The sequence below is a fragment of the Myotis daubentonii genome, chromosome 17 (assembly GCF_963259705.1).
Source record: "Myotis daubentonii chromosome 17, mMyoDau2.1, whole genome shotgun sequence".
NCBI lineage: Eukaryota > Metazoa > Chordata > Mammalia > Chiroptera > Vespertilionidae > Myotis > Myotis daubentonii.
The window spans coordinates 5,537,964-5,593,821 of NC_081856.1; the positions used below are offsets into that span (position 1 = coordinate 5,537,964).

At 47.8% G+C, this 55,858-nt stretch overlaps 1 protein-coding gene across 1 annotated transcript; it reads right to left on the reverse strand.

Annotated features, from left to right (window-relative positions):
• Positions 1-8,793: 8,793 nt before the first annotated feature.
• Positions 8,794-41,501, reverse strand: CHMP4C (charged multivesicular body protein 4C). Its single transcript, XM_059672641.1, has 5 exons — positions 41,231-41,501; positions 17,734-17,911; positions 15,698-15,812; positions 12,394-12,547; positions 8,794-12,228 (listed from the first exon to the last, which is right to left on the reverse strand). The coding sequence occupies exons 1-5, from the start codon at positions 41,415-41,417 to the stop codon at positions 12,164-12,166; spliced, it is 699 nt and encodes a 232-aa protein (XP_059528624.1). The 5' UTR covers positions 41,418-41,501; the 3' UTR covers positions 8,794-12,163.
• Positions 41,502-55,858: the final 14,357 nt, after the last annotated feature.

Sequence of the window (55,858 nt, forward strand, 5' to 3'; positions counted from 1 at the left end):
AAACCCAGACTCGGGCTCACACAGCGGACGCCGCTTCAGCGGGCTCTGGAGGCTGGGGGTCCCAGAGCCAGGTGCCGGCAGGCCTGGCGTGCGGGAGGACCCTCCCGTTGGTGCCACTGCCTCCCTGTGCCACGGCCTCTCCCGGGCCTGTGCCAGAGCAGGCTCCTCAGGCATCAGTCCTCTTGGATTGAGGCCCCACCCTAAGACCTCATTGACCCTAAGTTACGTCTTTAGAGGCCCCACTGCCAAATGCACTGGGGGTTTGGGCTTCTACATATGACATTTGGGGGAGCACACTCAGTCTCTCACAGTATAGGATGGCTGTAACATCACTAACGTTTACAAAGACATCTCTCAGTTGGAGAGATCCAGCAGGTGGCCTATTCCTGCGTTGATTCATTAGCACACATGGAGCACCCACTGTGCCGCCCTCAGGGAGTCCCGGGTGGTCTGGCTTTTACACCGCTGGTCCGCCCACAGGGTGCAGCATTGGGGGAGATGCAACAGGCGTGTGGGACAGACGACAGAGAGGACAGGGCCGCCCAGGAGGGAAAGATTGGCAGGAAGTAGAAGCCTCAGGCTTTATCTGCTCCTGAAAAGTGGCTCAGAGGGGCGAGCGGAGCAGGAGTCAGCCCCTCCTCTGCGAGTGACAAGTGTGAATGTCCCTGGTCCTTCCTCCCTCGCCCAGCGCATCACTCCAGCTCCACAGCGCCGTGGCGCCCACCGCCCTGCCTCCTCAGGACGCACACCTCACGCTTCACTCTAACTTCACGCACGCACATGGAGATGCCCAGAACGTTAGTTAGGCCCACATCTCCATGTACATCCTCTGGTGCGGTCAATGGTGAGCTGCAAGGACTTTTTAAATATGCAATACCTGACTCGGGGCCACTGACCTGTTTTCCCTTAGACTCTCAAATAAAAAAATGATGGCAGCCCTAGCTGGTGTGGCTCAGTGGATAGAGCATCGGCCTGCGGACCGAAAGGCCCCAGGTTTGATCCCGGTCAAGGGCACATGCCTGGGTTGTAAGCTGGAGCCCCAGCGGGGGCTGTGCAGGAGGCAGCCAATCAATGATTCTCATCAGTGATGTTTCTATCCCTCCCTTCATCTCTGAAATCAATAAAAACACATTTTAAAAAATATACGGCTAATTAAAATAGTGATGACAGCCAACACAATAGCCATCCGTTGTGAATAAATCAAAATCCCACCGTTTTGGGGGTTTTTTTGGTCAGGTCAGCAAAAATGTACGATATTTTTGGTGTGCTGCGGAATTTTAGTAATGAGCTGCGTGTGCCCTGAGATGAGGGGTTGGAAACCGCTGCTCTCGCGCAGCGCTCTGCTGGGTGGTTCTCTTTGCTGCGAGTCCACCCACCGCAAGGACCCTGGGCAGCAAGGTCCCTGGGCAGCGAGGAGTCTGGGCAGCGAGGACCCTGGGCAGCGAGGAGTCTGGGCAGCGAGGACCCTGGGCAGCGAGGACTCTGGGCAGCGAGGTCCCTGGGCAGCGAGGACCCTGGGCAGCAAGGAGTCTGGGCAGCGAGGACCCTGGGCAGCGAGGAGTCTGGGCAGCGAGGACCCTGGGCAGCGAGGACCCTGGGCAGCGAGTAGTCTGGGCAGCAAGGACCCTGGGCGGCCCGCACCGCGGTCCAGGTGCCACCCGGACACGCAGGGCTGCACGCAGTGGCCGGCGAGGTCGCTGGGCCTGTGAATTCCGTCCTAAGCCGCAGTCGGCTCTCCCTCTCCGGCAGACCCAGGCCTCTCCCACTGACCACAGTCCCCCGGCCGCCTGTCCCGGGGAGGCAGGGCCCCGGGGGCACCGCAGCCCGGGATTGCCCGGCAGCCGCGCCTCGTTCCCGGGAGGCACCGGACTGACCCAGCAAAAGCAAGGATTCCTGCCTGCCTTTCGGGCGCCGTTAAACCGTGCGGCCTGCTTTGCTGTCTGGTTTCCAAAGAACAAGTTTCCATTTAAAATTTTCAATTAATAGAATCCACGCTGCTCCGGCAGATTTTAGGGGGCGGGAGCTGGCATTTACGGTGAGCTTAGAGCGCGCCCTAGTGGCCGCGACGGGTGCCAGCACTTGGTGACACTCGGCGGGAAGCCACCAGGGGGATCAGGAAAGCCACACCCTGAAACCCGGCTGTGGTCCCCCAGGCTGTTGTCGGGGAGACACACCCCAGAGAGCGGTCCTCGCTCCTCTAAGGAGGTGCCCTGGCTCAGCAGGTAGCGCTCGGGTGGCCTGGGCAGGCGTACAGTTCATTTACTGTATTTGTGTGTTCCCTTCACCTTCCTAAGGTAGGAACATGGAATTGACCCCCGCCTGACCCCTGTTTCGTCTGAAAGGCTCAATGTGGTAACCGGCTTTCCCACTGACGTGTTTCTATTACTGCCTGTTCCACCAGGAAGCCAGGTACAGCGCGGAAGGGAGTCTGTCATAGTGACCCGAGTGATTCCACCTGAATCACTGCTCCCCAGTGTGTCCCTTTGCAGAAAGTGTTCTTCGTTAACTCCTTTTCTCGTTTCAGCTAGTTTTCTAGAAGTGGTAGGTTTAATTTGTGTCACCTTATTTTGAAAAAAATAAAATAAAATGCTTCCCCTCCCCTCCATATCTTCTTTTTAAAAAATGTTTCTTGTTGAAAGTATTACGTATGCCCCCCTGTTCCCTCATTGGCCCCTCGTGCCCCCCCCCCCCCCCAGGCCCTCAGGTCCCTTCCTTTCCGGGAACTTGGGTGTCTGAGCGAGGAGGCCCTGCCCAGTGACTAGGAACGCTGCTCCCTGACGGGGGACAGACACGCTCCGCACTGAGCACAGGCACAGCAGCCCGGACCCTCCCAGGTGCCCCTGCTCCTCCCACTCCCCTTCCAGCTGCAGCTCCCCCTGGCCCCCCGGGGCAGGCGTCAGCCTCCCTCTTCTCTCCGCAGCTGCAATGTGCTGACTGCAAAGACGGTTAGATTTAAGCCTCCTGTGGCCCCATACAGACCTGTTTAAATGCTTATTTTACAAATGAAGACAATGAGGGTCAACAGAGTGAAACAATGATCTGAGGTCGGTGGCGGAAGCTGGACGGGACCTTCCAACCCCCTAGGGAAGGACTTACTGCCTCGTCTGCCGGGAGTGTGGCCTGGGGCGCCTCGCCCAGGGCCCTGCCCTCTTGCAGGGCAGCACGCCTCACCAGAGTCACCTCAGAGTGTCTCATGGGGTCGCTGAGCTCAACTTCTCCTGCTCAGTGCTCCTTTCTTCCCTTTCTTCCCATGGGGCCGATGCCCAAAGCAGCCCTTAAGGAGCCTCCCGCACGGGCCCTCAGCCTCAGCCTCCCAGGCGCCCGCGGCGACAGTCACACGGGTAGGAGATGACGGGGACACGTGGACCAGAGAATCCAAGTCCGCAGCTGTGGCCTGGACCCACTAGACCACCAACTCCGACGATGGTGGTTATGATCATTCCTTCACCATTGTCACCCTTGACAACCTTACAATCCAGTGTGTTGCCTGAAGGCTCAGGCTGATTATATTCTGAAGTTCATGATTTTCCCGTCAAGTCAAGAAATGGGACTTTAAACATTCAGTACACGGACATATTCTGATCTTGGACTTTATTTTCTCTATCCGTACTTTTAGAAACTTAAAATTTTAGCAATTACATTTTTACTCCTTAAAACACAAGTGTGACCCCAGTCTGATGTTACTTTACTAAATACCTTAAAGTCATTAAAGAGCAAGACGTTTTAAGAGAGAGGAGGAGCTCAGGAGAGCACAGGGGTCCCAGGTCGGAGGGGGCGCGGGGGCCGCGGGCCAGCTTCCTGCGTGGGCCACTGTGTGACAGAGCCCGGCCGCGCCCTGAGGCCTGGGCTGTGGCCGGTGCGCTGGTCCTGCCCACAGACATCGACGGGGGGGCGGGGGGGGGGGCAAAGCAATAACAATCGCTCCGTCTCCCGGAAACCTTGGCTGTAAAAACGACCTTGAACTCTTCGATCCAAGAGCTATGCTACAAACGGGCTGAGTGTTCAAACAGGGACTGCGGGAGCATTCTTTACCACACGGGCGCTGTTATTGGCTAATCTTTTTGGCTCAGATTTGCTTTCTTTCTCTGAAAAAAAAGGGGGGGGGAGGGGAATATTCTTTTTAAAAAAAAAAAAACTGTGTAGATAAATAAATAAATAATAACTAAAACTGGAAAAACCTATCAATGTGGCTCAGTTTCCCAGGACGCATTCCGCAGTTTTAGGCCCAGGTAAGTTTGCACTGTACAAAAAAAAACCTAGAAACAGCACAGTCCAGAGAGTGAGTCGATTCCACACTAGGAAGTGCTCACCCTTTCACAGTCTGGCTGCTGCTGCCTCTACAGCCACAGGCCGGGGAGCAGTGCTCCTCTCTGAGGTTCTCCTGGTCTGGAACTACTTCCTGCAGGATGTGGCCTGTGTCATCTTGTGAAGGACATGCTGGTGTTAGCAGAGATGCAGGAAGAGATTAAGGACGTAGGTTCTGGATGGAAGGAAGCCTGAATTCAAATTCTCAACCTTGCTTTAGGAATGGTGTGGCTTTACAAAGTTGTTCAATCTCTTTGAGCCACCTTCAACTTTACTATTAATATGTATTACTTATATTAATTAATGAATTAGTACACTGGGGTTTCCTTTTGAGAGGACTAATAAAGATTGAAATTCTCTTTATTTTTTTCCATCACCACTTACCCCCCTTGCCCTCTTCCATCTCCACCAGCCCCCTCCCCTCTTCCCCTCTGCGATCACCACACTGTTGTCCATGTCCATTAGTTGTTTCTCCTTTTTTTTTTTTTTTGCTCGATCCGTCCACCCTAACACGCCCCCCACAAGAACTGTCTGCCTGCTCTCTAGGAGTCTGTCCCTGTTAATTAATACTCTGTTAATACCTCATTCATAGCCATGTTTTTAAAACTAAATCAAATACTGAGCGACACCCTCTGCACTCAGCTGGCGTAAGGATAGCATGTGACGGAAGGTGATAATTGATGCTGAAAGCGCCTCTGTTGCTTTGAGAACCGACAAGAGCAGGAAGAATTTATTAAGCCTTAACTTTGTACCACGGCCTGCACTAACTGTGCGTACATATTCTCATTGAATCTCATGACAACCCAGTGAGACCAAAGGCAGTGTTCCCGTTATATCACTAAATAACTTCAGCCTCACCGAGGTTAAGAAACTTCCCAAGGTGACGTGAGGACACCTTCAATTGGTATAGGAAATATAAACAAAGAGAAAGAAATTCTAAAAAGGACCTAAATGAAAGTTCCAAAGTTGAAAAATATGATAATTGGAATGAAAAATTCACTAGAGGAATTCAACAGTAAATTTGAGTAGGCAGGGAAAGAAGTGGTGGACATAAAGCTAGATCAGTTACAATGATTTAGTCTGAGGAGCATCAAGAAACATGAATTAAAAATTAACAGATCCTAAAAGACCTGTGTGATACCATCAAGCATACTAACATGTAAGTAATGGGACCCCCCAAAGGATTGCAGAGAGAGGGAGAAAGGGACAGAAAAAGTATTTGAAGAAATAATGACCAAATACTTTCCAAATTTGGTTAGAGACATGAATGAACACCTCCAAGAAGCTTGATGAACTCCAAGTTGGAAAAACTCAAAGAGATCCACACTTATAATCAAACAGTCAAAAACCAAAGGTGAAGAATCTTGAAAGCAGCAAAAGGCTCATGTAAAAAAGATTGTCGCCCTGGCCGGTTTGGCTCTGCGGACTGAGGGGTCCCGGATTCGATTCCGGTCAAGGGCATGTACCTTGGTTTCGGGCATGTCCCCAGTGGGGGGTGTGCAAGAGGCAGCTGATTGATGTTTCTCTCTCATTGATGTTTCTAGCTCTCTGTCCCTCTCTCTTCCTCTCTGTAAAAAATCAATAAAATATATATATTTTTAAAAAGATTGTCAATAAAATTAACATCTAATTTCTCATCAAAAACACGGAGGCCAGCAGGCAGTGGAATGACATATTCAAAGTGTTAGGTGGGGAAACCCTCTTGACCAAGAGCTGTATATCTGGCAAAATTGTTCTTTAAAAAGGAAGGGAAAATTAAGACATTGCCACATAAACAGAAATGGAGGGAGTTCATTGCTAGTAAATCTGCCCTCAGAGACATGCTTACAGGAGTCCTTCCAGCTTAAATGAAAGGACATTAGATAGTAATTCGAACCAACACAAAGCAATAGAGAACACCAGCCAGATAACTGCATCGGCAAATAGAAAAGGCAGCATTCATGTACTTTTAATTGTTATTCCTCTTTTTTCCAATTTTATTTAAAAGACAAGTATATGATGCAATAATTGTACATCTATGTTGATGGGCACATATGTGTAAAAATGTAACTTACACAGTATGAAAGGGGATGGAGACATGTAGGAGCAAAGTTTTTGTTTACTGTTGAAATAAATTTGTATTAATCTGAATTAATTTGTTATAAATTAAGGTGGTATTTGTAATTCTCAAGGAAATCACTAAGAAAGTAACTCAAAAGTATATTTTAAAAGAAACTACAAGGAAATTAAAATGTTACACTAGGAAATATTTAACATTTATTTATTAACTTCCTTAAGGAAGTACATAATGGAGGAATTGAGGGGAAAACAGACATAAAACATATAGAAAACAGAAAGCAAAATGACAGATACAGTAACTACATTAAATGTTAATGATTAAACTCACCAATTAAAAGGAAGAGTTTGATGAATGGATTTAAAAAAGCAATAGCAATTATATGCTGTTAACAAAAGACTACCTTTAGAGTCAAGCACAGAGCCAAACTGAAAATTTTTTAAAAGAGAAAGATACTTCAGGCAAATTTTAAACAAAAGATAGTTGGAGTGACTATACCAATACTAGACAAAATGGACTTTAAGACAAACATGTTGCTATTGAAATGACAGGAAAACTAGAGAAAACCTCTAACTTCCAGTTGACTGGAGTCTGGGATAGAGACCGTGGATAGAAATATACCATTTTTTTTTTATTAAACTTCAATCCCCACACTAGCTCAGAGCTCAGAAAATAATATTTAGTAGATATTGGTTGACTGAATGAATACATTTATATATGAACTTAATTCCCATAAAAGTGATAGTTAAAGCTATAATTTAAAATAAGGTCTATGAAGAATGTAGATGGATGAGACAGCAAATAACTAAATTATGGAGAATGTGGAAAAGAATCACATTTGTAGCATGGAACAGACTGTGGACTCTCAGAGGGAAGGTGGGGGAGGGTGGTGGGAAGAGATAAACCAAAGAACTTGTTTGCATATATGCATAACCCATGGACACAGACCATAGGGTGGTGAAGGCCGGCGGGGGGGGGGGGGGGGGGAGGGGTTGGGGCGGGCGGGGAGGGCAGGGCAGGCTAGAAGAGGTCAATGGGGGAAAGGGGACATATGTAATACTTTCACAATAAAGATGAAAAAAGAAAAGATTGACATTTGTGAGGAAGAAGACTGAGTTGTCTAAAAAGAAAAAAAGAGTTGAGATTATGGAAATACAGGGATGTCACGGAGGGCCATGAGTAGCAAATTTTCCAAAGAGTACATGACAGGTATGAATATCAAGAGAATGTATAACTTGTACATAAGTATACACACACTTGAAGTGATTATAGATATGTTCATATGGAAAAACAATCAACCACATACATGCCACCTTTTCAGAGAGGTCTGGATTGGAGTGATTTTCCTGCTGAAAGAAAGCCTCCTGATATCCTAAAGAATAGTGTGTATATAACCTCGATAGCCTGCGAATACTAGGCATTTCCAGAAGAGCCATTCATCATCAGAGGTGTTGCCTACTGCTGAGTGTTTAGACGTCTCTCTTCTAAATAACTTCTCTGCTCTGCCTTATCTGTACTCCCTTAATGTATATAAGTCATATTCTGCTGAAAAACAGCCCACATGTCTTGTACATAGTGCAGTAAAACTTCCAGTAAGCCAGAAAACAAATCATGCAAAGTGAATTTGAAGTCCGAAGAGGACTTTTAGCTCTTTTAAGAAATGCTTTCTCCAGCACAAATGTTAATATCTATCTTAAATTAAGGGAACAGAGGAAGGGATGTGGGGAGATGAAATTGAAATCGACTAAGATTTCATCAACTTGCTCCCTAGGGCCGTCATGTAACGGCACCGAGATATCTTCATTAGTCTCAGCTTCTCTGGATTTTTCCTTTCTTTGTCTTCTTCTTCTCCTTGTTTGGATTGCTAACTTAGATACATTATCCAGTTTGTTTTCACAAGACACCTACCGTTGTGTTGTATAAAGGATTTGCTACTCCAATTTCTACTAAGTAAACCAGTGCTCAGACTCTGTTTGCCAAGAATGAGAAAAAGCTGCAGTTCTGCCTTAATTATTCTCAGTGTGGAGTGGACACCTATTGTTTGGGGTGGAGTTGTCAGGTGTGGGGTGGCCAGCACCACCCACCCCCCTTCTTCAGGCCGGATGCCTGGATTGTGCTTTCGCAAACCGGCCTCCCTGCTTCTCATTCATGAGCGTCCAGATGGCTGACTCCAGAGCCAAGCTTGGCCAATCCAATATTCTGGCTCGAGACCCAGACTCTGGAGCAGAATAACATCTTGCTCACTTTTCCCGACAGTTGGCTGGCTCCTCGGAGGGTGGAGTCCCCAGGATCTGACTCCCATGAGCTCCAGAGCCTCTGGTCTGATTTGCATTTTACGCATTTCCAAGTCACTTCCAAGTAATCCAAGTCTGTCGCTCAAGTTATCCGGAAGGTGTATCATACAGCCAAAAAGAACAGAAGAACCCAACTGATATATTGGAAGACATTTATTTAAAAATACAAAACACAACAGAGCAGCTACTCAGCATTGCCCTGAGGTACCATGTGATGCACGGAGACCAATCAGCAGCAAGCCTCCCAGGACGTACAAGAGCCCTTCCGTGCGAAGGCTGCCTTGCTGGAACGCCTTTAGGTGTCAGATTAACACCTGTGTTATTTTTCATACTCTTCCATCTAAGGATGACTTACTTTTACACCTTTTCTCTCTTGTGTTTCACTCTCTTTACTGCCAACAGAAATGCAATATTATGATTTTATTTCAAAGCATTTTTCTTTTCAAAATAAGATGTCACCTTTTGAAAAATTTTCTTTATTTTTAACAATTTGTCATTTTAGTACTTCAAATTATCTGTGCACTCGTCGATAATGAGGAATCTATCTTCTTGCCCAAGGCTAACCAACAGAAATATAATGTGAGCCATACATGCAATGCTTCATTTCCAAATAGCCACAGTCTAAAAGGGCAAAAGAAACAGCTGAGATAAATTTGAATAGTTTATGTAACCCAATACATCTAAAATAATATTTCAACGTGAAGCATTATGGGAGTGTTAATGAGATAGTCCATGCTCTTTTTATTCTGTCTCTGAAACTCAAAGATTTGGGTGCCAGGGTTTTATTTTAGTTGTTTTGTTCTTGTTACTTGTCAGCTTTTATATATTCCTTTATGTCTCGGGGGGTTTGTCCTGGGATCGTAAAGGACTTGGAATCATTTCATTCTTCTGACGTTTGCTTTTAGTTGTTCAGGGTGGGCCCAGAGCAGCCTTTGGTCTGGGCACAATTGGACCTCACTAGTGAGCCACGCCCTTCTGAGGGCTCAGCCTGATGCTCCCGGATTAGGGGGTCTCTCCAGCGAGGCTGTGGGAACACAAACTGTCCCCAGACTGTGTGAGCCCTGGGAGGGACCTGCCACTTCTCGCAGTGGTTCCTGTGCGCCTCAGTCATTTCTTACTACATGGACGCAGGTCAGTGCCCAGCCCCACTCGCAGGGACCCTCTGCCCATCTGGTCGCCAGAGTGCTCTCTCTCTCTCTCTCTCTCTCTCTCTCTCTCTCTTCCTCCTTTCCTCCCTCCCTCAGACCACCAAGCTCTCGGGCTCCCCTCCCTTTAAGGCACCTGCGGCACTGAGGACCCCTCACCAGTTTCTCTCTCAGGAATCAGTCTCGCGATGCCTGTCGTCCAATGTCTGGAAACTGCTGTTTCCTGTGCTTTGTCCAGTTTTGAAGGTAGAAGGTCACTCAAGTTCCTGTGATCGCCCAGAGTGTAAGAACCTGCTCTCTGCTCCTTCGCTAAATGCTTACCGGATGCTGCCTGCGTGCGAGGAGCTCGGCTGGGGAGGCCCCATTCAGCTGAGAGCGGCAGCTCGGCCTCATCGTCACCAGACCTCGGGGAGGAAGAGCGATAACTGCGTAATAGTTCAAGTAAAGATGCAATGGGAACCCTGCCAGGCGATAGGCAAGAAAGCAAAGTGCCGTGGACACTGCTACAGGGAGACCTGATCTAGTCTGTGCCATCAAGAAAAATGCCCCCAGATAATGGACGTTTCACGTCAGGTTGGGTACCTGTGCTGTCGAGTGAGAAGACTGCTAAGAAGAACTGCGTATGCAGGGGGCCTGTGGCAGGACTGCACCTTAGGGATCATCGCGTGCAGCCCTTAGGTTTCCCAATGAAGACAGAGGCCCGGGTCCTCGAAGGTGCGAGGGGCAGGGCAGGCGCTGGAATCAGGACCCCACCTCCACGCCCAGCTCTCTCCATTTCACTGTGCTGCTAAGCAAATGCTGGGAACACCCTATATAATGACATTGTCATTTTATGGTCCGTGACATAGTCTGAGCAATACATAATTTTGCAACATGTTTTTATTTAAAAATAATTACGACCAGCCCTGGCCGGTTTGGTTCAGTGAATAGAGTGTCAGCTTGCAGACCGAAGGGTCCCAGGTTCGATTCCAGTCAAGGGCACGTACAGAGGTAGCGGGCTCTTCCCCAGCCTGGGACCTGGTCGGGGCTTGGGCAGGAAGCAACCAATCAATGTGTTTCTCTCACATCAATATTTCTCTGTCTTTCCCTCTCTCTTCCAGTCTCTCTAAAAATCAATGAAAAAATATCCTTGGGTGAGGATTAAAAATCTATATAATAAAAGCCTAGCGACCGTTATGTGGAACGACCAGAAAGATTGGTCGCTATAATGCACACTGACCACCAGGGGGCAGACACTTGGCGCAGAAGCTGCCCCTGGTGGTCAGTGCACTCCCACAGGGGGAGCGCTGCTCAGCCAGAAGCCAGGCTCACAGCTGGTGAGCTCAGCGGCAGTGGTGGGAGCTTCCCCCGCCTCCGCAGCAGCGCTAAGGAGCAGTGACCTGAGCAGTAAGGAGCAGCAAGCAGATGGGCGGTAAGGAGCAGGGGGCCCCAGACTGTGAGAGTGATGTCTGATTGCTGGCCTACGCCAGCAGGCAGACATCCCCGGGGGGGTCCCGACTGCGAGAGGGTGAAGGCCAGGCTGAGGGACTCCCCCCACCCAGTGCACAAATTTCGTGCACTAGGCCTCTAGTAATAATAATAATAATAACAAAGGCCAAAATGTCATTCAAGAGACACTTTAAAATGCCTATATTTTTAATGTATTTACAGGAAAAGGCTGCAGTGTAAGCTAATGTGCAGAGCACAGGCAGACGAGCGTGAACACTTGCACGCTCCGCGGATCGCTGCGGGGAGTCAGCAGCTGCCTGGGTGCCTGCGTCACAGCGGGGGAGCCAGCGGGCAGCGGGAGCTACTCCGCTTTTAGACATTCGGGAGCTGCATCCGTGGCCCCTCCCCAGCTTCACTGGCGGAATAAATGTCAATTAAGGATCCTTTAAGATTTCAAACAGGGGAACTCCAGTGAAACTCTGTGTGGTAGGCTCGCCAGGTCGTCCCCACGTGCAGCCTCTCCACGGCGCCTTTGCACCTTCTGTGGCGCCACAGCCCACGATGTGGGCGCACAGAAGTCACTTCCCCAGCTCCGCCAGCCGCCTCGCTCCTCAGGGGCTTTTAAACGGTTCTGTGTTTGATATGAGAACAGACTTCCGTTTCCTGTCCACAGATACAGAGCGAGCACTGGCGTGTGTCAGGCCTGGGGTTCAGTGGGGAGTAGGCAGGGGCCCCCTTCGTGCAAGGTCTTCCTCGGTGCCCTGGGCAGCCCCCTCTGACCCCACTCCCTTCTGTTACTTTTACGCGTGAGGCTGACAGACAGTCATCATCCATAAATATAAAACGGCCTCTGCTCACTTCTGAACTTGGCAAAAATATGTTTTATGTCTTATGTACAGCTCGTTGATTTAGGCGTCAAAACAGCTCCCTCCCAGTTAGGAGGCCCACGCTGCCAGGTGCTTGAGGTCCTCGTCCTCTCCGCCTGCCCGCCGGGAAGGTGCTGGGACAGAAAGTGGATGCCAGTTAGTAATCGGCGACGTTCACACGTTGGCATAGAAAGCAGGTGTGAATGATGTATAAAAGGAGTTCACTTGGGGAACAAAAGTAAGCGCTGACGGGGATACGGGCCAGGCTCCGATTTTAGGTCGCGGGGGTGGGGACGCACCTGCTCGGGGCCTCACGGCCGGGCCCAAGGAGCCGGGCGCGCTGTCCGGCTGCGCCGGGAGGGAGGAGGAAGGCACATTCGGAAGCCGGATGTTTGTCATCTTCTTATTTAATTCTTCCTGCTCCAGTTCTTCCAGCTCCGCCATCAGCTCATCCTGCGCACAGGGGGGAGAGAGAATTATGGAGTTTGCGTTTCAACTCCTCAAACACAATAACAAGAACATCTGCTACCCAATTGATATGTGAGAGCCCAGTGAAACGGAATATTTATTTGAAGACTAAGTCTCTTTTGCAACACTGAGCAATGATTAAAAAATGAATATTTGGGGTTGTGCAAATTTGTCGTAGCCAATCTTACAATACTTCAGCAAACTGTTGTGCAAGTCATTTGTGCAGCCGGAACATAAAGCCGCCACCGTTCCCAGGGAGTTTACACCTTGCCTGCCCGTTTCCAACGCAGCTTTTCCTTTCTAGTGTGAAAAATTAATAATTTGTGGAACCTTTCATTTGGGTTAATGTTACTACAAAGAAGCAACAGGTATAGCAAAAGCAGAACGTGCAGAAGGTAAAAAGAATCAAGGGTATTATGATTCCTTTGTTAAATTACTAAAGCCGATAGGTGTTTGGGTTAAGGAAACGTCATCCCAAGGTAGGTGCCCTGTATTTCTTTCTCTTAGCAATAGTCTCAGAGCGGCCAGTTCGATCCTAAGCCACGCTCTGTCCCAAGAACCTTCGATTCGCAAGACTGTTGGGAGACTGTGAGTGTAAGTCACCTACGTCAGCTAGGAGGTGACTTGTGGTTGATCAGGTCACCTGGCTCCCGGGTCCTCAGGCAGACCCAGCCCCTGAGAGGCCGAGAGGCTAAATTAATTTGTCCCTGTTAGAATTCTGAGTTTGTCCCCATTAGAAATGACCTAAGACACTCTCATATCCATCCAAAGACAGTCTTCATTTCCTCATTCGTTCATCATTGGACAAATTGATTGCGAGATACTCCTGGCTGGCTGGGGATGCAAAGTTCAACCAAGAGTTCTGACCTTGAAGGAGATTATTATTAAATGTGGGAGAAAGGCACATAAACAAATGATTATCCTGCATTAAAGTGCAAGGAATAATACCAGGGGCCACAGGGGAGATACTTAAGGCAACCGCAACACTTGGTAATGACGGTGTGTATCAGACAGGAAGCAAGCTGACCACCGTGGACTGTGCTCATGGAAAGGAAACGAAGCAGGAAAAGTGTGGGGTGGGGTGGTCAGTGGAGCCGTGTGGTTTGTGGCTCTCCACAGGCTGTGTGAGTAGAGTGCCTTCGGAATGAACACTCTCGTGTCCCATTTCTGCTCACAAAGCAATCAGGAGCAAATACAGCAGATGCGGTCACAGCAGAACACATTACGCCACCCGGAGTCCGTGCCCAGAATCGCCGACCCCGCTCGCTCAGCAGGTAGCCACGGCACCACCAAGATACTGACATTTTCCTTAGCAAATGGGATGAGAGAATCGTCACCTCCTCCCGCATTCCCAGACGGCAGGTGCCGCCACGTGCCCCTTCGTGGATGAAAGGTTTAGTAACAAATGCAAGAGCCCCAGCGTCATGAGCCCCAGCCGGAGGAGGCCTGTTCGTCTCCCCAGGGCGGGCACTCTCTCCAAGAGCCACACAGCCGAGGCGAGGCTCCGCGGGCTGCCTGGTCTCTGCGGCAGCCTCTCCGCCGCTGCTGTTCTGGTGGGGCTGGCTTCCTGCGATCCTTCAACAGGCAAAGCCACCCTCGGTGCCCGGGCCACGCCAGCTCAGGCCGTGGGAAGGCTCAGGCCGTGGGAAGGCTCAGGCCGTGGGAAGGCTCAGGCCGTGGGAAGGCTCTGGCCGTGGGAAGGCTCAGGCCGTGGGAAGGCTCTGGCCGTGGGAAGGCTCAGGCCGTGGGAAGGCTCAGGCCGTGGGAAGGCTCTGGCCGTGGGAAGGCTCAGGCCGTGGGAAGGCTCAGGCCGTGGGAAGGCTCTGGCCGTGGGAAGGCTCAGGCCGTGGGAAGGCTCAGGCCGTGGGAAGGCTCTGGCCGTGGGAAGGCTCAGGCCGTGGGAAGGCTCAGGCCGTGGGAAGGCTCTGGCCGTGGGAAGGCTCTGGCCGTGGGAAGGATCTGGCCGTGGGAAGGCTCAGGCCGTGGGAAGGCTCAGGCCGTGGGAAGGATCTGGCCGTGGGAAGGCTCAGGCCGTGGGAAGGATCTGGCCGTGGGAAGGCTCAGGCCGTGGGAAGGCTCAGGCCGTGGGAAGGATCTGGCCGTGGGAAGGCTCAGGCCGTGGGAAGGCTCTGGCCGTGGGAAGGCTCAGGCCGTGGGAAGGCTCAGGCCGTGGGAAGGCTCTGGCCGTGGGAAGGCTCAGGCCGTGGGAAGGCTCAGGCCGTGGGAAGGATCTGGCCGTGGGAAGGCTCAGGCCGTGGGAAGGCTCAGGCCGTGGGAAGGCTCTGGCCGTGGGAAGGCTCTGGCCGTGGGAAGGCTCAGGCCGTGGGAAGGCTCTGGCCCGAAAGCCAAGTTTCCCCATCGTTTCTCTTGGTCCCGTGGAACCACACCTCTTACCACGTGCTTCGTTTTTAAACCAAGGAGATGTAGGAAGCAGGGTCTTCGCTGTGCTACTCTGAGAACGGGAGACGGTTCCAGATCTGAGCTGGTGTGCGCGCTGGAACAGAACCAGGGGCGTTCCCAGCGCAGCCTCAGCTCCCGGGAGCCTGTCTCACTTCGCTGATGGAACCTGTGCTCTTAATGCCCGTCCACGTTCATGCGGTTCACAGCCCGAGAGTGAAGGGAGGCGAACTCACCTCCCAGGTCCCAGCCACACCCCGTGCTGTCTGCCTCGCGGAGCGGCGTCTGCCCTGTTCCGCCCAGATGTGCAAGCGCCCTTCCCGCCCTGAGGGGCTACTGAAGCACCGCCACGGAGTCTCTAACGTCACACAATCACAGGCTGTTCTTCCTTAACAGCTAGACACGTAATGGGGGGCCGTCTGCCAAACTCTATTCATCTTTCCTTTAAATCAGAGCTACCAACACTTCATTTCCCTCTTAAGTAGGTTTCTATCAAGTACCACTTATTCTTCGATGAGACCTAAGGAAGTGTTTAAGGCGCCCTGTCTGCTGTGGACGGTGGGAGCTGCCCTGCCCCATCCTCCGCGCGCCCCATCCTCCACGCGCCCCATCCTCCACGCGCCCCATCCTCCACGCGCCCCATCCTCCACGCGCCCCATCCTCCACGGCTCCATCCTCCACACGCCCCATCCTCCACAGCTCCATCCTCCACAGCTCCATCCTCCACGTGCTGCCCACCTCATCGAAGTCCTCGCCGAACCCAGTGCGCTGAGAAAACGCCTCGGAGATTTCTTGGGCGACGTCCTGCTGCTCTGTGATTTCTTGCATCAAATCATCTATTTTGTTCAAATCCCTGGGAAAGTGCATTTTGAGGGAATATTTTAGAATCTCGCTTTAAAATTATGCATTTAGTTAGATATACTTCCATATGTAAAAAAAATGAGTCAAGTTAATATAAACTCCTAGTTATTCCTATAGGATAGCAAAAATGATTTTATGTATCAACTTTAAAAATAATTTGCATTTCAAAAAAATAACCCTGCATAAGCACAGATATTTTAAATATTAAATGAACAGCCATCACACTTGGGAGTCACGAACGAGCAAATTATCTTATCATTTACAATATTTGTAGACCCATGTTGAAATTTTGCCTGGTAGGGCATATGTAAACTTGAAATATATGCTGCTCTGTGTCAACTCTGCAGGAAATGGTGCGGGGACCAGGCCCACATGACTGAGACGGGCAGCTCTCAGCAGCACCACCTCCTAGCAGCCCTCAGGCCCAGCTCTGAGACAAGAGGGTTGTTTGCCAGATGCCTGGCAGCTCTGCTATCCTGACCCCGGAGGGCAGCACAGGCCTGGCTGCCCTGGGGAGTCACAGGAGGGCAGCGCAGGCTGGGGAGCCCTCAGCAGAACCCGCCCCTGCAGCCCAGGGTGCAGCGCCACAGCCCGCCCTGAGCCCTGGCCCCCAACCACCGACCTGAGCGGCCAGGGTCCCGGTGCCAGGCTCTGACTGCGCCTCTAGGACCTGTCTCCGAGTCGCCCCTCCAGCTCTGAAGCGAGGCCGAACTGACTGGATACCAGGAAAGTGGGCTCCTCACTGGGATTCTGATTCCCAGGGGAATAAACTTTTTGACAGTTTCTCTGACTCCCCGCGTGGAAAATGCTGAGTATTCTGACATATTTCCATGTAGTAAGTAAAAAGAACGCTATTACCGTCCTCTGCCGCCCCTTATTCCCAATTCTTTTTGTAACAAATATGTAAGGACTTTATGTTTTAAAGGCGTGTGGGAGTGCGGTGCAGGCTCGAGCACAGAGGGTGAGGCTGCCGAGTCCCCTGCGCTGAGGTGCACGTTGGCACCGTTAGCAGCAGCCACAGGTTCGGACCGGCACCGAGTGGGATGGGCCAAGTCGATGGCCCCACGGGCACGGCTGCAGCGCCCGGTGCTCCCTGCTCCCACATGTGGTGGCTCAGACCTCACGGTCACGTCTACTCTCAGAAAAGGGTCAGGTCCCTGGCACTGACTTCCCAGTGTGACGTACAGCAAACTGTCGCTGGCCCCACCACCACACTGAACGTTGATTACTGATGGCTTCTTTGTACCAGGGACTAAGTGCATGACATCTGGTATCTTATTGACTCTCACAATAGCCATAAGTAGTAGTACTGTCCCCAATTTACAGGCAAGGAAGCGGAATACAGGGGAGGCGAAGTAACTTGCCCCGGGACAGTCAGCAGGGGAACTGGGACCCTCGCTCCGAAAGTCTGAGCCCCCAAGCCCAGGCCCATCGCTATGACTCTCATACGTCGGTTAGTGTCAGTCACCCGGTGAACCTGCTCAGAACAGAAGGCCCGCTGCCCGCTTCCAGGAGCCTGGGCACCTGCGTTCTCGTCAGCCGCTTTCTGGGAGATCTGGAATGCCACCAGGTGACAACCACTGTCCTGTATCGAACAGCTCAAGATGCTGACGTGTAAGCCTCTGTGATTTATCTGATGAGGAGTTACAGGCGGAGTGTCAGGCAATAGTGAGGCGACTGGGCATTGCAATGGACAGCATGAAGGTCCTTCGTGTTGTCATGGAGTTTTGTTTTGTTTTGTTTTGTTTTGTTTTGTTTTGTTTTCTACCACTGGAACTTCTAGTCTTTCTCTGAAGGACCATTCCATTCTGACGTGTCAAAGAGCCTCAACAGGATAGGCCATTCCTGCCAAATTCATCACCTGGCTCTCCCGACACTGGGGGTGTGTAGGACGCAGAGGGAGGGGCACTCACATGTTCTCATGGGCCGCTCTCATGGCCTTGGCCGCCAGTCCCATGCTCCTCAGCACCTCAGTGTTGGTGTGCGCGTTCTCCAGGGCCTCTCGCTGGAACTCGACGGTGGACAGGGTGCCATCGATCTGCGAGAGCTGCTTCTCCAACCTCTTCTTTCTCTTTAGTGCCTGCAACGCAGCTAAACAAGGAAGAAGCCGCGTTTATAATGAGAGAACCCAGTCACTTACTCCAGAGACATTCGCTCGGCACCACCTGGGGACTGGGCATTGTTGGCACCTACAGACAAGAGACAACCAGAGGGAGTAGAGAGACTCAGGGGTGCAAGTGCCCCTCCTTCGCCGCATGAGCGCCACCCCTCAAACATTTTCAATGTTATTCTTTTCTTCCCAAGACAGGCAAGTGTCAGAGGGTGAAAAGTCCATTTTCACATTCCATAAAATAGACCACAGACACTGATTAAAAAAACAAAGAATGGGCATAAAAATATAAATAGAAATCATGCAATCTTATATAATAAAAGGCTGATATGCAAATTGTCCCCTCAACCAGGAGTTCAACCAGGGGGCAGGACTGGCTAGCCAACCGCCCGCAGCCCCTCCTCCTGATTGGCCTGGATCAGGGTGGGCCAGCCGGACACCACCCATGCACGAATTCGTGCACCAGGCCTCTAGTAAAGAAATAAAATTTTAGAGGAAGAAAGAACTTTAATGGCTGTTTATTCTAGCTCTGCTTCCTTGTTTCAAAGACAAGTTCATGGAGACCTGAAGAAGTTACATGGCTTGCTTGAAAGTAAACAGTGAGTGGCTGTCCCATCCCCAGGATGCTGAGCTGCCTGTCTTGGTCTGAAATGGTTATGAGTTGACCAGTAAGGTTACAAGGAACTATGAGCCCCATCAAATCCTAGAGTCCCACTCGAGAATTAGCTGGCATATTGGTGAGAGAAAAGAGTGTTGCCTTCAGACAAAGAATATCTACATACCCTGCCATTAGCATTTTAACAAATAACCTTATCAGCTCCATTCAGAAATCACAAAGCTAAGAGTTCTTTTGACTATGCAACTTGGAAGGCACCCAAAAACAGGCCCTAAAATGTGAGTTGTGATAAGACATTTGGAAAGAGTACAGGGAAAGAGTGGCCAAGGAATGTTACTATGAAGATAATTAAATGGAATTGGCAAAAGAACTCAAATAGGTTAATGGTTTCGGAGTGAAACATGTAAGTTATTGCAACAGATTTCTGAGAGAAGGCTCTTTTCTAACTCAGTTTTGGTCAATTTTTTCTTGTAATTACAATATGTTTGGTTTATCTATTCCAATGCTTTTTGTTTGGTGCACATAGTCATTATACTTGTTGGGTTTTATTGGTGATCAATATGAAATATTGGTGATCAATATAAAATATTGGTGATCAATATGAAATATTGCTCTGACTGGGTAAATATTGCTCTTGTCCCGATATGCCAAGGTTGTAGTTTGTCCCAGGTCAAAGCACATACAAGAATTAACCCATGAATGCATAAATAAGTGCAACAACAAATCTCTTTATCTGTCTACCTATCTCTCTCTCAAATCAATAAATAATTTAAAAATGTAAAGAAATATCACTCTCTGTCCCATTCTTTTTGCCTTAAAGTATATTTTGTTTTATATTTAAATTAACCTTTTAGCTTTCTTTTTGTTACAATTTGCCTCTAATAATTTTATGGGGACCTCTATTTCAAAAATGTTTTATATTTGGCTTTTTCTGTATACTTATTACAGACTAGAGGCCCGGTGCACAAAATTCATGCACTGCGGGGGGGGGCGGTCCCTCAGCCCACCCTGCCCCCTTTCATAGACTGCGGAGCCCTCAGGGGATGTCCTATAGGCCACTCTAGGAACTCAAGGCCACTCTAGCAACTCAAGGAAACTAGCAGCTACCCAGTACATAGAAACAAACATAGGGAAGCAGCCAAAATATGGAGACAAAGAAACAAGACACAAATGAAAGAAATGGATGAAAGCAAAATACTGGATATAGAGTTCAAAACCACGGTTATAAGGTTACTCAAGAATCTTCTAGAAACCTCCAAGAAATTTAGTGAGACCCCCAAGGATATGAAAAAGGACCAATCAGAAATTAAGCATACACTGACTGAAATAAAGAATAATATACAGAGATCCAACAGCAGACTAAACAACCCCAAGAATCAAGTCAAAGATTTGAAATACAAAGAAGCAAAAAACACCCAACTGGAAAAGCAAAAAGAAAAAAGAATCCAAAAATATGAAGATAGTGTAAGGAGCCTCTGGGACAACATCAAGTGTACCAACATCCGAATTAAGGAGGGTGTCAGAAGAAGAGAGAGAGCAAGATATTGAAAACCTATTTGAAGAAATAATGACAGAAAACTTCCCCTACCAGGTGAAAGAAATAGACTTACAGGTCCAGGAAGCGCAGAGAACCCCAAACAAGAGGAATCCAAAGAGGACCACACCAAGACACATCATAATTAAAATGCCAAGGGCAAAAGACAAAGAGAGAATCTTAAAAGCAACAAGAGAAAAACAGTTAGTTACATACAAGGGAGTACCCATACAAATGTCAGCTAATTTCTCAACAGAAATGATGCAGGCCAGAAGGGAGTGACAAGAAATATACAAAGTGATAAATAGCAAGAACCTACAACCAAGATTATTCTACCCAGCAAAGCTATCATTTAGAATTGAAGGTCAGATAAAGAGCTTCACAGACAAGAAAAAACTAAAGGAGTTCATCACCACCAAACCAGTATTATATGAAATGCTGAATGGTACTGTCTAAGAAGAGGAAGAGGAAGAAAAAGGCAAAGAGAAAAAATTATGAACAACAAAGTGACAACAAATACACATCTATCAACAAGTGAACCCAAAAATCAAATGAATAAAAAACCTGATGAACAGAACAGACTGGTGAATGCAATAGAATCAGGGGCATGGAAAGGGAACAGATTGACAATTCTTGGGGGAAAGGGGTTGTGGCGGGTACGGGAAAAGATTGGACAAAGAGCTTACACCTATGGATGAGGTGGGGGGGGGAGGCCCAGAGTGGGGTGGGAACTGAGTGGAGGGAAGCTATGGGGGGGGGGGAACATCTGTAATAATCTGAACAATAAAGATGTTTTTAAAAAAAGATATTGCTATAACATATGTCTGCTATTTTGCTGCCTGTGGAGTCTTGTAGGATTTCTGTGGTTTCCCATCTTACATTTAAGTCCTTTATCCATTTTGAGTTTGTTTTGTGTATGGTGTAAGTTGGTGATCTAGTTTCATTTTTTTGCATGTATCTGACCAAATTTCTCAGCACCATTTATTGAAGAGACTGTCTTGACTATGGTGTATGCTCTTGCCTCCTTTGTCAAATATTAATTGAGCATAGTGGTTTGGGTCCATTTCTGGGTTCTCTGTTCTGTTCCATTGGTCTATATGTCTGTTCTTGTGCCAGTGCCAGGCAGTTTTGAGAACCGTGGCTTGGTAATATAGGTTGATATCTGGTATTGTGATCCCTCCAACTTCTTTCTCAGGATTGCTGTGGCAGTTCGGGGTCTTCTTTTATTCCCAATGAATTTTTGGAGAGTTTCTTCTAGATCTTTGAAATATGCCGTTGGTATTTTAATGGGGAGTGCATTGAATCTGTAGATTCTTTGGGTAGTATGGACATTTTAATGATGTGCCTTCCCCCCCCCCCCCCCGCCTTTTCTTAAGTAAACATTCATTGCGTATTTTTATTCTGAAGAGTCAAATCTTCCTTCATCTTACGGAAACTGTATTCTCTAATTTTTTATTACTTCGTTCCCTTCCATTATTTCTACTTTCCTCTGAAATCCCTATCTATTTTCATATTATTATCCACACCATGACTCTACCCAAACCATTCTTTCTGTTTCCTTCTTTTGAAATCCCTGTACAATGGATGCTAGATTCCTTGGGTCTCATCCTCAGTCAATTAACATATCTCTCTTTTTGTTCTGTGTTCTGGGAGAACTCCATAACTTTATATTCCAGATCACTAACTAGTCCTCAGCTCTATTTATTCTTCTTTTACCCTATTTATTTATTTATTTTTAATTATATTTTAAATTTCTAAGAACTTTTTCTTCTAGCTGTTCATTTATTTGGCAGCCATTCTTGTCTTTTTTTTTAATTAAATCTTTATTGTTCAGATTATTACATTTGTTCCTCTTTTCCCCCCCCCCCATAACTCCCCTCCTCCCAGTTCCCGCCCCACCCTCCGCCCTCACTCCCCACCCACTGTCCTCATCCATAGGTGCACGATTTTTGTCCAGTCTCTTCCCGAATCTCCCACACCCCTTTCCCCCCCAAGAATAGTCAGTCCATTCCCTTTCTATGTCCCTGATTCTATTATAATCACCAGTTCATTCTGTTCATCAGATTATTTATTCACTTGATTCTTAGATTCACTTGTTGATAGATGCATATTTGTTGTTCATAATTTGTATCTTTACCTTTTTCTTCCTCTTCCTCTTCTTAAAGGATACCTTTCAGCATTTCATATAATCCTGGTTTGGTGGTGATGAACTCCTTTAGCTTTTCCTTATCTGTGAAGCTCTTTATCTGACCTTCAATTCTGAATGATAGCTTTGCTGGATAAAGTAATCTTGGTTGTAGGTTCTTGCTATTCATCACTTTGAATATTTCTTGCCATTCCCTTCTGGCCTGCAAAGTTTCTGTTGAGAAATCAGCTGACAGTCATATGGGTATTCCCTTGTAGGTAACTGAGTTACTTTCTCTTGCTGTTTTTAAGATTCTCTCTTTATCTTTTGCTCTTGGCATTTTAATTATGATGTGTCTTGGTGTGGTCCTCTTTGGATTCCTTTTGTTTGGGGTTCTCCGCGCTTCTTGGACCTGTAAGTCCATTTCTTTCACCAGGTGGGGGAAGTTTTCTGTCATTATTTCTTCAAATAGGTTTTCAGTATCTTGCTCTCTCTCATCTTTTGGCACCCCTATAATTCTGATGTTGGTACGCTTGAAGCTGTCCCAGAGGCTCCTTACACTATCCTCGCATTTTTGGATTCTTTTTTCATTTTGCTTTTCCGGTTGGGTGTTTTTTGCTTCCTCACATTTCAAATCATTGACTTGATTCTTGCGCTCCTCTGGTCTGCTGTCGGGAGTCTGTATAATATTCGTTATTTCAGTCCGTGTATGCTTAATTTCTAGTTGGTTCCCCAACATAACATCGAGGGTCTCATTAGTTTTCTTGTAGATCTCATTAAGTTTATCGGCGGCTTCTAAACAGTTCTTGAGAGACCTTAAAAGTGTGGTTCTGAACTCTATATCTTCCATTGACAATTTTGTCCTGTTTCTTTGTCTCCGCATTTTGTTATGCTTCCTTGGTGCACCCCCTAGTGGTCTTTGTTCGCAGTCTTATAGTTAAACCTTGATTGTTGTAGCTAATACTAGGGAGGGTTTGACCTCCAGGCCAAGTGGCTATGAGAATCAGCTGTGTCAGCAGTGAGAGAACTTCTGTCCTCTAGGGAGGTGCTAATCTAGCCTTTGCCTGAGGCTACCCGGCAAATGCCTCTGTGCAGGGCTTGGGCAGGGCGGGTCGAACAGGATCAACAGCGTGGGCCGGAGAGAGCAGTTATGGCGGCTCTCAGTCCTGTCCCCAGGGGCTCTGCCTCTCTGAGTTCCAGCACCCGCTGCAAAGCTTGGAGAGAAAGCTGCACTCGCTCTGACCGAAGCCAGACAGTCCCGCTTCTCCCGTTTGAGTCTGGGTCCCTAAAGACTCGCCCGGATCTGGAGCTCAGAGTCTGCGACTCCCTCCCGATTGAAAACGCCAACCGCGCCCTCCGCCGCCAGCCCGCTCCGCGCACTCCACACCTCAGAATTTGACTTCAGAGCACTGCGCCTCCTCTGACTGTCCACGTGCGTTTCTCTTTCCTCCTAGTTGTAGGACTTCCAACTCAGCCAGCGTTCCTGTGGTTCTGGGTGATGTCCCTTCCGTTTTTTGGTTTCACTTTTGAAGTAGTTGTTCAAAGCAGCAAACTCCGGCGTTAACCTATGCCGCCATCTTGGTTCTCCCCTCTCAAACCCCATTCTTGTCTTATAACACAATATCGCATGCCCACCTGCGTGCACCCCGCCCACCCGCCCACCGCTCCGCCGCATCTGCCCACACACCATGCTCACAGCTGTGCCCTCCTCACCGTGCCCTGCCTGCCCACTGGCCGCCAGCCTTGCTGCGATTGGAACCTGTGGGCTGCGGGGGAGGGCCCAAGAGGTGCTCCATGCACCTCATGGTGACCAGTTGTTTGGTCGTTTTGGTCGTGACGCCTCTTGGCCTTTTATTATTATGAAGGCCTCTGGAACCTCCCTGAAGATACTAATATACATTTTGTTTTTAACATTTTTAAAAATTTCTTACATATCTCTCTTCTCTGGGATTCAGCTGTTTGCTTTGCTTACCTTGATGTTTCTTTTTATGCAATGCACTTTGCTCGAAATTCTTCTGATCTTGTGTTATAGGTTGATATGTATAAATGAAAGACTAGGATAGTTAGTGTTTGTAGATGTGCCTCTTCTATATACAGAAGTGTGTGCCCCTGTGGCCTCTCTCTTGAAAGGGAAGGCTGCCCATAGCTCTGTGGGAGAAGTGGGTGGGGCATGCAGGAAGGCAGCTGCCTTCAGGGGCCAGGGAGCAGGCAGACAGGCTGGGGGCTCCCACAGTTGCCAGAGAAAGGCCTTCATCTGGGTGGTGGACACTTTTCTGAGCGGTGGCTTTGCTTCCGCACCCTCCCTGCCCTGCGGGCTGCGGCGGCTCTGCTCTGCCTCCCTCCCAGATGCCACACCACCATTTAAGTTCTCGCTGAACAGTACTTACCCTTTATTTATAGAACAGTTTCTATTTGTTTAACCTTTCCTCCAGGAAAGAACAAAAACAAGTCTTTTAAAAGTCATCTGGCATGAAGGCCTTTCACAATCTCACTCTGCAGAGAGGCTCCTCACATTAGTGATCAGAGCTGTGGATTTTCTCCCCACACAGGGGGAATGGCCAACTGGCCCCCGTGCAAACGCCCCACCTGGGCCCGCAGCTACTGCTGCATGCATCCCACTGTATTATAATAATTTGTAAAATCTACTCCCCACCACCTCCCGACACTGATGATAAGCCCTGGGAGGCAAGAGTCTATTCCCCCGATTCCCCAATTCCTAGCACATGGCCAACAAAATACATAACAAAAACCAGCTTCGATTGAGTTTTTGCTGTGTGCCAAGCCGATGTGCTTTATCTACATAATGTGATTTACGTCATTAACACTCACAAGCTCCAAGAGAAGACATTATTATAGAAAATGAAGTGAGTAAACGTTAAGTGAATAAGTCTGATAATTTTGTGCACACAGATGATGACAACGTGTCTAATGGGAAAAGTGTGGGCTCGGAGCCAGAGTGTGGGTCCTTCTTCTATGACTTGTTAGCTGTGTGCTTGTGGCTACGTCATTCCCTTCTTGGAGCTTCAGTTTGCTCTTCTGGAAATGGCGAGGTGACGTTCAGAATTAGTGAGAATTTGTGCAAAACAGTTTATATAGTCCCTGTGCATGGTAGGGTCTTGGCAACTAGATATTATTATTATTATTAATAGCGATTCATATAAAACTCCTTCATTAATGAGATTGTGTATCTTATTTCTGAGACCACTGAGCAACAGTTTACCTGGGGTTTTTCACCATAGCTCACCCTACCAGGCACATACACTACGAGACAGCTCCACGCTTCAGTAGGTACAGGACACAGTGCTCTTGGGCGGAGTCTGAAGCAACTAAACTCTAAGTGCGCATCTCCACCCACCACACCCAGAAGTGAAGGTCCAAAGTGTGTCCCCTCCCAAGCTCATCAAGCTGGCTCGGTATCTACACTCAGTTGGAACCTATTGATTGATCCATTTTTTAAAAATAAAAATGTTAAAGTTCTCTACTAAAGAGTATGCCACGTTTCCTAATAAGAACTCATTTTAGATTACGTTCTGAAAATCAAGAAATGCAATTTGCTATACAGGATGAGGCTTTGGAGTCACCAGACCTACATTTCCATACCACCCCTACCAATTAATAACTGGGCGCACTGACCGTGGTGTGGGACCTTCACTGTGCACACTGACCTTGGCGTGGGACCTTCACTGTGCACACTGACCTTGGTGTGGGGACCTTCACTGTGAGCACTGACTGTGATGTGGGACCTTCACTGTGCACAGTGACCTTGGTGTGGGACCTTCACTGTGAGCACTGACCTTGGTGTGGGACCTTCACTGTGAGCACTGACCTTGGTGTGGGACCTTCACTGTGAGCACTGACCTTGGTGTGGGACCTTCACTGTGCGCACTGACCTTGGTGTGGGACCTTCACTGTGCGCACTGACCTTGGTGTGGGGCCTTCACTGTGCGCACTGACCTTGGTGTGGGGCCTTCACTGTGCGCACTGACCTTGGCGTGGGACCTTCACTGTGAGCACTGACCTTGGCGTGGGACCTTCACTGTGCGCACTGACCTTGGCGTGGGACCTTCACTGTGCGCACTGACCTTGGCGTGGGACCATCACTGTGCGCACTGACCTTGGCGTGGGACCTTCACTGTGAGCACTGACCTTGGTGTGGGACCTTCACTGTGAGCACTGACCTTGGCGTGGGACCTTCACTGTGAGCACTGACCTTGGCGTGGGACCTTCACTGTGAGCACTGACCTTGGCGTGGGACCTTCACTGTGCGCACTGACCTTGGCGTGGGGCCTTCACTGTGCGCACTGACCTTGGTGTGGGACCTTCACTGTGCGCACTGTGCTTGGCGTGGGACCTTCACTGTGCGCACTGACCTTGGCGTGGGACCTTCACTGTGCGCACTGACCTTGGTGTGGGACCTTCACTGTGAGCACTGACCTTGGTGTGGGACCTTCACTGTGCGCACTGACCTTGGTGTGGGACCTTCACTGTGCGCACTGACCTTGGTGTGGGGCCTTCACTGTGTGCACTGACCTTGGTGTGGGACCTTCACTGTGCGCACTGTGCTTGGCGTGGGACCTTCACTGTGCGCACTGACCTTGGCGTGGGACCTTCACTGTGCGCACTGACCTTGGCGTGGGACCTTCACTGTGAGCACTGACCTTGGTGTGGGACCTTCACTGTGCGCACTGACCTTGGTGTGGGACCTTCACTGTGAGCACTGACCTTGGTGTGGGACCTTCACTGTGAGCACTGACCTTGGTGTGGGACCTTCACTGTGAGCACTGACCTTGGTGTGGGACCTTCACTGTGAGCACTGACCTTGGTGTGGGACCTTCACTGTGAGCACTGACCTTGGTGTGGGACCTTCACTGTGAGCACTGACCTTGGTGTGGGACCTTCACTGTGAGCACTGACCTTGGTGTGGGACCTTCACTGTGCACAGTGACCTTGGTGTGGGACCTTCACTGTGAGCACTGTGCTTGGCGTGGGACCTTCACTGTGCGCACTGACCTTGGCGTGGGACCTTCACTGTGAGCACTGTGCTTGGCGTGGGACCTTCACTGTGCGCACTGACCTTGGCGTGGGACCTTCACTGTGCGCACTGACCTTGGTGTGGGACCTTCACTGTGAGCACTGACCTTGGCGTGGGACCTTCACTGTGAGCACTGACCTTGGTGTGGGACCTTCACTGTGCGCACTGACCTTGGTGTGGGACCTTCACTGTGAGCACTGACCTTGGTGTGGGACCTTCACTGTGAGCACTGACCTTGGTGTGGGACCTTCACTGTGCTCAGTGACCTTGGTGTGGGACCTTCACTGTGCACAGTGACCTTGGTGTGGGACCTTCACTGTGCACAGTGACCTTGGTGTGGGACCTTCACTGTGAGCACTGACCTTGGTGTGGGACCTTCACTGTGCTCAGTGACCTTGGTGTGGGACCTTCACTGTGCGCACTGACCTTGGTGTGGGACCTTCACTGTGCGCACTGACCTTGGTGTGGGACCTTCACTGTGAGCACTGACCTTGATGTGGGACCTTCACTCTTCTTAAGTGGCATTCTCCCATGTGAATAACAACAATGTCTAGAAGACCACAGCAGAACACTGTACTCTGGAGTCAGCTGCCCACTTTCAAATCCAGGCTCCATCCAGCCATAGCTCTGTGGCCTCCCATGAGTCGCTTATTGGGAAATGGTGATACAACTCATTCGGCTGTTGGGGCTTAAATGAAATAGCATGTAGAGTATCCAGTGCAGTGGCCGGCACATGGTGAGTGACCACTGAATGCCAGGGGCTTCCGCAGCACCCTCACCTCCTCCACGGGCTGTCAGAGCCCAGGGTGTGGGAGCCCTGTGTCTAATGCCCACTCCTGCAAGTGTTTGTTACAAATCATAACCAGGCCTGGTTTGGGCGCAGTCTTAAACACCTATGTTAGTTAATATATGGTTTCTGCCCTTCAGAATGTTTGGGAGAAACTAGACCGCTCACCCAGAGCTGAGATCTCAGTTTACACTGTGATTACCACACCACAAACTACAGAGCGGCCTCCAGGGAGTCCTCCACTCACAGGGCCAGGCAGACGGTGGGGGGAGGGGGGCAGAGAGAGGTTAGGGGAGAGGCCTTCTTTGTCTTCCCACCTGAGAGGGGGTAGGAGGGGGGCGGGGAGGGCGTTTATGTGAAGTTGGTGACGGGAAGACACCTGCCTGAGCTCCTGGAGGCAACACGCTCCTGTGGCTTCCATCCGGTCAAAGAAGCCGGAGATCCGGATTTGCATGCAAAATCCCCACATTCAAAAACTGATCTGCAATTTTCAAACAGAACCGTGTGTGAGCAAAACCGATGACTCCTGAGTGGCTGGATCTGGCCCCAGACACCTGATGCGTCTGGCGACATCTGCCAGGCACAGTAAGCCTCTCACAAACACTCAGACAAGAGGCTTCTGTTCCAAAGAGCAAGACCTGTTTGGGCGGGCGCCCGCCGGGAGCTGCTGTTCACGTGGAGATATGATGCCACCGCCCCGGGATGAACAGGCTCTGACTTCGTTTTCTAATAAACGATTTGGGAATGTAACAACTGTACTTTTCCAAAGACATGCAATAAACTGCAAATCCAGCATCGCTCTGGGTTAGGCAGAAAGGGATGCATCTAGAGCCGAGGCCCTTAGCCTGTGGAGAGGGTGCAATTTAATCCTCCAAGCTCCCGTGTGGCACGAAAGCACCAGGTGAGACTGGCTGGCATTCTTCCTACAACAAAGGAACTCACTGTATTCCTTTGCGGTGGAGAAGCAGCCAGGGGTGGGGCTGGTCTCCCCGCCTGCCAGTGCTGCCTTCAGCAATGGAGTCACAGGACAATGTCCCGAGTCCCGCTGCCGGGGGAGCTGGGAAGAGCCCTCACTCCAGCCCCCCGAGGATTGGGACTGAAACTTAAGAATTGCCCCTCACAAAATCCAACCAGCCCCGTGCCTCCCTGCTCCACAGTGCTGCCAGAGGAAGGCTTCGGTCACCGATGAAGACACAACACAAAGCAGAAAAGCGTAGCCGCCTCATCGCTCACAGGATGAGTACGGCATCTTGGGTTTCAAGGTCAACCTGTTGACTCCCGCACTCAGGGTGTGTGCAGGCGTGCATCGCTGAGGCATTCGCTGGCAAAAAGCAAGCACCTTTTAGGAGCCATCACACCCATGACTGCAGACTCCCTGTCTGTGAAAGAGGAGACTGCATGACCGCGCTCCCCTCCTGGGCAGGGACGAGCTCCACGGAAGGACTAAAAGGCGAGGCTCGCAGGAGCAGCCTCGGTGCTTAAAATACAAACGCCACACCTCATCGTCTTTAGCTCTTCACTAGGAGGTCTCACAATCTGGTTGTTTTAGGTGAGAAACTTGAATGGAAGCCCTGGTCTTACATCCAAATCGCTTCGTCTATCAAACATTGATTTCTGTCCGTGGCAGCTGGTATTGGCTCCAGAAAAGCACAACCTGGATACCCAACCCCATGAGCATTTCACAAATGGAATAAAAACTGAAGTGTTTCAAAGTCAGGGTTAGATGGAAACAGCTGGGGGATACTAGAAAACTCTATTATCATTTGGCCGGCACCACCCCGCTATGAATTCCCCTGGCCCTCGTCACTTTTATAAACCATTCCTTACCCTTTCCTTTCAGTCACGGGACAGGACACACTGAGGATCTAGCGTACGCCCAGCACCGTGTGGCCCCTGCAGGGACAAAGGCAGAGCCTACGGCCTCAGAGGAGCCCAGGAGGAAATGGGCCTTCAGTCCCAGTCCTCATTCAAGGAGCATTTGCTAAGCACCTACTGTGTTTCAGGAACCGGGCCCAGGGATTCTAACAGGCCTGGGTGCTTAGGTCACATCCTTCACCTCCAGGGCAGAGGAGAGGAGCAGGACAGGTGTCAGTGGATGCACAGATGTGGAAGCTCGCTCTGGAGGGTGAGGGGAGGTGCCACAGGGGGCCATGGCAACACAGGCACCGGCCCACACCTCCCCCACTGAACCCCGCCAAGTTCCAGGCCTAGCACCATTGGGAATCAGAGACGCAATCCTCAGAACCGAGCTGGTCACAGCAATGTCACCAATATCAAATGCCAGAGAAAGGGAAGTGGGGAGCTAGAGAAGACGCAGCAGTGGCGTATGATGAGGCAGCGGGGGTGCAGGTGCCTGGAGAACAGGGACAAGGGCCTGCAGAGTGTTGAGGGACATCCTGAGGAAAGGGCGTTTGGGAGAGGATTACTGATGTAAACAAGCCAGGAACTGGGCTGAACTCTGTAAAAAGGAAAGAAAGATGTTCAAAGTCACTGATCCTCAGGGAAATGCAAATTAAAACCACAATGAGGCCCTAAGCGGTTTGGCTCAGTGGTAGAGCGTTGGCCTGTGGACTGAATGGTCCCAGGTTCGATTCCAGTCAAGGGCATGTACCTTGGTTGTGGGCACATTCCCAGTAGGGGGTGTGCAGGAGGCAGCTGATCGATGTTTCTCTCTCACTGATGTTTCTAGCTCCCTTCTTCTCGGTAAAAAAATCAATAAAATATATTTTAAAAATAAATAAATAAATAAATAACCACAATAAGATATCACCTCACACCTGTCAGAATGGCTACCATCAACAAATCAACAAATGACAAGTGCTGGCGAGGATGTGGAGAAAAAGGAACCCTCATGCACTGCTGGTGAGAATGCAGACTGGTGCAGCCACTGTGGAAAACAGTATGGAGTTTCCTCAAAAAATTAAAAATGGAACTTCCGTTTAACCCAGCAATCCCACTTCTGGGAATATGTCCCAAGAAATCAGAAACACCAATCAGAAAGCATTTATGCACCCCTATTTCAGAGCAGCATTATTCATAATAGCTAAGACTTGGAAACAGTCCAAGTGCCCATTAGTAGATGAGTGGGTAAAAAAGCTGTGGGACATTCACACCATGTAATACCATGCAGCTATAAATAGAGGGATCTCTTACCCTTTGGGAAAGCATGGATAGGCCTGGAAAATACTATGCTCAGTGAAATAAGGCAATTCAAGAAAGATAAATATCACATAACCTCACTTATTTGTGGAATCCAATGAATAAAATGAATTGACCAACAAAATAAGACCCAAAGCATGAAGGCATGGAACAGACTGACACACCTCGAAGTGGGGTTTGGGGGACCAGGAGAGATAAATCAAAGGCTTATATACTTATATGCACAGCCCATGGACATGGGCACTAGGGTGGTGAAGACCTGGGGGGTGGGAAGGGGCTGGGAGGAAGGGGTAAAGGGGAGAAAATGGGAGCTATCTGTAATACTATCAACAATTATATATATATATATATATATATATATATATATATATATATATATATATATGAAAGAAAGGAAAAAAGAAAGGAAGAAGATGGATGGAAAGATAAATGATATGCAACAAATTTCATGAAATGACAATATCAAATTGTTGTGGCAAAAATGTTATTTATTGCATTGCATAAGACATTATAAACTCCTTTGGATATAATGTAGACAATATTAAGATTTTTTCAGCAAACACATATAAATTTAATAAGAAATTTCCTTCCCTCAAAATATGATAATAATAGATGAAATTAATGAACTAAAATCGCAGTCAATAAAAACGTTTAAGAACTCTTTAACAGGATTTGATCTTGTAAATTCAACCAGTCATAAAATGACTTGGATTTCTGTTCTAGAATGGAAAACCATTTTTATATGGAGATATGTTAAAATAAATATTTCAATTATGTTATCTTTGTTAGAAAATTATGAGTCAATAACTAATACATTATTTTACAAAAAAAGAAAGGGTGATTATTAATATTATAAAGTATAAGAGATGAGAAGAAGAGCGATCGGCGCCCCTTCCCATCCCCAGAAAGACAGCGAATGGACGGAGGAAGCTAAGGTCATTTTCCAACAGAGACAACGCTCCTGTCCTGCTTGGAGGCGAGGCAGTCCTCAGGGCCAGGGCCTCGCACACAGGCGGTCACACAGGTGGGTCTCAGCGGGGAGGTCATGGCCTCAAAGTCCAATCAGCCCTCAGTTGTCCCTGAAGGAAGAAATACTTACATAGAGGATATCTGAAATACCCGCTGACATTCTTATTTCTTGTAACCAATTGCTTCCTAGGTCAATTGCCAAACAAGTAGAATTAACCTGTTATTGGCAGGACATACCAATCTATTAATTAAAATCTACTTGATATTCTTTGTAAAAACTCAGTTAATGCTGGACACCAGGCAAAATAGATAGCTACTTGAATGAGTCTTTTACTTGCTACCAGCAGTGTTTGTGAGCTCACAAATTGGTAATTCTGGTCCTGCTAGTGCCTGGAATATAGGAAAACAGCATGAATATGAGCCCAGCGGTATTAAACAGAAAAATTCAGGAATAGTATATTATGCTTAATTCTAAAGGGTAGGCATGTGTATCTATGGATATAATTTTATATTGTGTGTGTATGTGTATATGTGTGTATATGTGTATATATGTATGTTTGCATGAGTGTGTTCTAGAATATGGTTCTATATTCTACTTGTAAACAACGTTTCTGCTCATATGATGCAGTGACATTCCTACCGCTGTGCCCGTGGCTTGCAGGGACTCCTCAGGACCAACAAATGAAAGCCCTGGAGCCCTGCCTGCGGCTCGCTGTCTGTAATTGTGTGATTATTCCTCTGAGGTCCTATTATCGAAATCTCAAGAAATGCATACAAGCCCCTGCCATCTGAAATTCAAGAGGTTCAACACGAAACTGGTGATGAGCTATAATATTCTTTAATTTCTCAAATAAAAGTAGAAGAATAATGCCCAATAAATCGAGAGCTTACAGAAGTAGAATTTTTCAAACTGCTCACAAAATCATAGGCTTATATATGTGATCTTTAAATACATTGATTTAACATAATCATAACTTTTTCTTGCTGCAGTTTTTTAGAAATTTTGAGTTAGAATACTCAGCCTCCAAAGCTACATTTGCTTTCACTTTAGATGCATAAAATATATGGAAAGAATTGGTCGTGTAAATAGCGCTGTGCATCGAAGCAGGCCTGTTGAACAATGTTACTGCTGAGCAAGTAAGACACACCCGGTATGACCAGGTGGCATATAACCCTATGTGGAAGAATAAAGAGATTCTAGAAATTCATGTTAAAGTAGAAAAGAAAATGTCCTAAGAGCCTGTCAAATATTTGGATGCATAATTTTATTCCTCTAAAGTTATAGGTAAGCCAAATATAAAACTGTAAACTTTATTTCATTTAAATTAAATGATTGGCATTAAATTTTTATTCCTGACTTTTAACAGCGAATAATCAACTTTTCATTTCCTGTGATTTTGAAGTCATCATTCTTGTTTTTGCTTTTTTGTGTTTGCTTCATTTTGAGGGTCTGTAGATTGCTGGGCTGAGGAAGGGTTGACGGAGGTGGTCCCGGGCGGATGGGCGTGGGGTTTCTAGCTGCGCCTCATCCCTCCCTGGAAATACCCACGAGTTAGAAACCTGGGTAAAGAGCTTCGCCGTGGGCTGGAGCAGCCACCGTCCAGGTTTAGGAGCTCTGACCGCTTTAAAACAGGACTATACAAACTCTGTTTCCATAAACAAGATAGCATAAATCGAGGAAAATCCTATTCTTTGCAAATATGGTGCTCTCTTATCCAGTTTTGTGGAATTTACATGAAGCAGAATAAATGAATGCTCCAATATTTATAACGCTGCTCCGAGTTCTCCAAGGAAAAAGGCAGACTCGAAGATCCATCACACAAGAAGCGGCACCCATTACCCTCCTAGAAGCAGCTAGAACAGTCAGCAACCTGTCCAAGCCGAGCCAGAGACTAGCAATGCTCTAGCCTGCGGCGTCTGAGGCAACAGCCAAGAGGACGGTGGTAACTGGAAGCCAAGAGGAGTTCACAAAGATGAAAAATACCCAACTAACCTCACGGACGTCCTCACTGTGGGTTCCTGGGTGCCCACACTGTCCTGCGAACCTGCTCACATCAAAACCGCCAGGAAGGCTTTGAGCCTCCCTCAGATGCCTCGCAACAGAATTTTAAAAACCTCTCCAGGCGACCTGATGGCTCTAACACACGATCAGCTCATAAACCAGCACTTGTGTGACTGCAGCCGGTTTTAGGAGTAATTCACCAGGTGTATTGAAGAGAAACGGTGGGGAAATTGAGAGGACCTGGGCTGCAGATGCAGGTCAGCTGTGTTCACAGCTGGATGACAGCTGGCCCCTCTCAGTGCGACCTGTGGGCCCGGAGCACCTGGGAGAAGCCTCCTGCGCACACGGAGCTGGGCCTGCACGGGGCCCAGGCCACAGGCTCTCCCCTCCGTTCTTCTTCTTCAACATGTTTAACAGACTCTGACAGTCACACACACACACACACATATACACACACACACACACACTCACACGGCTGCCCATCAAATCTGTGTCTGATTCAACTAAAAGAAACAGCTCCTATCATACAATTAAAAGGTTTAAATCGTTATTTCAAGGCCAAAAAAAAATAAGAGATCTCATAGAAATATATGTAAAATCGCGAGTGCCAGCTTAACAAATTGATTTCCTAAGGGGAAGAGGGTCGATCTGGCTGGCATTTTTAACTCTTTCCAAATCCAGTGGGGAAAGCCAGTGAGGGCCTCCGAATAAGCAGCTGCAAACCAGGCTATTTACCACAACAGAGGTGTGAGTGACAGGTGAGTCCCAGAACCCTGCCGCTCCTGGAGAGGGAGGTGGGAGGAAGTGAGGAGCTTTAAGGAAGTGATAGGCTCCCCAGGCTGGGTCCTCCCACTGAGGGGTGGGAGCCAGGAGCTCCCCAGGCTGGGGAGGGAACAGGGGGAGGGGACTGAGGGGGTCCCATTTCCATGGATCTGTCTTTTCCAGAAGAGAGACCGCCCAGACATAGGTTGTGTTATTGTGTGCTGGGGTCCAACCCCAGCAGGTCTAGGGGTCCCCAAAGGTGTGGACGGAGTCGGCGAAGAAGGAATGACACGGAGACAGCGTTCAGTTGGTCAGCAGCCTAGCCAGGATCTCTAGCCAAGTTCTGGTTAGGATCTCCAGCCAGGTTCTGTGTCCATGTTCTCTTGCTAGGTTCTCCAGGTTCTCCAGCCAGGTTCTGTAGCCATGTTCCCTCGCTAGGTTCTCCAGCCAGGTTCTATCCAGGTTCTCCTGCCAAGTTCTGTTGCCAGGTTCTGTCCAGGTTCTCCTACCAGGTTCTCTCGCTAGGTTCTGTCTCTAGGTTCTGTGGCCAGTTTCTGTCCAGGATCTTTTGCCATGTTCTCTCCAGCGAAGTTCTTCTGTCTCTAGGTTCTATATAGATTCTGTGTCTAGGTTCTGTGTCCTGTTGTCTTGTTGCATCTGTATTTATACCAGTTGATTCCAATCCTATCAATCTCTATTCCAAAGGTTAGGGCGTTTCTTATCTCCATTCCAGGGAGTAAAGATTATGTAGCTTAAGCATGATTGTTCGTAAAGTGATTAATTACCCGCCTGGCACTTAGCTAAGGGGTTTTAGTCCCTCCCTAACTTCAGGGGAAAATCCCTACCTGGGGAAACAACCTTTCTCAGAGAGGTGACCTTGGTTAAAACACATAGAGCCAAGAAGGTGAGCAAACATATTAAGAACAGTATGCCATATATGCCAGGTCCCTTGAAACAGCAAGGATGGACTGGCTCCCGGCAATTGTGACAGAATAAACCTCACTCTTTTCCCGGGCCCCAGAGTAGAGTGTGGTACAAAAGACCAGGTAGCAGAGGCACACAGAACACTTTATGATGATGCTCGGTTGTCATTGCACCTGGACAACAAGCCAGCGAGAGGGCTGGGACCACAGTCCCATGTGAGCCTCCGTTTTCCCGGGAGGATGGGTCAGAAACTCCAGGGCAGGTCCTTAGCAGATAAACGGGTTGGGGGGAGGGGGGGCGGCGGGCAGGTAGAGCTTCCTGGTCCAGGCATCCCCGTGAGGGCAGAAGTGGGGGCAGAGGGATGCGGAGGGCAGTGCGCATCAGAACGGAGTTACTCGTTCCGGTTCTGGGCCCTGCACTCAACCTTCCACCAAGTCAGAATTTAGGGGCTCCTGGTGGCTGCACATTTCACCAGACGTCCTCAGGACTTCTGACCTGGTGACCTGAGGTGCACATTCTGGAAACTCGCTAGAAAGGAGGTCGCCAGGTAAGTGATCCCTCTCCCAGGGGCACTGCGTCCTCGGGGACCTGCAGTCCATGGCTGGCTGGTCACCTGAGCCGCTCTGCCCTCACAACATTGGCACTGAACTTGCCCACACAGGCCTGGTTCTCCTCACATAAAGTCCTCCGGTCCCCGGGGTCCACTGCAGAATTCAGCTCCGCGAAGGTAATAAAAAGCAAATTCAAAAGCCCAAAGAGGTTCCAACACGGCCCCGAAAGGGAGTTCAGCCTCCCAACAGAATGCCCCGGCGCAAGCGGGCCTCTTACTCAAATAGAAGATAAAGAGGGGAGAGGCCTCGCACCTGGCTTTCACTGCCATCGCATGTAATGTAGGGGTTTGGGCCAAACTTGCTTCCTCGCTGCCCAAACCTTTCTTCTCTGTCAGCCCAACAGCCTTGAGGCCCAGCATACCCAGCCGGGCACACCCTTTTCACATGATGACATGTTTGCCTTTGTTGCTCAGCCCGACACAAGGTAAGCAGCAGGCCCGGGCCTCTCCCGAGGGAGAGGGGCACTGGGGTGGGAATTAAGGGGCGTTCACCCTCAGGTCGCAGGGTGAGACCCTGCAGGGTGTCCTAGGGTCTCACCGGCTCGCCCCAGACCCAGCCTGGTGAGGACGGTTCAGCCCAGGAAGAGGTACCCGAGGAAGCCACAAAGGTGGCTGCGAACCCGCGACTCAGAGAAGGGACTGCTGTCCTCACGTTGTAAACAGTCCTCATGTCGCACAGTGCGGTAGGTTGGTCCCTGCTGCTCCAGAGACACAGTTTGGGCCATAAGTGGAACTTACTCTCAGCTTTACAAAAACAGCTACTGTTGTAACACCGGCTGATATTTCCAGAGCACTGGATAAAGGCTTCACACAATAATGGCATCTATCCTCACCGCTCCGGTATCAGCCTCCTCATCGCCGTCATGCAGATGAGGAAACTGAGAGGAGGCTCTGAGCGTGGTCTACAGTTACCGGGTTTCTCAATGGCAGGCCAGGCTGGCACTCAAACCCAGGCTGTCTGCTGTGACACCCTGGCTCTTCACTCCAGCGGTTCTCAGCCTGTGGGTCGCGACCCCTTTGGGGGTCGAACGACCCTTTCACAGGGGTCGCACGACCCTTTCACAGGGGTCGCACGACCCTTTCACAGGGGTCGCCTAAGACCATCGGAAAACACATATATAATTCCATATTGGTTTTGTGATTGATCACTATGCTTTACTTATGTTCAATTTGTAACAATGACATTGGGGGTCACCACAACATGAGGAACTGTATTAAAGGGTCATGGCATTAGGGAGGTTGAGAACCACTGCTTCACTCCAACACTAAGTCACTTCCTATCGAATGTGAAAAAACTGGACCAGGATATTCTATTTGAGAAAAATCTCTATGACTCTCTCTTCATGATATCATTTACATGTGCACACACATGCACAGGGAGGTTAGAACAGTGGCCCCCTAGGGCGTCCCATCCATCCATATGGCAGGAGGGGTCAGCAGAGGACACCAGCCATGAAGCATCCAATATTATCAGTGCCCATGGGAGCCATGCTATGGAAAAGGTGAGGGCACAGCGTAAGATAAGAGAGCTTGTCCTTCTGCCTCAGTACCATGATTGTGGAGTTAGGGTCCTAACCCTTACTTACCCAGGACACAAAGAATCACCCGGTGCCCACACCGCACCCCAGCCACTGAGAGCAGAATCCATGGGGGTGGGGCCCAGGCTTCAAGGGACTTTAATGCACAGCCAGGACTGAAAACTGCTCTAGAGGACGGTCAGCAGGAGGAGAAAACACTTCAGTGACATACAGAAAGTGTGCTTTTCACACGCAGGTCACTAGCTACAGCGCCATCTGAATAACTGCACTGAAGGATGTCTGACCTCTCAAGTTTCTAACCGAATTATAAGTCTTGCTCCAAGCATTCCTCTCTTAGATCAGCGGGGCCGGGAGCATCATGACTGTTGCCAAGCCAGTTTGGTGATGCAGACTGGGGGTCTGTCTGGTGGATTACAGTACCTGCCCAAGAAGCCTGCAGTGAGACTTCGCCACCACTGCACAGCCTTGCTACACGTTACGGTGAAGGTATGTCTCAGACTAAGTTCTACAGGCACACGCATTAAACAAACATACGTTGGCCAAGCAGGCAAAACGCAGTTTGTCAGCCTGTTCCATGAGCTCAGTGAAGTCCCAACTCTATGTCTCTTTAGGTTCAATACACCGAGAATGCAAGGCTCACTGAAGACGCAGCCCCGTCCCCTGGCAGGTGCTGTGCCCTGGCAGGTGCTGTGCCCTGCGGGAGGCCAGAGACCCACCCGAACCAGGATGCCACGCGGCACTGAGTTGAGGTGGAGCCTCAGGTACCACCCTAATGTTAGGTTAGTTATACACCCAGCACATTCTTATCACCTGTTCTCCCATGGGGAACAACAAAGGCTTTCTGACTATTTTCTCCAGTCCACATACTTCGCGTGCCCACAACTTCACCAGTGAGACCCCACTTCTCACATGTTTTCCTATTCAATTCATCTGGCTTCTTTTCTATTTTTTTCCATTTCTCGCATTTCTTATGCTAATGTCAGTTACTCATTTTACCAAGAAAACTATTTTTGACATTCAGATGAATGCTCTCAAGACTTCTGTTGTTGTAGAGAAATAGATCGCTGAAGAATTTGTACCGGCCAGGAGTGTGGTCCCTCCTCATACGATACTAGTTGGCTACTCAACTAGTGTTCTTGACAGCATGTTAGCTGGCCAACCACCTCTAGAAGTAAAAGCTTAACTGCACATGCGTGAAGTCACTCTGGTTGTCATGTAAATTATGGCCATTCTAGGACCAACACTGAGCGAGCAAAGTCCATTTAGTACCAAGTATATTGGGTCTTACTATGTGTGTGGCAATATTCCCTGGTGGCTAATGGAAGTCCGTAACTATGTGCATGTGAAAGGACCTGGGTTATTTGGTGATGAGGCTATGGACAGTGCTTCCAAAGCTGGGTCTGACTGAATTCTTTCCATAGTTCAGATTACAGATAACCTCATGCTAACCAGCTCTTCCTGTTCCCAAGGCCCCGGCAGGCTGGGCAGCACCAAAGAAGTCCCCAAGAGGCAGGACGGAGAGGAAACGGCCTGCTGACGCCAGCTGCTAATTTGCACTTGGCCCTGGCATCCGTCTGAAACACCTCTGACTTAAGGAAGCTGGGCTGATGTGCTTAGTGCTGTCTTTAATATTTTGGTGTCTTTGTCACCTCTAGTCATATGCCCTTTAGTGAATTGCCACTTGGAGAACATTTTCATGTTTATTTTACATTTTTGTCTTCTGAAAGCAAATCTATATTTTTACCACTTCTGAGAAGCAGATATTCTTTTTTTTTTTTTCAGATTTTTAAAACCAGTATTTCCTGAGCAACTACTGTAAATAAGCTTTCTACAGATCCAAATGGATGACAAAAGAAAAAAGAAAAGAAAACCCCTGACTGACACTAAGGAAAAGGCAGGTACATGCCACACGGGAGAGAAGGCCAGGGAACAGAAAGGCAGTGAGTTTTCTGCAAGCCCCAGGGGCCTAGTCTCACGGAGAAACCGCATTTAATAACGTCCCCAAATATTTTCAGGCATAAAATAAAAATAGAAACCAGCACTTCACTGGAAAACAGACTATAATATGGGGAAAAGTGAGATAGTTAGCAGAGAAAAACGAAACTTGACCTTCTTATTGTTGGTAATAATGGGCACAAATGTATCAGGAGGCATTTTTACGGGAGCAGCAGGGTTTCAAGGTCCACCCAGGAGACAGTGTTCCTGTCCTGGGTTTAACGATGGCAGCATCGCTTGGGGGAGGGAGTCCATCTCCCAAGGTTCTCTATGACTTAAGGAGGCAAGTCCAGGGTTTGGTGGCGAGCAGAGTCCTGTGCGGCCACCTCTGTCCTGGGTCTGCCATTGCCCTCGAGTTACAGGAACAAATCCCTTCATCTCCTCGCTGGGTTTTCTATGTTCCACAGGTGCTGTTTAGATCGCTCCTCTGTATAGAGGGCTGTACCATGAAAAATCAAGGAACTCTGGCCAAGAATAAAGGATTCAAGGTGCAACAGAAACACTAGGTATTGTTACCGACCCAAAGTCCCTTGAGTGGCAAAAACCAGTGATAAGAAATTTAATAATTAATTCCCTGACTTTTGCTTTTGTGGTTGTTATCATGTCTCAGCTGCACAACAGCCGATTAAAGTCTTCAGCAGCGGAGACACCCGGTACACCGGAACGTACTAGAATGTACTTCAGTGGAGGTTTAGGTGCAAGTTGAAGTGTGTGATTCCATAGGCAAGAGCACGGGAGAAAGCCTGATATTTAGTGCTGAGGTCAGCAGGGCTGGACTGGGTGAGGCCAGCCAGGAGCAAAATGTAAGGGGCCTCCAAAAACTGCAGTAGTCGAGATAAATAACATTTCCGTGCCATAGAGTTAAAACTCAAAATAAATGAATAAAAAATCCATGTTGAACAAAGCAGATATATTTTTTAAAAGAATCTTAAATAAAGAAGCACCGGGCACAAAACAAAAGAGCCAGCATGGGGGGGGGGGGGGGTCAATAATACCGATCCTGTTTTATGTAAATTTCTGATATTTTGTTCATCGTGAATTTTTTTGCATTCATTCTGAGTGTTTTAAATATTGCCTATAGTGCTGCTCATCTCCATCACCCTGCCCTCCTAGAGCGGCGGGCCCAGCACCCTGCAGTCGCAGCCCGGGGCCAGCGCCTAGACGGGCTGGGGGAGCGCAGCCGCCGCCTGTGGGGCCCCCAGCAGGTGCCCGCGGGGCAGAGGGCGCGCCGGCGCCGGCCAGCCTACCTGGCTTGTTGCGCGTGCCGTGCCTGCGCGCCAGGCTGAGCTCCCGGTGGATGCGGCTCTCCAGGTACTCCTGCTTCTTGCCCAGCATCTCCTCCGTCTCCCGCAGCCGCGCCAGGGCCTCCTGCGGGCTGGGCGCCGCGCGGCTCCGGGAAGAGCCCCGTTTAAAGAACTTGCCCAACTTGCTCATGCTGCGCCGGGCCGCGTCCTGGGTCTGCGCTCCGACCTCCGAGGCGGCGCTCGGGGATCAACAAGCCGTCGGGGCAGGTGACACACACCCCTGGGCATTTCCTGGCGCCGCCCCGCCCTCGGCGGCCAGGGGGCGGGGAGGGGGGTTGGGGACGCCTCCGTGGGACATGGCCGCGGGCGCCGCAGGCCTGGGGAGTTGGGGACGGCTGGGAAGGAGGACAAAACTCCGGGGGACCGCCAGGGAGTTGCGGCTTTGTCCGTGCTGGGGTGCATGGGGTGGAGGTCAGCACACCCATGTTCCAGGGTCTTGTGGGGGCCTGAGCGCGCGCGTGTGTGTGCTGGGACACCCAGATAAACAAAACGCTTCCTCCACGCATGTGCTTGTGAGTGTGAGTGTGTGCGTGTGTCTGAGTGTGTGCACCGTATCCCTTCACACCCTTGTGAATAAGAACATCAGGTATGTGGATCTCGGTGTGTGTCCCGTGGGTGTGAGTGTGGAGGCACAGGGACCTGCGCTGTGATGCAGGAGTGAGGAGCCGCTTGCTCTGGGAGCAGCAGGTCTGACCGGGCTTGTCTCTGCAGAGAAGGAATGTGGGCAGGTGCCTGTGTGCTCTGCCCTCGGCATGGGTCATTCCCACGTCACCCTTACCTCACCCTTACCTCACCCTTATGGAGCTGGAAGGGCCTGGAGGGTGGTGGTCTCTCCGTCCCAACACCAGGACTTCCCAGTGAGTTTGGTGGTTGCGTTCAGCTCTGTCCTGCAGCTGAGCCCTCAGCCTGAGGTTAGTGTAGCGCTGTCCTGTGTGAGGCTGCCAGTGTGTCAAATGCCTTTACAGAGACACCTCAGTAACAAAAAGAGAAAAGCCCCAGAGAAAAGAAATGTTCTTTTGCTCATGCTCGCTCTCTCGGTCCCATCTCGGTGGCCCCCGACAGTGTGGCAAGCTGGAAGGACACCAGTAAGTACAGTGACTGCGGCCGGCGCGAGCACGCCATGGAGAAGTGCACGTGGACTTGACTCTGGTTTTCAAGGGCTGTATGTACCCCACACAACACGGCCTGTTTGAGCAACATCACCCCACGTCATCGGGACCTGTTTGCGATCCTTAGCTAAGCACTGATTGTCTCAGGGAAAAAAGCATCCATTGCTATGACAAATACACCTTGATACTCAAGATCAATAACCCAATTCGTCTGCCATCCTACTAACACAAGCAGCAGGTCGGTCCGCTTGATCCAACACTGGAAGAGCCAGTGTCGAATTTTGCCAAAGAAATCAGGCGTTTTCATAGGAGGCTCGTTGGTTTCTCTCTTCCACACACAGACACGGACGCTCCTCATTCCCCAGCCACCACAGCCAGCCACTCCTCACCGCCTCCCCGGCCAGCCGAAGCACCTGTGACCTGGAGCACATATTTTCCGCTAATCTTCTTGTAAACTGGAGTAAGGATTGTAGTTTATGACTGAATGTTTTGTGACTGTTTTGGAGCATATTTTCTCTGTTAGACTGTAGGCCCTAGAGAGTTGAGAAGTAGCACATTTTCTGCTCAGGCTCCCACTGCTGGTTAGTTTAACGCCTTTACTGAGTGTATCTCTATATAAGGTGCTGGCAATACAAGGGTAGTCTGCCCCGAAACAGCTGCCTTCCAGGGATAGTGCCACAGGACAGGGGACCTGGGCCCGAGGGTTCTGCCTAGGGCTGCCTATAGTGTGGGTTTCTTGACTTCATGCAGGAAAAGTTTCACAAGAGTCCAGGTGGCTATGAAGAAACAGTTATTAAAGCTGGGGATGTAACACACAAAAGGGCTTAGTCTAGATCAGCGGTTCTCAACCTGTGAGTCGAGACCCCTTTGGTCGAACGACCCTTTCACGGGGGTCGCCTAAGACCATCGGAAAACACATATATAATTACATATTGTTTTTGTGATTAATCACTATGCTTTAATTATGTTCAATATGTAACAATGAAAATACATCCTGCATATCAGATATTTACATTACGATTCATAACAGTAGCAACATTACAGTTATGAAGTAGCAACGAAAATAATTTTATGGTTGGGGGTCACCACAACATGAGGAACTGTATTAAAGGGTCACGGCATGAGGAAGGTTGAGAACCGCTGGTCTAGAAGAAGCAACAGCAGAGCCAGGCTGGGCTGCCCTAGCTCTCTGGGAAGTCAGAGAAAAGGGGGCCTTGGGAACAGGTTCAGGGCACTAGCCTGCGATGACCTGGCCAGCCCAGTGCTCCCCAGGTTGCAAGCCTCTGGGGTCCTTTACTGTTTAGGAGAGGCATGCCTGTGGGGGCAGAAGAGGGGGGAGGGAATGGTGGGAGCTGCTCCCCAGAGGGAGAGAGCTCCTGGGTCCTTTGTCTCGAGGCTTTTATTTCTCTCTTGCAGGCAGGAATCTTGGGGGGGCCTCAGGGGAGGGTTTCGGCAGAATATTCACCAGTTTTCCAGGTGTGCTCCTCCAGGGAGTGGTCTCCACCGACTGGTCAGTGCCAGGGCTGGGGGTCTTCAGTCACTGCAGCTGGTCCTGGTGTCGTCCACCTGATTCTGCTGCCTTTCTGGGTCTGGAACTGAAACACAACTGAGGCTGAGATGTTATCTCTAGGAGGTGACGTGTAGCTGCGGTAAATTGCCGTCAGTGTGCTCAGCTGTGGGTCTGCTGCCCTGCTCCCCTTGTCCTGCTCACTGGCCTGTGCCAATAGCAGTAACATCCTTTTTCCTGGGTGCGTGCGATACGCCCCACACCGTCCCAGATGCTAGAGATTCACAGAGAAAAAAGAAAGACTGAAACCCATGCATTCTTTTTTATTTTTAATCTTCACCTGAGGATATGTTTTTATTGATTGTAGAGAAAGAGGAAGGGAGAGAGAGAGAAATATTGATTGGCTGCCTTCTGTGCTCACCTGCAACCTTTTGATGTATGGGACAAAGCTCCAACCAACCGAGCCACCCGGCCAGGGCAACCCATGCAGTTTTGGGGAGCCTACTTTCTAGTTGGTGGAAGACAGACAGTGAATTAAGGAAGTAATGTATTATATGTGTTATCTGGGGGGAGGGGGAATAAAGCATGGGGTGTTAGCGAATTTAACCCCTGTGCCGGGAGCGCGCGCTCCTCCTGCAGTGTCACTATTAGATGCTAGTGGTTCACTCTTTATGCGGGAAAAAAATTAAAAACCTTAATTCAAAATGCCTTGGCAATTTTAGCTTAGTTCCTAGGGTATTGGTTGGCACTGAAAGGGTTAAATTTTAGACAACATGTACCAAAATCTTGAGTCTGAAGTCTTATGGTTCAAAGGAAGGCCAGGCCAGCTGGGCCTGGAGGCAGAGGAGAGTAGTGTGAGACTGTCTCCAAAGGCAGACGGAGTCCAGGGTCCACACAATGTGCTGATAAGGATCTTGTATTTTATCTGTAGAGCAAATGAAAATCAATCAGAAATTGAGACAAGTGGTTTAATCATTAATTTATAATTCAACAGAAAAAGGAATCAGTTTTACTGGATTTAATTTTTAGTACTTTCAGAAATGCATGTGGTATGCAAAACAAGATACATTTGAATTAGAAATCATTCCCTCCATTAATACATAACTTCAGTAGGGAAAAGATAATATTTGCATGCAAGCAAACCCTCCAAATATGTATCAGTGCTTAATCCAGCAATAAGGTATAGAGAATAAATTTTTAAATCAATGATGCAGAAGCTGAAAAATAACACATTAATCTTCATTCAATACTCATCCCAGAAATGTGATTTCATAAAGAGTTCTCAGCTTCTGGTATATTTTTCATTTTCTAGTCTCAATTGATCTCAGCTAATAAGGAGGCTGTTGTGCAAAAGAATGGTCTTGTTCAGGGTGATTTACCGCGGTTAAGATGGCGAAGGAAATTGGGAATTTATAGATCGGTTAAAAAGACCATCGTGTCAGGCTAATTGATACATTTTGGCCACCCCTTATAATCACACCCATTTTTAGGATGCCAAATGACTCTCTAGGGCAACCGAAGAATTGCCCCTTAAACACACTGCAGAATGATCGTCCAATAGTTATTCAGTAAGCAGCTCAAGAACGCCCACATTCTTTTCATCAGCCGTTCTGTTTCTTAGAACCAAATATTCATCGTATATAGTACTGAATCACGATAATGAGTACAAAAGTAGTTATTATGAAAAATAATAATTTTTTCAAAAATAAAAGATGTGTTGCCCTGATCGATAATGAAGATATACGGTGCCTGTGACTGAGTGTTGCCTGCATAGCTCTTCATGGTGTTTCCTATCTCTGTCTATCCCTGACCAGACAAAAAGGGACAGAATCTAATGAACACAATAAAACGATGAATAAAATAGGACCAGAGGCATGGAAACATAGAACGGACTGGTGAATCTCAGAGGGAAGGGGCAGGGAGAGATTAACCACAGGCTTTGCATGCATATATGCATAACCCAAGGACACAGACAATTGGGTAGTGAAGGCCTGGGGCAGGGCAGGAACTAGGGGGTGGGGTAGGGGAGCAGGGGGTAAAAAGGAGGGACATCTGTAATACTCTCAACAATAAAGACTGAAAAAAAAAGAAAATTAAACTGGTTTAAAAAAGGGGACAGAATCTAAGGATTATCAGATTTGGCTGTAAAATGTTTTCTATACTAAACACTTAAAGGATATAAAGTGAGATGCAGCTTTACCGTAATATCACCTGTATTGGGCATAACCTACCCAAAGCTGATTCTTACACCATCCTTTCCCTCTAGAGCAGCAGTTCTCAACCTGTGGGTCGCGACCCCTTTGGCGGTTGAACGACCCTTTCACAGGGGTCGCCTAAGACCATCCTGCATATCAGATATCTACATTACGATTCATAACAGTAGCAACATGACAGTTATGAAGTAGCAACGAAAATAATTTTATGGTTGGGTCACACCATGAGGAACTGTATTCAAAGGGCCAGAAGGTTGAGAACCACTGCTCTAGAGTTTCATTATACCTGAATGCAATCCCATACGATTTTGGGCTTAATTAAGGAACACACAATTTATCTCTCAGTTAATGATTATAGCTTTCATTTTGCCAGAGACCTAGGAGTCTTCCTCTCATACTCCACATCCAACCCATCAGCAAGCCCATGGCTCTCACTACTACAAAACCTGAGCCCTGGCCGCCACCGCCAGTGCTCGCATCCTGCTCCCACCCTCTCTGCTCTGCTAGATATCACAGTCGACTTCCAACCACCTCCCAGGATCGCCTTGAACTTGCTGCTGTCTCTCTGCAGAGTGAGCTAGGGTCAAACCCCGCCCCCCAACTTTTCAAGCCCCTTCATGAAGTGCTACCGAGCCCCACCCATCCTCACATTGTTAGGGGCAGAAGTAGAATATTGGAAACTCACTATAATTATCATAAATATTAATCATCTGTTAACCATGATGGTTCTGTTCTGATTAGAGAAAGCACATTCTAACCTCGCTGTGAGTTGTACTTCCTGGGACCTGGGAGCTCACATCAGAATGCAGTCCATCCTCCCTCGGAGAACTGCCTATCATTATGGAAAGACTTACAACCTCGGGGCCAAAGCAATCTAGTCCAGGAGGCGCCTGTTCTTTACAACCCCAACCGCTATTGCCTGTAACCTGGTCCCGGGCGCAGGAGGAGGAATCAAGTGTGTTCGTATGGCACGAGAAGCATTTGCTGCCTTCTAGTCTGGGCTGAAGGCATGCATTTACTGCGTGAGCCTGATCAAGAACTGGTTACAACAGACCTCCAGCGGTCCTTGCCTGGTCTCCTCGCCCTTGGTCTGATCCACTCTGGGATGAGAGACATTGCTCTGCTTTGGTGGTTTTTTAAACGCAGGGCATTCGGAGGTTTCTGTGGCCGGACAGACAAGGAGCATGGCGTGAAGCTCTTGTCTGCGGGTTTTGCACGCTGTAAACATTGTATATGAGGGTGCTATTTTCCTGGTGCAACTTTGCCTGTAAGCTCGCTTAAATTGTTCAATGATGGGTGCTGGCGGCCTGGTCCCAAAAGTTACTCCATTGGGATGGATCTTGGGAATTGGGCTACTTACGCTTATCCACCAATTGGGGGGGAAAAAGAAAGGAAAAGGGTGTTTTACTGCAATAGTGCTTGGCCTCACTCTTAAATATCCTCTTAACTGGGAACAAGAGGTTAGTGTTTGGGAACGCATGGTGTGGGTTGTCTGTGGGTTGTGCGAGCCTATAAATATCATATATAAGATTGCCTAATGATTGTTTTGTGTCTCTTTGTTGTTTGGTTTAATTGTTTAAAGATGGGGCATATCCCACTCTGCGGGGGGCGGGGGGGTTGCAGGGGGCCGCAGGGGGTGCAGGGGAGAGGGGCTGCTGCTTGTAGCAGGCTGACCCCATAGCATTGACTACAGGAACTTCCCAGCAGCTGCCAAGAGTTCCTAATCTTGGGGACTCTCCCCACTCTCCTTCTCAAGGCATCAGATGCCTGAAATGCTTGGCTAGAGAGAGTTTGGTCTGTCTGTAATGTAACTTTGGTTAAAGATGTTCTTTGCTTGCTTTCTTATCTTTTGGGGACTTAGTTTATGAACACAGGGAATCCTCTGCCTCTGCTGTTTGGACTTTGTGCCACTCAGAAGCAAAGGTCATTTGCTGGGCTGGGTTAGTGTAAAGTAAGATTCTAAGGCTAAGGTCCCAGTCCCTCCTTTTGGGAGCACTCATTGATTTACTGTAGGGGGTGTTTTGTTTCTGTTTTTAAATAGGATAATATTTCTTCTTATATGCAAGATTTCATGTTGTTACAGTCTATTCAGAAAGAAGAGTATGAAAAATAAACCTTCTAATTCACCCCCACACACAAGTTTTTCTCCTAGAAGGGCCTGAGCTGCAGAAGTGCCATGAGGCAGGGGCCACGCCCAAGTTGTAAAGAAAAAAAATAATAAAGTCCTTGGTAACTAAAACTTTGGAGTCCTGCTGTAGAAATTATTAAATATCTAGGTATTTTTAAGTAAATGAATACTGAGATATTAATCTGAGTTTGCCCACTTTTGACATTCTATTACAGAAGAACTAGAAAATACACTTGAACTTAGTGAATGTTTTCTAATCAAAATATGTCTCTCAAATGTGTAATGTATTTGCCAATCTTAAAGAATGATAACTGCTTAATTTTTGGTGGTCACCTAAAAGTTAAGGTTTCTAAGAGTTAAGAATCTAACCAATTGGAAAGAAATTGTGTAGTTTTGGTAATAGAAAGCATAAGGCACGGAAATGCATTTGGAAGGAAAAAGAAACTGAGTTCTAAAGCTGGTTAGATCTGAATGGGTAAGAAGGTTTGTGAACATTGTAAGAAGCTTTGTGAACGTTATGGAAGGGTTGTGAAGATAAATTTTAAAAGGAAATTATAGGTAATCTGAATAATAAATTTAATTAGATAAATGAATCTAAACTAAGCTAATGCAGAATTTGTTTAGTCTTTTTTTTTTAATGTAGGCATTCGTGCCATATATATATATATATTTTTTTATTGCTTAAAGTATTACAAAGGGTATTACATATGTGTCCATTTTTCCCCCCCGCCCTAGACAGTCCCCTAGCCTCCCCTATCCCCCGGTGTCTTATGTCCATTGGTTATGCTTATATGTATGCATACAAGTCCTTTGGTTGATCTCTTACCCCCCTACCTCCTGCACCCCCACCCTCCCCGGCCTTCCCGCTGCAGTTTGACAATCTGTTTGAGGCAGCTCTGCCTCTGTATCTATTATTGTTCAAAAGTTTATAATGATCTTTATTATCCAGAAATGAGTGAGATCATGGGGTATTTTTCCTTCATTGACTGGTTTATTTCACTTAGCATAATGCTCTCCAGTTCCATCCATGCCGTTGCAAATGGTAAGAGTTCCTTCCTTTTTAGAGCAGCATAGTATTCCATCATGTAGATATACCACAGTTTTCTAATCCATTCATCTACTGATGGGCACTTAGGCTGTTTCCAGATCTTAGCTATGGTGAATTGTGCGAATTTGTTTAGTCTTTTCTAGTCTATTAAAAGGAAAAAAAGTCTTTCCAGATTTTGCGCAGGAAGCAAAAGTTCTATAAATTATTGAAATTGACATATAGTTTGTTATATTAATCAAGTACTTAATTAGTTATAAAAAGTGATCTTCTTAATTGTGGGAACTGAAGTTTTGCTAGCCTATGTTTGTGTTTAATACCGTTTTGTTACTTTGACTGAATAAATAGTCTAATATTGTTTCATAATAACAATGATTATATATAATCTTTTGGTCAAAAAAGTTTGACAACCTTCCCAGGATTTGAATTTTTTTTTTTTAAATATATTTTATTGATTTTTTACAGAGAGGAAGGGAGAGAGATAGAGAGTTAGAAACATCGATGAGAGAGAAACATCGATCAGCTGCCTCCTGCACATCTCCCACCGGGGATATGCCCTTAACCCAGGTACATGCCCTTGACCGGAATCGAACCTGGGACCCTTCAGTCCGCAGGCCGATGCTCTATCCACTGAGCCAAACCGGTTTCGGCCCCAGGATTTGAATTTAAAGAAACTTTTTTTTTTGACATAGAGTTGGCTTTAGGCCATTAAATAGGCCCTGGAATGCCTCAAGAATTTGTTTTCTCTCTTTATGAAGAAAATTTTCTCCTTAAGGTACATGGGAAACTTTGTCATTTATTAAATAAATAAATAATAACTATATTCTACTTATATGCACATTATTAAAATAGATTCTGATATGCTCTAATTGTTATTCTGGAATATTGTGTTTTGAAGAAAGGACAAGATTCCATGTAATTTGCATTTTAATAAAATCCATCACTGTGTACTTTTAAATTTCTTCTTCTTATTTAGAGATATTCACTGTTTTGTTATAATGCATTTGGGAAAATGTTACATCTTCTGAGGGATCCATGGAAAGGACTCTGAAATTTTCAGATCATCCCCTTTGACCTGGATGAAAATTATTAGAACGCTATAGAGTATCTGGGTCTATAGAAGTACTAGCAGGAAAAATCAGGAGAAACAAAAAAATGATTATGGGACTGAATGAACTAATAATAATTATATAGTTTTTGTACTTTTGTTGAAAGTATTGCTGATTCTTAATTTTTGTTTTTCAAACATAAGGAAACTTGCTTATTTTCTTAAAGCAGTTTGGTAAATTATCTATTTTTCTCCCTACCCTACCCCTCCAGACTTTGGCAATTCTTAATAAGTGAGTCATGGCAATACTTTCTTTGTATGAGTTCAATAAGACCAGTTTCCAATTGTAGTTTTATTAACCAAGACGATGACTGGAATGTCACGTCTGAAAGAGACATGCCCTGACTCTGGATGTTACCAGAAAGCTTTAAGGAATGAAGACTGACTTTGAGGCCGATAAGAGCACCTTGGAGAAATAGCCTGGTATCGTACTTGGTCAATGGTTCATGGCAGTCTTTCCAGGAAAGGAATGAAGGTTGCTTTCCTAAGAGATGGCAAGGAAAGAACCCCAAGACATTTTGGGAACCTCAAGAATGTGAGGAACTGGCCTAAGTCTACAGGTATTTCAGGAAAACCTAATGGCAATTAGATGGCTCAGCTTCTTTGCCCTGGGGAGCCAATTAAAGCTCAATCATGAGATTCCAGCAAAGCTCATTTAAAACAAAAAAAAAGCCTATATGATCAGTTGCTATTCTTATTGTGTTCATGCAAACAATCAGGCCAAATTAAAACTAGACTTAATACAGAATATAAATTGGTCTTAATTTGACTCCTTAATAAAAATAAGGGTGATTATAAGGGGAAAACTGTGTTTCGGTAGACTCTATAACACACAGTTGTGAATATTAAACTCAAAACTTTATTTTTTTCACCTGTGAATTGAACTGGATCCTGAATTTATCTCTAGCTTTTACCCTAATAATACTAACATTTATAACAAAGTTTGTCTCCACTAGGTTAGAAACCCTACGCATACTCAGAGAATACCGCTTCTAGACACCATTGCCACCTCCTTCTGTGCCCAGGCCTCATCGTCCCTCTGACAGAGAGCAAGGATCTCTTGGCTCCGAGAGAGAACCTCCATCCCTCCTCAGCTTGAAGCAGTTACAGAAGTGACACTGCACCCCTTTTCTCTGAGAGAATTCAGAGCCAAGCTCCTTGAGGGGGTGTGGTGGGCAGTTAGACAGACCTGAGCAGAGCAAGGACGATGGCCAACCAGAGGAGAAATGGACGGGACCCTGAGACATGCTTCTCACCACTCAACTGCTCTGAAACCTGCAGTGGAGGAACCTATGCAGAGCGGACCTCTACATTTTGCTGAGTAGGAGTTGGGACACTTACTGCTAACATAGAGAACTAGTGACCCGGTGCACGGATTCGTGCACATTGAAAGGAAATTAATTAGAAGAAATATCATAATATCACTATTCGTCCTCTGTAATAGAGTGTCAACCAAATTCACGATCAACAATGACAGATCAAAACACACGCATGCAATTGGTGCCAGCGAGAGCTTTATATGTATCGTGCATGCACGAGTCAACGTTTATTTTTAAATTGCCAGTGTGTGTCATATGTACTGGCTGGTTGGGTGGTCGGATGGTCAGACTTACATATGGTCAGTCACTTAGCCTTTTATATATGCAGATTATTCCATTCGTTTTGGGAAGAAAGTCACATACTGGGACCCACTGTCTGGGAAAAAGGATGCAGGGATGTTTTCTCTAAAGGTTGCTGCAGTAGTTCCCTGGGGCAAATGTCTGACTTTTACTGGGTGTTATAGTTATTGTCTTTCAATACCTAATAACTACAATATGAACTGTTCTGATAATTTCACCCCCTCCCCCCTAGTAATGGAATACTAAGCTGTTGGCTGGTGGGTTTCTGATATGTGGGGTAAGTGTTTATTCATATATCCCCGCTAACAGCACCAGGGTGTGGGGAACTGTTCCTTAGGACAACTGACTGTCTTTATCTCTCAGAAACATCCCACGGTCTGAACCAAAAGAGACCTCCTCAGGGCCGTGGCACTGGCCTGCAATGACAATGTCCTCCTGTGGAGCCCTGCTGAACATACTGCTTTAACCATTTGTTCTGCTGATAATAGCAGGCTGGCTCCCTTCATGTAGAAGTGACCTGGCTGGCTTGTAGCGTGGTGAAAGCCCTGAATGCCCCTTCCAGGGCCAGACAGGGGTAAATCAAGAGCTGAGCCAGGTCAGGGAGGCAGTTCTAGAGAATCAGGCAGCAGATTATTTATTGTTGCAGCATAACCACAGCTGTGAGGAATTTAAAGGAATGTGCTGTTTTAATCTTTCTGACAATTCTCAATTGATAGAAAACAACATTCAACAAATTAGGGAAACCATCTCCCAAGATCCTGCATTCGCTGTGTTCCATCCCTGGGAACTGCTTTCAAGGCAAAAAGCAAACGCAGTCCAGCAGGATGAGATTTTTCATCTAAAACTAATCTAATACCTATGAGATGATAGGAAAAGCAGGAGTGAATGTTAGGGGTAGAAACAGAATATTGGAAACTAACTACAATTATAAGAAGTATTAATCCTGCCCTGTTAACCATGATTGTTCTGATTACAGAAAGCATATTCTAACCTCGCTGAGAGTTGTACACCCTGGGACATGGGAACTAACATCGCAATGCAGTCCGTCCTCCTTCTGAGAACTGCCTATCATCATGGAAAGATTTACAGCCTCATGGCTGAAACAATCAAGTCCAGGAGGCACCTGCTCTTTACAATCCCAAACCCCTATTACCTATAGTCTGGTCCTGGGGTGCCCAGAGGTGACCACCCTCCTGCAAACTCCTCCCTCCCCCGCCACCTCCCCACCCCCCTGCAAGCTTGCATGATGATTATCCTGTGTCTACTTTCCCAGGCCTGTAATTCTTACTTTCCCACGTAATCTTTGTCCTTCTGCCCAATTTAAACAGCTGGCTTATGGGGAGGGCAGAGCAGATTTGTGTGGATGACCTGCTGCTCTCCATACTGAGGCTATTATTGGAATAAACGCTCATATATGATCCAACCCTGCCTCTGCTTGATTGGCTGGGGTAATGACAGGCGGCCCAGACCCCTTGGTTGTCCAGTTACAACATCACCAGTCCCTCCCTGACCAACCCCCACTGGTCCACTCTGCTCCAGCTGCCCTGGCCTCACACCGCCTGGGCTGGACCTCACCAGGCACGTTCTCACTGCAGAGCCTCTGCACTGGCTGCTCTGCTGCCTGGAAGCCCGACCCAGACACTGTTCTGCTCACTCCTGGGGAAGCTTGGAGTTAGGACGGGGGATGCACGATAAACTGATACTCAGCGAGGGGAAACTTTTATTTGTCATGTGAATTGTGGATTATCTTACCTTTGTTTTATTTATTCTCTGTGCATTAGTGAGCTATTGCCATGGGGAGGCTGTTGCCAAAGGAGGAACGCACAAGGCCAAAGTGGTAAGGGATTATGAATTTATTAGGTCATCTGGAAACCAGATGGGATGAGCCCCCAAACGGTGCCAGCATCCAGCGACGGGGAGGCAGAGATTTTAAAGGCCTTTAGGTGGGCTTTTCCTGGGTGGAGAGTTCTCTGGGTGGGTCCAGAGGGGAAAGGTAGTGGTCTTAGCAAATGGAGTGTGCAAATGGATAGATGATAGCAAATGGTCTAAGCCAGTGGTCAGCAAACTGCGGCCCCTTGAGTGTGGCTCTCCCACAAAATACCACGTGCGGTTGTGCGCGTACAGTGCGATTGAAACTTCGTGGCCACACTCAAGGAGCCAAAGAGCCGCACGTGGCTCACAAGCCACAGTTTGCCGACCACTGGTCTAAGTGAAAGGGAATGTCAGTTGTGAAATGATCTAGTCAGTTTCCCAGGAGAGGGGGTATCTACTCAATTATTTGATCAGACCTAATAGCTACTGTGTTATAAAACACCCCAAATCTCCAGGACTTACAGCCATAAGCGTTTATACTTAAGCTCACAGACCGGCGAGCTTATTGAAATCGGCTGGGCTAGGAAAGGCTTGCCTGGGTAGCTCTTCTTCGGACCGTGGTTTGACTGAGCTTGGCTCCATGTTTGGGTGGGGTTTAGGTCTATTCCACCTGTGTTCGTTCTGGGACCAGGCTGAATGGCGTCACTATAGATTGGAAGAATTACGATGATGAATGAAACGTTGTTCTAGCCACCAAAGTGCTATAGCCAGTAAGGGAGAAGAAATGCATAATAACAATTATAATAAAATTTAGAAATTACTAGGCTTAACAGACAAGTACTGATAAACCATCAGGAGAGTCCAAAAGAAGGAGTGACTACTTCACAGTGGGAGGAGTAAGGGAAAGCCTTGGAGAGGAGGTGAAGTTTGAATTTGGCCCTCAGCTTGGGTAGGAATTTGATTTGTGTACTAGTAGATGGAAGGAAGGACATTCCATGGCTGGGGAGGCAGCACAAGACCCAAAGGTGGGAAAGCCAAGGGCATGTATAGTAAACCTGTAATGATTCAACTTGGCTCATGCATAGAAGAATTAAGAAAAGTCATTTATTTATCCAATAAAAGTTGGATATCTAACAAGTAGACTCGGGCCAATTATACTACAATTGACAGCAAAAGCAGACATGGTCCCTGTCCTCATGGAGCTTACATCTTAGAGGGGGAAACAAACTTAAAAAAATCATACAAACAAATACCAAGTCCAGTCTGGGAGAAATGCTTGAAGGAGATACGAAGTGAACAAGTAACAGCAGACTGTGCAAGTAAAGGGAGAACAAAGACTTTGCTAAGGAAAAGATACTTGAGGTGGCAGCTAAGGGAAAGCAGAAACAAACTAGAGTGAACGGGGGAAGAGCATTCCAGGTAGAAGGAACAGCAGGTGTAAAGGGCCTGTGGCCATGGGGAGCACAGCATAGAGGAGGCATGTGAGAGAGAATGAGTGAAAGAAAGGTAGGCTGGGCCAAGATTTGAAAGACTGTAAATGCCAAGTAGAGACATTGCTCTGGAGACTATGAGAGCTCCTTGAGGTTGGGGGTCATGTCTTCTGTATCAGGCCTAGAGTACTACCTGATATGCAACAGATGCCCGAACACTGGCTGCATTGGCGCCAGCGCAGATGTTATCATACGGCTAATGGAAGCCACTGGAGGCTTTTGGTCAGGTCAACTGTACTCTCTGGGTAGTGCTGGCAAGAAAAGGACGTTGGGAGTGCTACCAGAGCCGGTGCCTGCTATTTTGCTGATGCATCAGGACTTTCCAGATGAAAGGATAACAAAATCACACTCTGAAGGAGGGACAAGAGGAAAATCTGGTTCCAAACTGATATGATGATAAGAATGAATTTAAAGTTGAATTTTTAAATTTAGCTTGCCAGGACCCATCGCAGACCCTCTACATCAGACCCGGAGTCGGGCATAGGCAGCTGTATCAACAAACACTCCACCTGACTGTCATGCTCAAGAAGTTTGGGAAAT

What these genes read in the sequence shown, in the direction of transcription:
- CHMP4C (XM_059672641.1), bottom strand. Translation starts at nt 41,417, where the DNA reads ATGAGCAAGTTGGGCAAGTTCTTTAAACGGGGCTCTTCCCGGAGCCGC. An exon ending in AGAGCGGCCCATGAGAACAT is followed by an intron (nt 15,813 to 17,733) that starts GTGAGTGCCCCT and finishes GCACTTTCCCAG; the next exon opens with GGATTTGAACAAAATAGATG. An exon ending in TCGGCGAGGACTTCGATGAG is followed by an intron (nt 12,548 to 15,697) that starts GTGGGCAGCACG and finishes CCCTGTGCGCAG; the next exon opens with GATGAGCTGATGGCGGAGCT.